Here is a 72,089-nt window from a genome sequence, read left to right on the forward strand (position 1 = left end):
GCATATCTCTTTAGTTTTTTGAAGTAAAGGATATGAATGAAGCTTACCATGTGATAGTAATATCATATGGATTAATAAAGCTCTCATATAAGGCATATATCGAATATTCAAGAATTTTGAGATAATAACATATTTAACAGATTTTATTTCATGTTGGATAGAAGATATAAATTTAATCTTCATTACGTCTTAATTCTGATATGAAACTTATAACAAGTTGTTGATATGTTAAAGAATCGAAGAACAAATTATAGGAAAACTATCAAGAGTTTTGAGATACTATTTTAATTTATGTCTTATAATTAGTTAGCAAACCCAACAGGTTTGATTGGTTTTCAGACTTCAATTTTTGTGGATGTATGGATTCTATAAAGGAAGATTCATTAATATTAATTCCACAATTGAGTTTGAATATTTATGACTGCGAGACTTAGAGATTTAAGTTTATCTCTACATTGCTGAAATTTATCGTCTTAGTATCGCAGCATTAAAGCACGATATGATACAAAAGGAACGAAACACATGAACCTTGAGTATATATACGTGAATCAAGAAATTCAGAAACAATAGTTGTTCATGTATCAGTTAAGCACAATTGCATTGAGAGATGCTCTTAATGAACAAGTACCTTTTAGGACCTCTTAAGAAAAGATTAAAATCTTGGGTCTGTGGGAGTAATTGATTATTGAGTTCAGCTAATTTATGTGCTTATTTTTGAACACTTATTGAGCTCTTATTAATGTCGTTCTGAATTATTTCTGTATCCATGTTTAGTATACACTTATGTGAATTGATGAATGTTAACAGAAATAGTCTTTCGTTTGAAGACATCATTGGACCATTATGATATCCCAATTTAAGGCCTGATCAAGTAAGTTGTTTGTGTTGTGGTACATGGAAGGGAACATATTGATAACAAGACAACGTGCCACCTCCATGACTCGCATGAGTGATTTTCTTGGTTAAGGTATTATGTTTAAACCATTAAATTTTATTTAGCAATTATGCGCGCTTATGTTTTTCTACGATTAACCATTAAATAGATTATCACATGGACCAGTGGGAGAATGTAAGAATATTTTTTGTATGACTAAAATATTCCCTTGGGCCCGTGTAATAATCTTGGTAATCTAGATTATTGCTATACTTATACCCGGTTTCATTTATGGGATTATTCCTAATATATCTTCTTTGATGGACGGTCGAGATTTAATGCCAACACTAAACCCTAGGGACTTGGTCCTCCTTCTGCCTATAAGAGGAACACAATATCCATCGGTATTGGGTTCGGATAATTGATTATTCATAACGTAAGAGGTGAAGAAGGAGAAACCATGACCTCCACAAGGTATTACCGCTGCTACTGAGATCATCGGAGATGTATTATGGATTAGCACTATAAGGTATTTCTCATAGACTCTCTTGCATATTTTATTGTGTGATTATCATGAAGTTCAAGATCCTAAATTATGTATCTATAAAATAACTCTAATAGCACCAGCCTAATTACGATCAAATGGAAATATATTTCTAGTTACCATATAAGATAGTACTAGTCATACTTGGTAAGTTCAAGAGAAGGAATTTAGAATCGAGAAACTCGAAAACTAGATGCAGTGGCGAAAACAGTAGAAAATCAAAGTATACCTGCAATCACTGAATTCACTTTCCTCCGCTTCTAATAGCGATTTAGAAGTTGCTTTAAGAAGATAGAAAGGCACAGTTGTTTTTGAAGGCTCACATTTCCTTTCTATCTGATATACGATCTACCATTCCTCTATTGAATCATCTGAAGAACAATGCAAATCAACTTTTAAGATTCACCTCTTCGAATTGACGAGACTCAAATAGATTACCCCATTTTTCCATTCACTAGATAGATTACCAACACAAGATAATTCAATAATAATTATTCTTGCAACTTCACCTGGCGATGTTTTTTCTGTTTGCAAACCAATTCGTGTTGGGTTATGAAATTACTGAAACTGGACATTATAAAGATTTTATTGATGAGTTAAAATGTGGGTTGTTCTTGCAAATGATTTGACCCATTTTTCTGATTTTTCCTCTTTACAAGATCTCTGCAACAAAAAATTGAACTATGATTTCTCCATCAATTGCTAACGATCGATCGCAGTGGTAAAATACCTAGGGTAAGCAGGCTCACTCAATCTTCACAATACTCATACTAGATCGGGTTATAAACATATCCATATTACAAACCCGATAAAAAACCGTAACTATGGTTGGCTCCTATTAACTATGGTTCAGGGGTTCAAGGGTTAACATGGAATAAAAACAACGAAACTTAGAATAACTAGACGGACAACTGATTTTGTCCGTCAACTTTAGTTGACTCAAAACTTGTATGTCTGTCAAGGAAAATAGAAACATTTGGATTTCTATGACGAGGATCACTCGAACAAAAACACAACTAATTTTATTGGTTGTGAGAATAGCGGAGGATTTTCAATTCTCTAGAGAAGATTTGAGTTTTTTGTAAATCTAATTTAATGTAATAATTTATAATAAAATTTTTGCACTTAATCTAGGTAATTTGTAAATCTCATTCTTTGTTTTCTTGTAATTTATGAAATGGGAGAAACACTAAAAAACTAAACAAATTAATTAATCAAATTAAACCCTTTCAAATCCTTCTAACTTGATTTCATATTACCAGTGTACAGCCACACTATATGATAAGAAGGGACTAGCCGTGGGCAATCACCACAGAGCTTGCCTCCCCCTTGAATGGCGTAATCTTCGTCGGCATAGGCAATAAGGTTAAGAATCTTGAGACGCATATTTTATTCGCTTTCTCCATGTCCTCTAAACACATGGGATAGGTGGCATCATTTCCTGACTCAATTCATGGTGCAGGGCTTGTCCTTGACCTAGAAAATGGGTTGCACCTTTCAGATGTTATTTGGATCATTTTGATATGCCATCGTGACCAACTACTAACCTCTTTCGGCAAATCAATTATCCAATGCAAAGTTCCCGTTTCAGTTAAATTTATTGCCCATCATTATAACAGCCATAAACGATTTATGCATTGTCATTAACTGCCCCTAATAAAAGCTCCATGATCATCTCTATTTACACAACCATTCGCGCATCACTGCTTTTATATTCGAAACATCCATCTTCATAATTATGTATTTTATTTAGTTTTATCCAATAACCCAATATTCCAAACGGTAATTTATCTTAAAATACATATTGGAATATGATTAATTGGAAATTTGGGATAGAATTAAAATGTTTTTGCAGGATAAAAGAAAGGTTACATAGACTCTGGTGACTTTCACTTTTAAGATCCGACAATTTATAGGCTTACGACGCAAATGACATGGAGTACTCTTAAAAAATGTGACAAAAACTGTAACTTGGATCACTTTTTTCCTGTTTGACAAATCTCATCGTTGAAATTGTTTTCTTGAACATGTAAAACAAATACAAGTTCATTGAAATAACAAATAACTGGTTCATCTGGAATACAAAACAAAGCCTGACTAAGTTAGGCTAGATAAAGAGCGGCCGAGATTTGTTTAGAAGGGATAAATCTACGGCCGTGGTTTTTTCAACTAACTATTATAAATACTTTATTAATTACTCTTAATTGCTTATGATGAATGATTAATTAATTTTTTATGATAAATGTTCATTTAATGAATCTAATAAATACATATTCTCTATATAAAAACAGAGTTTTTCCGAACGTTCTCATTTACCGGAGGTCCTGGTTGATTCTGGCCCCACCAAATATTTTAAAGGAAATTTATTTGATATGGCACAATAGAAAATAAGAAAAATATTTCCTGGATATTTTTCTAATGGAAAACGGATTTTTTTTTGTTACCTAAAGTAATTATCTCGAAAATAAGGTTGCCAAAAACATTGAATCACATCCGGGTAAATCAAAAAATACATTAAATCAATCACGCATCAATCACGCATCAATCGCATAATTAATGAACAGAAAAATGTAAAATGTAAAAGAAAAATGTCAATATCCGATTATAGTTCTCAAAATCGTTCTTTTCCTAATTACAAGCTCATTATATCAATTAAAACTACATAATAAGTTCCTAACTACAACTCCTTCATAACGATTAAAACTAAAAAAATAAGATTACACTTCCGACGAGAATTAGAAAAAATAAAATTGATCAAATCGTCGTGGGTACTTACCTTTAAATCCAACGTTGTGTCTTTCTTGCAAATAACTTTTTTAGTGATCTTGTCCAAAAGTAAAAAATCGCAGAATTGTTAGAATATGGAACAAAAAATTGAACTGAGCCAATGCAAAAACGAGCATAAAAAATTCAGAAAATCAAAAAATAATAAGCCTCATTTTCATTTTACTTTTCTTAATTTTGTTCATACCATAATTAAAAATAAAATAAGTCTAAAAAATATCAAACATCAACAGACGACAAGAAACTAGTTGGAATCCTAGCTACAAGTTGGGCTCCAACACCCTTCTGAATTGCAATTCTTAATCTGTGAAAAAGAAATTACATTTTTTGGCACCAACATCAAACCTAGACAAATGATTATGCAGCCTCTTAAGTAAACCCACTGTTTCTTCACCAAGCTTGCCAAACGTCGTGAAAGCCAGGGTACCAAAACCATAACCCAGAGCCAAACACTTGTCCAAATATTTTTTATTTTTACGCGTGATGGCATTACTCAAGTCTAAAATGAAAAAAATTAAATAAAGATGATTCTTATTTTCGAGTATAATGTAAATTATGTTGATATGAGAATAATGTAGCTATAAAAACTACAAAAATTTCTTAACTTTTATGGTGTTGTTTCCTAGATTACGAATATTTTTCCCCTAAACCGAGATTTTTTTAAATAAAGTCGATTCTATTTTTGTTATGTCTTGATACGAAATACAGTACTCCCTCCGTCCTAATTTAGATGCTAAAATTGGATTTTGCACAAATATTAAGAAATACAAAGAGAAATTTTATTTTTCCACAATTACCCTGGATTAGTATTTAAGGTTTTTAGTTTTTAGATGTCTAGATTTTTGTTTTTGCTTGGAAAAAATCAAATTAAAGAAATTATATAGAGAAAAGTATTTAAGAGTGTGTCTATAAAATTTAAATACACAATTCTCCATGTTATGGCATGATTCCAAGATATGGGCAAATTAGGATAAGGAAAAATATGAAGTATAGCAAGTATTTTTGGACAAAAAAAATCCTTTATTTTGACATCTAAACCAGGACGGAGGGAGTATATTTTTTATACAAGAATACACTAATTATGTTGATTTGAGAATAATGTCGCTATAAAACTACAAAACTTTCGTAACTTTTAGGGTGTTGTTTCCTAAATTATAGATTTTTTCCCTAAACCAGCTTTTTTTTTCTGGAAATTTGGGATTGGATGCTCTCTATATAAAGTACTCGAGCAAAGGCAAGGTCAAAGCGTTTTTGTGTTGTTTTCTTCTTCTTCTTAGGTTTTGCTTTTTTTGTTTCTCAGTTTTTGCAACAATATATTAGTATTGGTTGATGGCGTTTTTTGATTTGCACATGCTGGTTTACCTCTTCTCACTGTATTGATGAAAGATCAACGCATGCGAAGATGTCGTGTATTGATAAGGTAATAAATATAATATTTTATTTGTGATATTTGTATCGATGATATTGCCCCCCCTTCCATGCACTCCTTGGAAGTCACGTATTTTGATGCGGTCAAGAAGCAAATCTCAGACCAATTGTCTATGTCTGTAAGAGATTCCATTTTGTGGCAGTGCAACCGTGTAAAGCATGCTCAAGAAAAATTATTTATTAGTTGTACTTATCAGTGGGCTTAATCAATGTCTCGGGCCTAGACGATTCAGAGTTGTACTTTGTTATCGTATTGGTATCCCACTGTTTGTTGAGAATAGCTTATGCTCAAGTTGTAACAAATCTATGGACATCTTTGGGGATCACGCACTTCATTGCGCTAAGGATGTTGGATATAAGTTTCGACATGATCTTGTTCGTGATGTTATTGCTGACATTTGTTACAAAGATGGTGTACCTGCGCAAAAGGAAGTTTCTCTTGGTTTTCTGACAGATGATGACAGAGATTTGAAGCCTGCCGATATCCTTGTTCTCAACTGGGAAAATGGAAAAGATGTTTGTATGGATGTCACAGGTATCTCGCCATTCACCGGAGATGGTATTCGCTCATTTGTCCCAGGAAAAGCTATTTTTAATGCGGTTTCAAGAAAACGTACTAAGTATTTGGACAAGTGTGTTTCACATGGGTATGGTCTGGGTGTCCTAGCTTTCTCTACTTTAGGGGAACTCGGTGAAGATACTTTGGGCTTCTTCAGTCTGAAGAATTGCCTAGTAAGTAATGATGTCAGTAGCAGCTTGGGTAGTTTTATTTTTTTATAGATTAGGTATTTCTATTCAAAAAGGAGTTGGAGCCTAGCTCTAGGTTACCAACCAAAAACTTTGTATGATATTTTCTATAATTTATATTTTATTTGTGTTTTGTAATTGTAATTATTTATTTATATTCATTTATTTCTATGTGTATTGTTTTTATGATCAGTGGATGCGATAGTCAGATTTCATGGATATCCACTACAACAAAATGTGTTATAGATCACACACCAAACATCACAACGTATGAACACTTGTGGTCTTTTTATGGCTAAAACTTAAAGACCATTAATATTATAGTGTTTGTGATCTTTGATATAAAGACCTGCCCATGCACCTCATACATTTTAAGAAGTGTGATCTTACAACTAGCATCTGACCACTTTCAGAATTACTTTGTGATCAAAAATCTGTCTGCTGATAAATTTTATAAAAAAAAATTGCGGTGACTGGTGAGTGTGGCTCGGACATGCGACCTTCGGGTTTCGTTAGGGAAAAAAAAAGTCCGGGTCCAACAGCAAAACCTCGAATTCTCAGTCCTAACTCTATTTTCATTTTCACTCGAAAACTTTCTCTGTTCTCTCTCCCTCCGTCTCTCTCGAGTTTTCTTCAATTAACTCACGGAGAACTCAAGTGCAGATCTCAATTTTTCGTCGAAATAGTTAATTCCAGTTGAATTCAGGTAGGATTCAACTGTTTCCCTTTCTTGTTTAGATTATATATGATGTTTGATTCGAGATTGAAGTTGAGATTTGAATTTAGGGTTTGTTTTTCAGTTTTTTGGATCTATCATCTCTATATTATTATTCTGCAGATGTATCCGATCTAAAGATAGGGTGATATTTCGTTTTGAAGATTGGTGAAGTTTGATTTGGTACACTTAAAACTTTGAATTCATCTCTGCTTTGTGTCATTTGATTTAGGTTTGCTTGGATGTAAAAGTATTACTTGCATGTTCGATTCTGATTTAGGTTCGTAGTAAGATGTTGTTTCTGACTCATTACTCAACTAGCTAGGGCATGTGAATTTCCTGAAACTAGACCACTTAGTTAGTACTAGTTGTAGATAAGAAACCAATCAGAATGCACAGACTCTGAAACCTGATGCCGTCCAAATGATAGTAAATGACTAATGAAAGTGAAACCTGATGCTATATACTTAATAAAGCTAGTCGGTTGTTTTCCAAATATACTGGAATTTTCAGCTTCAGTTCAGATATTGGCTAAATTAAGAATTTTGAGCACACCTCACTATACTAGGATTAGTGTTGTTGTATATAGGGGTGTAAATTGGGCCGGGCCGGGCAGCCCGACCTATTTATTAAATGGGACGGTATAGGGCGGGTCGGAACATCTCTTGTCCATGAAATTAAAAGGGCCGGGCGGGCAGGGTTATTTATCTACAGTTAGTACCCATGACCTACCCAAGCCTGTTTTGTAATTTGGACTCGGGCGGGTAGGGCCTGGAGGGCCTTGAATATTACAAACAAATATATATATTATACATATATATTGTTAAAAATAAAAATAAAGTAATAATAATACACAAGTTTTACTTAAAATTAATAATCAAATACGAGAATTGAGATGGGAATAAGATAAACCAAACTTCCTATAATTTTTCCTGAATTGAATCATCAGAAAAGGAAACTGCCTTAGATTTTGCTCAATATTTTCTCTATATGGTTAACAAAATTAGACTCCAATGGAATAAAAGTTAAGAAATACATATGAAAACTATGAGGGTTGACTATATTAAGTATATGTACCAAGTATACTCTAGGATAAAACAAATGAGAACAGTCACTTAGGCTAGGTAAATGGATAACACTAGCGGGCTAACATGGCGGGTAGCATTGACGGGATAATAGGGAGGGTATTGGGACGGGCAAGAAAATTTGAATTGTGGCCTGTGCCCGCCCTCTTATTTAAATGGGCTAGATCGGGCCAGCCCGTAAAGGGCCATGGTCACCCATGGGCTGTCATGGGACAGGGCGAACAGTACTGGGCCTCGGGCTGCCGGGCAAAATTTACACCCCTAGTTGTATATTGTCTCTATGTTTACCTTTGTTGTTCACTAACGTAGGAATCCCAAACGTCTTAGTTTTGGCGCTTGCAGTAAAAATGTTTAGTTAACTCTTACGGAGAATGAAACGAATCCCAACTAGACGTGTTGACTATGTATACTTCACCACAGATTGCGTACGTGGCACCGCTTGCGTGACACTGCTTATGTGGCATCGCTTATGTGGCACTCTTATCTTCTTCTCCATAAATGAACATCTCCACCACCACAAAAATCAACTTCTCTTCATTTTCAGATCTAAAAAAATGGGTGGTGGTATGAATGATAAAGCAAGTTCTTCAATTATGATAGTGTGTTTAATGTGTGAAATGGAAGAAGATCATGAAACAAAGGCACGTCCATGGTTTTATACAAGGTGCAAACATGTACCTTGTAATGGATTAAGAGCTTTGTTGAGGTCTAAAACAGATGTGAGTAATGGAAATTTGTTCTTGAAATGCTTGAATCCCACTTGCAACTACTTTGAGTGGTTTTCTCAAGCTTCTTCCCATACTTCAACACTTCCAATCAAGCTTCCATCAGCTCATTGTTGTATTTCCTGTGGAGAAGAAAATCACAGTGTTACAAACTATCCACTAGACAATCAAAAATGCTTTAAAGACAACTGCAATTCTCAATTAGAACCGAAGGTATGCAGAAATCAACATAATTTCAACATAGCATACCTTGTGTGCAAGAAGAAAGCTTGTGATGCATTCAGATGGGCTTCAGATGCTCTTGTTATTGAAACCAAAGAAACATTGAAGGGTAAAGTGTGTGAAATATGCAAGGAATTTAAGAAAAATCTGAAAATGTAGCCTGCAACAATTTTATAATAAAGTTATGGATTTGAATTTCAGAAATTGCATTGTCTTACAAAAGCATCCATTCATCAATTCACAAAAGATAACCAAAGTTAAACAAACACAAATAAATCATATTGTTCAGATCCATTCACAAAACAAAAAACACCAACATTAACAGAGAAACAGACTTTCATGTACTTCTTTGGTCTCTTCTTTCCCTTTGGATCTGCAACATTGAAGGTGACTTTGTTGTTAACAGATCCAACATACTTGTTTGTCTGATTTAAAGCAGGTTGAGAAGAAGTCTTTCTCTTGGTCCCTTGGCCTGACTTTGCAGCACCTTGTTTAGAAGATTCACCAACACATGTTTTGGAACTGTTATTGATCTTCATTCCAGCCTTAGCAGTACTAGATTCACCTGCAGAAGAACCAACAACTACTTTCCTTCTGTTGTACTTTCTTTTTGATGGTTCAGGGACATAAGTGGATGATGTTTAGCCATCAACACAGGTTCTAGGCTTGTTTCCCTTTGGATTCTTTCCAACCTCTCCATCACCACAAGTTACTGCATAGTGACCATAAACTCCACACTTCTTACACTTTCTCATTTTCTTCACATGGTGAGCTTCATCCTAAGAAGGAATTCTTTTATTCCTTGGTCTTTCATTTTCCCTTATGATAACAGGAGGATTAATGAATTCTACCAGTATATTCTGCACAAAGAAAGAAGGAGAAGATATAAGTTAAGATGTGAAACTCTAAAAGGTTGTATACTATATAAAGCATGTATGAAACCCTAAAAGAATCTTTGTTATTATTCTATATTTATTGCACAATAATCAATACAATTTCTTTTTAATATAATAAAATGTTTACTCTTACCCAGTCAATTTCAGCTGAGAATGGTTCAAACCCTGGAGCATATGTCTTTTTGTAATATTCCACATTGTACAAAGGGACACAGTAGCTACAAAATGAAATCAAACAACCAGATCCAACAAATTATCAGTTCACAAGATTGAGCAAGGAAAAATAAAATGAATATAACAAATCAAAACAGAGGAATGAAAACAGAGGAATCAAAACAAAGTGTGACTTACTTTGCCCAGTTTGGTCTCAAAGGTGTCAAAACACATACACCATGTTGACAGGGAAATCCTCTCAGCTGCCACTGCAAGCAGCTACATGTCTTCTTGGGAAGATCCACAGTAAACACAGCCTGATAGACGCATTTATGTGTCTATTTTCATCTCTATTATGTATATTGTTAGTACCCATTTTTGTACTTATTTCGGTATTTTATCTCTTTGTAGGTGTTTTTGGAGAAATAAGCTTTTGCGGAGAAATTGGCTCGAAAAGTTGTTAAAGGCACCTGGGAGGACATTTGCTATTCGGAATCTCGCTTTGGATAAGGGGTAACCCATTTCGGGCATGTGCTAAAGGGACACCAGAAGTGGATAGGGGGAGGTCTTCTTCTTCAAAATTCAAATGCAAAAAAATTGGCGGGAAACTATGTGCAGCGTCTGCAGATTTTGGACTCGATTTTTGGAGTTGTTTCAGGGAGATTCAACACCGGAAATTGATTGGGCTGGACTTGATATGACTTAACAAGTTCATTAGAAGCAATTGGACCGATCGAATTGGGCTGGAATTGCGGGAAAAAGGAAACAGAGAAAATAAGGAAACACGTCCCTGTCGAGTTTTTTTTTTGGACATTCAGAGAGATTAAAGGCAAGAAATTCGTTCCAAAGATACATATTCTATCTAAGGAAGAGTTTGATATAATTGGGAGAGCTCAGAAACGCGTGAAACGAATTAGGGAAGAGATTATTGTCGTGACTGCCAAGGAAGGAAAGAAGAGATTTCGAAGCGATTTGGGAAAGATTCAATGAGACTTTTGTGTATAAATAGGATTCTTAGGTCCCCTAGAAGGATGACGAACAGTTTGGGGTAATTTAGAGAACCACAAGAAACAAAAATCAGAGTTATAGACATTCGAGTCTGCTGGTGTAGAAGGAAGAACACGAGGAACATCGACCCTCACTAACTGTCGCAGAAAACTGTGGTTCTTCTACAGCACTTAGCTTCTATCGTTCTGTAACAGTTCCGCTTGTAACAGAAACAGTCAGTCTGTAACGCTTATAAACGTTGCAAACTGTCTGCTTATTACTTTTTCATTCTTTTAATCAACTTTTGGGCTATAAACATGTATTTTGAGCAAGTGATTAATATGAGGAGCTAAACCCAAACACTGGGATGACGGAGGAAGCCCTATTTCACGCTTGTGATAATTCTAATAATTCTTTTATGACTATTTGCATTGATTTTTAATCGATTTATGATTTTTATTGAATGGGTGTGATTTCGTTTGATGGTGTATGCTTGGTCTATGTATTTTTGATACATCATGCTTTTTATTTACAGTCATTGCTTTTCAAAAATCTATTTTTGGAAAATAACAAGAGTCCATATTTGTATTATTTGAACTATAATTGATTGAAATTATTATTTGAGTCGCATGAATGGAATTTGGTGGAATCCTGAGTCTCAGTCTCTCTGGACATTGTGAGAAACCTTTTGTATATATATTTTCTATTTTTATTTTAAGTTTAGAACCCAATCTTATCAAGTCCGAGTTGAACGAATCTTATTACACTTTTTCTACAACAATTAAAATTACATCACAGCCTCATGAACACTCCTAACCTCATACATCTTTCCCCTTACATCTCCAACTAACTCAAACAGATGAGTTAAGTCCTGCATCTTTGTAATCATATTCATTTCCTTTGGAACTATCTGACCATCTTGCCACTTTTCACATTCATTCCTTCTCTTGAAGAAAAGACACATCACCAGTTTAGCATACATTTGTCCAATTGTAATGATAGGCTTATCTCTCATCTTCTTGATCATGTTATTGAAAGATTTTGAAAAATTATTGTTAATGTGCTACACTTGATATCATCTGAGAAATGAGACCTAGACCAGCATTCAGGTCTTTGATCCATGAGATACATTACAGCTTGTTCATCCTCAGCTGCCATTTTATCCATGTGTTGCTAAAAACAAACACAAATAGTATCAAACTCATGTTGTGTATGGCTATATAACTAGGTTACAATACTTGTAATGCTCCTAGGTTGCAATTACATTCTATTTTTTGTGTAGTTTTTGAGAAACACATACCTAAAAGTGTCTCTTCTTGTAACACTTGGCAGCATTCCAGAAATGAGTTTGTAAGTTGAATGACTTGTAATACTTATTGAAAAAACCCTATTTAATTCATTATCACACAAACCATAAAAAAACCCTAGAAAAATCAATTTCAACTAATGATCAGAACCCATTTTTGAAATTAAAAACATATTTTATTGAAACCCTAGTGTCTTCATTATCAGCGGAACAAATTTGAACATTGAATAATCAACAGACAAACCCTGAGCCCAAATCGCAAACTATAAACAAAGAAAATCAAATCTATAAACAGAAAAAATCCTACAAAATCTAAAAAATCTAATCAAAACCAACCCTAGAAACAAAACCCATAGCGTATATCATGATTAAGATCAACACTGAAACCTTAAAATCACATTAGGATTTTTTCTTACCTCTCTGTAGAACGCTTCTTCCGTCTCGGCATCTGCACCGGCAGAAAATCTTCAATTTCTTCTTCAAATCTCTCCAAATCTCTCCAAACCTAAACACTGTTTAACGTATCTCTCTTTACTAAAAACCCTCTCTGAAGAACCCTCTCTGAATAAACCCTCTTTGAAGAACAAGCGAGAAGAAGAAACAAAAGGAATGAATCGATCTCTCTCTCTTCTCTTATTCCTTACACCTTCCCGCGATATGCCACATCTGTCGATAATAACAATGAAGATATATCATGGACGTTTAATAATCATCGAGATGTCGTCGATTTTAGATTGGCATCCAGATCGACACACGTGGGCGGAATATCTTATGTGACTGACACACGTACGGGAAGGTTATTTATGTAATCTCCGCACACTCACGATATATCGCTGAGTGATATTTTGACGAGCAATTAACTGAGATAACAAAAGTGGATGGAATCCCTTTGAGAGGCTTATATTTGTAAGAAATAAGAAAAGAGGCCTAGAAACGAAAGAAAGGGTCCAGAACCGACCTACTTCTGTATATAATCCACACAAAAATAAAAATTTGGTTTCCTTTCAACAATCCTATCCCATGGAGGAAATTACATAATACCACATCCAAAAGTTCTTTGAATTTAATTTATACCAATTCTAAATGGGCGCCATCACATTATTATATTCACTTCTCGAAAACTAATATAACAAGAACATTTATAGTGCAGGTTGACAACTACCTATCAAAACTATGATTGTAGAGTTAACCAGCATTGCTAATGGAGGTTACTGGATTATTAGGGAGTGTACCAAAATTTATAAGAGACAAAACACTTCGAACACATGGATTGGCACAATCCTTAGCAATTTGGTACCGCCAATTAGCAACTATGGAGTTAATACTATCTCAGGTACTGAGATTCACTCAAATTACACGTGACACGCAACTTATATCTGAGCTAATGTAATTTGATATCGTAAGTATATGTTTTAATTAGTTTTCTCCAATAGCCTAATATTTCTAACTGGTAATATGAAAATGTAAACGCCACAAAGAATCAAAATGTTTATATGAAAAGGTTGCAGAATAGAAAGATGTGAAGTGAACTGAGTCCATTAATTTATAGACTTACCTATAGGGGTGCTCACAGTAAATGCGACAGCTATTGAATCACATTCACAAATTTCATAGTAATAAAATTGTTGTTCTATCCAGTCATGAAAAACGCATTTTTTAAGTCATAGTTGTGGTTCAAGGTTGGTTCATAGAACGAATCATCCAATTCCATCGAATCGCTTGATCGATTGAAAGCAACTGATCAGCTTTCTTCAACGCGAGGGATTATGCCCACCTTCCGTCTGGGTTTCGGTTAGATACCTTCTTTTTTCATGAAATTCTACCTCTAAATTTTAGAGTTTTCATCTTCTTTATTCGTTTCGTTCGTCTAAATGTACGGAACAGGTGGCTTCATTTTCCACCCAAGCATAACATTCTTTTTTTTTTTGATCGAAAGAGAAATTTTATTTAGAGAAGAAGAATGTACATGTAAATCTACCAGAGGTAGAACAGAAAAGGACAAATAAGCAAATTACAAAAAGATAGAGTTCCAATTTTGAATCTGTGAAGACACAAAATCTTGTGTACCTGTTGCTGCTGCCCAAACTAAAATAGAGGATTTGATAGACAAAATCAGATCATCATATGTTTTGTAAATATATTGTTCCTCAAAACGTATGCAATTCCTTTCATTCCAAATTGTATTAACAACCGTTGCTGGTATTAGATCCCAAATATAATTCCCTGTAGGGGAAAAATGATTATGGTGCCAACTTTCTGCCAAAATTCTCATGGAACCCGGTAAAACCCAACTCCAACCTGTATTAAGCAGAATGCTCGACCAAATCTTATAAGCAATCTTACAATGTAAGAATAAATGATCCTGAGATTCTACACGAATTCCACACAGAACACAAGAATTATGGAGATCCATACCTTTGTGTTGCAAGATATCAATTGTATTCATTTTACCGTGAATCAAACACCACATTAACATATTAATTTTTGGTGGTATTGCCGTCTTCCAAATGAACGAATAAGGAAAGTGATTAACTCCATCTTCTGCCACTAATTTAGCATATAGTGATTTCACAGTAAAAACTCCCGTGTGGTTAAGTTTCCATCTGCGAGTATCCGTCAGATCATCTTGAGTAGGTGGATTGTCCCCTATAATGGTAAGTAGTGTAGCAAATTCCACCACCTCTGTATTTGAAAGAACACGCCTAAAATCAAACTTCCAACCACCTTCTAAAGATATCATTGCAGCAACTATTATATGTTTATCCCGGAAAAGCTTATAAAGATTAGGATGTGCTTTTGCTAATGACAAATCTTCACACCAAATGTCATTCCAAAAAGAAATTAAACTACCTGAATGTAAGTATAAGGTAGAATTGGCACTCACAAGATTAGCAGTTTCCGCAATGGCTCGCCAACAAGAGATACCATATGTTGTAGCAATTATACCGGGATTCCAATTAGAAAACTCTGAGCCATATTTCTCCTCTATTATCTTGTACCATAGCTTGCTCTTTTCGACACCAAACCTCCAACACCATTTTGCAAGCAAAGATAAATTCATTAATCTCAGTTTACACACACCTAGGCCGCCTTTTTCTTTAGTAGTGCAGACTAAATTCTAGTTAACCAAATGAGAAGTCTTTACTCCATCTTTATATTCCCATAAGAAATTGCGCATCTTCTTTTCGAGGATTTTAATAACAGAAATTGGTGCTTTGAACAACGAAAAATAATATGTTAGAAGAGATGACAAGATGCATTTGATAAGAACGAGCTTACCTCCCTTTGATAAAGAAATACGTCTCCAGACGGATAATATGACGTCGAATTTCTCTATAATTGGGTCCCAAATTCTCTTCGAACTGGACTTAGCACCTAACGGCATTCCCAAATACTGGAAAGGTAAACAGTCTATTGCACAACCGAATTCCTCAACCCACAAGGCTAAGTTTTGGACTTCTCCAACAGAAATAAGCCTTGTCTTGGCAGTGTTTACCTTTAAACCTGCAATGTACTCAAAACACTGTAAAGCTGAAAACAAATTATGTAATTGCTCCTTGTTATTTTCAACAAGAAAATCGTATCATCTGCATAATGAAGGTGATTCACTATGGTACTTGTAGGTGTGACTGAGAAACCGCTGAAAAGACCCTGATTCGCAACTCTATCTATATATCTGGAAAAACCCTCCATCGCAATGTTGAACAAAAAAGGAGAAACAGGGCATCCTGTCGAACTCCCCTTGTACTTGTGAAGTAACCAAAAGAAAATCCATTAATTAAAACTGAAAATGATGAAGTAGCATAACAGAACCTCAACCAGTTGCGCCATTTTGAGGTAAACCCCATTTGAATAAGCACAGATTCAAGATAATTCCAATTTATTCTATCAAACGCCTTCTCCAGATCAATTTTGCATAAAATTCCAGCATTTCCAGACCTTAGTCTAGAATCTACCAACTCGTTGGCTATTAGGGTACCATCGATAATTTATCTGCCTTCGATATACGCTCATTGCACCGGCCAAGCATACCATTCTCCTGGAACTCACAAATGAACAAAAAAAAAGATGAAGCGCTTGGGTTTGGCAATAAAGATTTCTCAGTTCCAACTCGTTAATTTCTCCGAAGTAGTCCAAACATATCATCAGGATCACATCGGTCCCTTGTGTACGTGGTTCTTACCCATTTCCTACCAGTTAGTGCAACAACATGTCCATATCCAAAGTTTCACAAATTTGATTCTGATATTTTGTGAAGATAATAGTGACTTTTGTTCTATCACTGCTGTTAATATATAGGCAGTGGTATATATGGATCATGGTTGTAAATTAGTGATACAAAATGAACAAAATTAGAAATATAGAAGCGTCAGGGAAGAGAGGGGGGACAAAAAAAAAGGATAAAATTAATGGTCAATTGATAACTTTAACCACAGAGGCGACAGTTGAGTCTAGGCCGAACGCTTTGGTGATACACTTGGTGAAGATAGTTCGCACTAGAAAGTATAGCTATCAGTTGAAATGAAGTACTTGGCAAAACAAAAAGAAAACACCGCAAAAACAGAAGATCGTATAAATTATTTAGAAAAAAAATCATCCGTGTTCAATCAAACATGAAAATAAAACTCATTGTTTGGCTTGAGAAGCCACAGAAAAAATTGAACCCAGAACATCTCCGCAACAAGCTACTTGCCATCTAGAGTACTGCAATTAGTGAACCAATGCATGGCTCACGTGTAGTAGACTTGTTGAATACTATATGGGTATACATATTTAGAATTGCGCTCGAGCAACTTCTTTGCAAAAACGGAGTAAGTAGCATCAGTTGGATGAGCCTCATCCCAAAACACATACTTGGATCGGTCTTCACAAACCTTTCCTATTGGATTGCACGGTAACAAACCTCGTAATGGACCGGGAAGTGTTTGGCAACATGAATCTTTATAATTCTCAAAGCCTAGTTAAAAACATCAGAAAGACAGATTGATTAAATAATCATCATACTTAAGTGGTTACCCCCATAATTAACCTCGAATTAACGTTATTAGCAACCACGTACCGTAAGATTGATAGTTGTCGATAACATGGGTAAAAAGGCCGTAGATATCTACATTTAGGAATTTGGATTCAACAAATTTTGAGTTCAACTCCATGACCAGGCTATTCAATTTCTTGTTGAAGTACATCACTGCATCATTCATTTCATTAATGCACGAATCACTTTTCGTATGCCATTCTGTTTTATTCAAAATTCCATTTATACGTCTTTCTAATGGGATGCAACCAACAGGTCCAACGTTGGCCACAGCAATCTTTCTTGCACCCATTTCATGCAGTCTCTACATACAGTGCCCATGAAAATGAAAAACAAATTAATCTCTAGATATACATGCGCATAAAGTATTAAATGTAACAAACGAATCATCTTACTGTTAGTTGGAGTCTGAATCTTAAGATCAATATATCAACAAACATTGTCGGGGTCAGCAACTTCTGCTCCGGTATTGAGAGAAATGGAATGAAATAGTTGTCAATGAAATCATTAGAACCCATTACCACGATGAAAAGAGCTTTCGCAAGAAATTCATTCGCATCATGGTCACCGAACATAGAGATTATATAGTTCCTTGTATTTGCGAAGTTATCGAGCTGTGCATCCATGTTGATTCGATTTCCCTATATAGACAAAAATGCTGCTCATTAATTATTTGATTAGTATCTAAAATTAGGAAGACAACGTATGCATTGTTGATGCATTAATACTTACTAAGATAGCGCCAGTTTCATTAAGAATTCCACCACCACCAGACGCATAATTAACTCCGCGAAGAACGACATCTCCAACTGTTGTTGGATCCATGTAAGGAGGAATATAGTCTTCCAAACCAAACGTTTCTCCTGCAAATTTAATCAAATTTGAAGTTAAATCAAAACCTGAAAAATGTTTAGCAAAAAAAATTGTTTCCCAACTTGTCAGTTAGTCGCATACCTATTATGTCAATGACTGTTCTTCCATTGGAATAACGTCCAGTAGAAATTTTTCCTCGTGGGAAATCAATTCCGTAAGGATGGAAATTGTTTTTAGTAATGGTAAAATGAATGTAGTTATTGTTACCAACATCAACCAATGAATCCCCTAGAATATATAACGCCGGACGCTGAAAACCACTGTCATTCCCTTGGGGTGTCGTCGAACTAGTACTAGTACCGCAACTCAGGGCAAACACAAGGAGAAGTATCATAAGAAGGTAATTCATAGGAAGAGAGTTAAGAAAGTTTTAGTGAAAAGGAGGAGATATAATACTATAAGAACATGATACTCTGGAGCTTTTACTTATGGAGTACTTCCATGGTACTATCCAAATGCAGTTGAGCATAAATTACATCTGGACAAACTTAATTAGATGATTAATAACATGTGAGAGTGGGATAATTCAGACAACTTGAATTATCAATTACGCAATAATACTATTAAACCCAAGCATTGATTCTGTATATAAATAGGAGCACAACCAACATATTTATTAACACCAACCACTTACATAAAACGAGTGGCTATTAGTCATGACCTTTTTGATCTGATATTGTTCACTTTGTGAAAAACGACGGGTGATCCATTATAACTTGTACAATTTTTAACTTCATGAAGTAAAGTACTGGCCGATAGCTATTTCACATTTAAATTCCGTATGTTCATTGTGATCTACTCGTCAGTCATAAAACGCAACGCATTCACTGCTATTAGAGCAAGCCAGCAAGGGTTCATCCCTTGTAAAATGGAGTAGTTAGTGGGTGAAATAGTGCTTCTCCCTTTTAATACCGATGAATGGCTGAAGTTCCATCCGGATATTAGGAAAAAAACTTTTAAGGCAGACAGTACGTCTTCCAAATCAGTACAGCGCACTGCCTGCTATGTAGTGTTCACCATCAACCTGTACGCATCAAATGAAGTAGAATTTGAAGTATTTTGGGCAAAATGGAGTAGTCTCTATTCCCATAGTGGAACATTTTAGGCCAGTTAAGATTAACCAATTCACATTGGTGTGGACTACTCCCTGTAGGATTTGCTCAAAGTAGTTACAATACTAAAACAAAGAGTCGTTTTTTCTTTGTTATTTTGTGAATTGCTGAACCATTTTAGTGTACTACCTTGTTTGTTTGCAACTGACTCAGCATCTGGGTCTGAGTGAATCCAAGACTCGCATCGAGTCAGCAGTCAGACCGTTTGTTTTCTATTTTGAGCTAGATCAGACTCGACTTTTGACTCAGACATAACCCCTGATTTAGACGTGTTTGAGTCGGGTAACAAAATGTTCTTGACTCATGGGACCAAACCACTGACTCACATATTTTTGAGTCAGATCTGACTGAAAACAAACATATTGAGTCATATCTAGATGAGTCAGGTGATTTCACTCAGATTCAGATGATTCAGATCCAGACGACTCAGATAAGTCAGGAGTAAACAAACATAGTGTTAACTTCGGGACGGAGCACCAGTTCGATTAGACAAATATTGGGTATATGGATTTGAATCATTTGAGTCGAAAGTAACATGAGTTTTCTTCACATTTGAGTCGAAAGTAACATGAGTTTTCTTCACATTTGAGTCGAAAGTAACATGAGTTTTCTTCACATTTGAGTCGAAACTAACCTGAGTTTTCTTCAAGTTGAGGGTTTATGCCCACTTCCCTTGCCTTGTGGGTTTGGTTAGATTCCCCTCTTAATTATACAAAACGGAGTTTAGTTTTTTTTTCTTTTGTGATCTTTAGTGCATTCAAATTATTTATTTACCATTTGCAAACTATAATATGACATTTCATTAAGTGTTTATATGCACTATTTACAAATTGATAATCATGGACTAGCCATATATATATATATAGTTAGTCACCGCAGAGCTGAACTCCATCTTGAACGGTGTCTTCTTCTCCGGCATAGGCAGCAAGATTAAGATACTTATCTTGTTCAGCTTTCTCCCTCCACCGTGCCCTACAAATCACGCAAGTAGCTCCCCTCCCACGACTTCTCTTCCAAGTTATCAAACATTCCTTGTGCAACACATTTCTACACGTCCCACATTCTACAACTTTGTCTTCTTTATTCATCTCGTCTAAACATATGGGACAGGTGGCGTCATTTCCCAACTCGATTCGGGGCGGAGGGATTGCATTCGACCTTGAGAATAGATGGTGGAATCTCTCACGCGCGCGTGCACCGGCTATGGATTGAAGCGATGTGGGTGTGTTGAGTAGACGTGTAAGTTGACATGTCCTAAGGGTCTTTCTCCGAAGACATTGGTCGTCAAGAGAGACTCCAAGAACACGCAGAAACACAAAGAGAATGTGTTTGCATGGAACAGCGCGGTCTGGGCAATTGCAAGATGGTGCCGTGGATAAAGTGACTGTATACACATTGCTGGTTGCACCTAAAATGAAGAAATTATTTTCGGAACGATGGAGCAGACGGAGACGATGGTGGTAAGCTCGAACTATTCGATCCGCCACCGGTTGTGTCGGCTTAAACCTATGATGCAGCCGGTTCTGATGGTGTGGTGGTGAATTGGAGGCAACTGATTCTTCCATTTGAGATATGAAATTCTAGGTTAAGGTTGTGATATGAAGAAGTGTGATTGAGAACCGATTTAAGGTTTATGTAAGGGAATTATATGCTTTGTGTAGTTAAGAGGAACAAGTGAAGAATGGATGAAAGAAGAGGGAAATGTTTTTGTGGGATTGGAATGCCTTGACGTCTTAGACATGTTTTAGGTTGCCCTAGCTTGTAGTCTCTGGTGAGTTTTCTGAGGTTAATTTCCTGCCAAGTTTTAACCGAAAATTTTACTGCCATGTAAATGTGAAAGGTTAAAAATTACCCTCAGAACTAAAAAAAAACTCATAACCATTAATAACTTTACCATTCTACTACGGAATCATTTACATAATTGCATTTACATCAAGCAAACTAACCACGAGCATTAAGCCATTAATATTAGAAAGGAGCTGAGACTGGCTCCCTAATCCTATATTTACTGTTGGGAGATTTACGGATGCTTATAGGTTTCACATTACACGCGCAGTTTGGATCACAGCCCATCTGCAGGTTATCCAATTTTACGTTCACTGATGCTACAACTATACTTTTACCGCCACTACTGGTTTTACTGGTACCACTATTCTCTTTGTACCAGTTGGCAATTGAATCTTGCTGTTCTTCTTCTTCGTCGTCCAATATCATCTCTTTTACGGAGAACATTGGTCTCAAACCCTGTATATCAACAAACAAACATGATACAGGTGTTTCAGAATAACTGAAATGCGAGAATAACTAAATATACCTCAGTGAGAAGTTTTGAAGCTAATTCATTAGACCCCGATCCGGAATTCAGAACAATGTCTACGGCTGCTTCCTGAAATCAATGATGCAAGAATTTCTCCACCAATTAGCTAGGCTCCATCTGGTAATATGAAAACTTAGATACAAAAAGACTAATGAAAAAAATTAGTTTACCCTCGCAACATTGAGTTCAAGTTCATTCAAAGTCCTGGGCTCCAACTCAATTGAACACCGCGCCATTATCTATCGATCGATCGCCTTGCAGCTGTAATGAGGATGCCTATAAATAAACAAGTTATCGAGATTATAGACTGATATGTCCTATAAAAACATAATCCTTTTATAGCCATAATGTTATGGTTGTTGTTGCTTCATTTTGTCACGGATTCTATATAGATCAGTATTGACTGTTCAAAACCTGGAAAGGATGCATGTCGACATTAGTGGAAATGGATGGGGGCAGATGAAAAATATAAGGGGTTGTAAATTTTAATGGCTAGCAAGTAATCTAGATTGTTCTTTCATCAGTTAATGCCCGTGCTGTGTATTACTATTCTTGTTCCGATGATCATCAACTTGTCACGAGATTTATAAAGGGGTGCAACCTATTTTAGACCAAATATAGGTGATGAACTCAAATTGATGACGTTGATATTATGCGTGATCACTAACATCACATGCACATTTCAAATAAAACTTATGGGAAACTGATATGTGGTCGACGCCAAGGTCACATGATGAAAACGTACAATTGCTGCATATGAGACGCATCACTGGCGTGCATTTGATACGCTGGACGGAGTCGAAGTGGGGATCTGACCAGTGACAGGCGGCACAGGCCTATGTGGGGCATGAACCAGGCTCTAGCCAAGATTAGCCCTCTAGCCCACTAATTAGTTAAGGGAAACTTAGGCGCAGACCCAAAAATAATAATATTTTTATTGACAGGCCCACAATTAATTTTAGGTACCGTAACATCCATAATTATTTTCGTGACATCCATAATTATATGAAATTATTAAAAATATCTGCATGACGGATTATGCATTCGCATGACGGGTTATGCCTTAGGGGTATAATTGGCAACGCAACTTGGATATAACATATCTAAAAATCCGCGCCTTAGAATTTTACAAATTTTATATCGTTGGAAATCTTTTTAAGAGAGCTCCGCAACGAGTACAAACAACAATATCAAATTTTTGTTTTTCACGAAAAAATCGGAGGTGATCATCATTTTAGGCAAAATTTTCGAAAACTTGATACATAACCATTATGCAACCACCAAAAAAGATGCATCACACATTCTGCAGACACATAACGAATTATGCAACCATTTCCTCGACTGCATAACAAATTATGCATCTGCATAACAAAGTTACGCATCTATAACAAGTTATGTAGTTATTGTTTTGGTTGATTTTAGTGCGTACATAAGAAATTGATGCATAATGCATTATGCAGTCATATTTTCGAATGCATAACCCAGACATATTTTCGAATGCATAACAAGTTATGCATCAATTTTCTCGATGCATAAAAGATTATGCAACAATTTTCTCGATGCATAATGCATTATGCAGCCATATTTTCGAATGCATAACAGGTTATGCATCAATTTTCACGACTGCATAACATGTTATGCAGATACTATAATTGGTGCATGACAAGTTATGTAGTCTTTGTTTTTGTTGGTTTCGATAGTCACAAAAAACCACGTATTGAAAAAACAAAACATACATTTCAGCAAGATGACTAGGATGCGAAGAATGGACAAAATACTTTGCAGCAGGCACTAGCGCATATCAACGGAAATGGCAAAGAAAAATATACATATTGAGAGTTACCTATAAGAATAAAAGTTTTAAATGTCAATGCTACGTACCTTATTGCTTTTGCAAGTGCCATATGGATTTCCTATGAAAAATAAACAACTTAAATGTCACTACCAAGGAGTAGTTTACATGAATTTCCTATAAAAATTAACCTATGTGAATCCAATATGTTGAATCCAACAATGTAAAGAAACGCTCATGTCACTGAACAGCAAATTAAACAGCAATCCAAGTGAAATATGATTTTACATTGTTCTGTACATTCATCATGGCATGGAAAAAGAGACACTTGTGAAATTTTCACCCACATGTCTTAGATTTGATGGTACCTTAACAAGTACGACTATGTATCATTTTTTTGCTTATTTAGTTCATGGTGTCAATACAATTTACACAAACCATGAGCTCCATCTCTACTGCCAACTCCAATTCATATTAATGCTTCAATGCTTTATACACAGCCACCTCAACCAATTTACATTCACTGACTTAAGCCAAAATACCCGTCTTTACATCCACAACAACCCACCATCCAAGACAGCTTCATCTTCGAATCCTTTCATTCATCACTTCGCAACCCATCAGTTCAACTGTTGTTGCTATTGTAAAATCACCAGTCAGTCAAGACCATTTCTAGAAAGAACCCATTGTAAATACAAGAGAGAAATTGCCACCGTCGCCTGTAATTACTCTACTAGACCACTTGGCTGCTGCAACAGTCAGTAATGCCCTCAATACTTCCACCAAAACCATCTCGCAATACTGCCATCTTTCTTCCATTCAACATGCATCCAACTGCCAACAGTTTAAGAAAATGATTTCATCTTCTTTCAAGCAATTCTGCGAGCAACTGAAGTGCAATTTTTTGTGCGTCCCACGGTTGTCTTCAGCTGGATCCGATCTCCTTCTCTTTTGTACAAACCACTCGATCCAACACCAGCAATTGCCGTCTCAATGGATGAAATCCATTACCACTATCACCATTTATACTTTATGTCCATCCAAATCCAGGTCACAACATCAAATTCTCTTCATCTTCTCAGAAGTATTGCAATGCCAAACACAGACAACCAAATTCCATTCGACCACAACACCCAATTCAGGCCAAGAAATTTCTCCAATTTTGCTCGCTGAAAATTGCTCAATCGAACACCAAGAATTCACGGTACAAATCAATTGAATCTACATCCATCCTCCTGCGAGTGCCATCTTATGTTCGTTTCTAAATTTGCTACAACCACATCATTAACCAGATCGAACCATAGACAAAGAGAAAGAAACTTACAATCACACGATGTTATCTCCTCTCTGAGACAAAAAGAAGAATTGAGAGTATTTAAGCTTATCGATATGAAGAAATAAAAATGAAATACAAAATTTCTGAAATTATGGGTTTCGGAGAAATTTTATCCCCAAAAATGGGTGTGCCCATGAAGTTTTTCGTCCGTGGGTTTCACGGCGGAAAAAAATCTTAAAAACGGGTCTGACAGTAGTTTTCATATTAGTTAATGGGAAAATTAAGCGCATGCCAAAAAAAATAATATTCTCATTGTCAGGCCCACAATTAATTTTAGGTATCGTGACACCCATAATTATTTCCGTGACACCCATAATTATATGAAATTATTAAAAATATCTACATGACGGATTATGCATCCGCATGACGGGTTATGCCTTAGGGATATAATTGGCAACGCATCCTGGATATAACATATCTAAAAATCCGCGCCTTAGAATTTTACAAATTTTATATCGTTGGAAATCTTTTTAAAAGAGCTACGCAACGAGTACAAATAACAATATCAAATTTTTGTTTTTCACGAAAAAATCGGAGGTGATCATCATTTTAGGCAAAATTTTCGAAAACTTGATACATAACCATTATGCAACCACCAAAAAGATGCATAACACATTTTGCAGACGCATAACGAATTATGCAACCATTTTCTCGACTGCATAACAAATTATGCATATATAACAAGTTATGTAGCCATTGTTTTGGTTGATTTTAGGGCGTACATAAAAAATTGATGCATTATGCAGCCATATTTTCGAATGCATAACAGGTTATGCATCAATTTTCTCGATGCATAAAAGATTGTGCAACAATTTTATCGATGCATAATGCATTATGCAGCCATATTTTCGAATGCATAACACGTTATGCATCCATTTGCACGACTGCATAACATGTTATGCAGATATTATTATAGGTGCATGACAAGTCATGCAGTCTTTTTTCATTGCTAGTTCCGATACTAACAAATAAGTTGATGCATAACGTGTTATGGAATCATTTTCTGGACTGCATAACAAGTTATACAAGAATTTTTGTAGATGCATAACAAATTATGCGGACATTTTCTCGACTGAATAATAGATTATTCAACGATACCGAGACTGGTAAAGGACATGATCGAGATACATTTGAAAAATATGGAAAAAGGCATTACACACTGTCTTACGCAAACACCGTCATTCCTTATGCAAAACACCAATTTAGCATTGAGATCATGTACATCCTATTTGTTTACAAGCATAAATTGCAATCTGCTTAAGTGAGAAATGACATCTGTGACTTTTCATGAACAAAAAGACCATAACCTCATCGAGAACATTTTGTAATGCCAAATGCCATATATAGGAAATCAATAATGCATATCAATAACCTTATTCTCCAAATTCATTAGCTTCAGTGAGAATATGGAGTAGCCATTCAGCAACCCGGTAAGGTGTCCAACACTCATTTGTGAAACCCCTGGATCTCTCAATAATCCTAACTGTAACCCGGTAATGTAAAAAGGTTTGCAAAATGTAGGCGAGAAGGCGAAGGCAGAACAAAAACAACTATTAGTTGGTTATGAACTTTCAAGGAAAATCATAAGAACTTTGGGGTAATTAGTTTTAAATGAGTTTTAAAGAACTAATTAATAAGGCATATTTCAGATGTTTCTGGAATACGCCTTAGGACCCAATACAAAGTGTGAAAAAAACTTTCAGATTATTTTCGGTTTTAATTTTCTTGTAAAAATTTTTAGCATTTGTACCCTAATATGTTACACTAAAAATGGTGATCTAATATGCTCCTCTTAGAGCGACTGCAATGGTACGACTAAACTCAAAGATCAAAGACCAAAAAAAAAAGACTAAATATGAGTTTAATCTGTACTGTGACGTTATGGGAAGACGACCAAATTTGGTCGCGCGTAAAATTAATCACCGCACGAAAACGGGCGTAAATTTGGTGTACGCTTGAATGGGGCGTAAAATTGGTTTACGCCCGAAATTTGAATGGGGCGGATGGTTTGGTGTCCGCCTGACGAAATGTGAACGGACGGATGATTGGGTGTCCGCCTGATGAATTTCATTTTGAATGGGGCGGATGGTTTGGTGCCCGCCTGATGAGTAAGTGAACGGGCGGATGGTTGGGTGTCCGTCCAGCAACAAGCGTACTTTAAATTTACGCCCGACTATATTAGGATTTGGGATTTGGTCGCGACCATATTTGGTCTGGAATTTGATCTTTGGTCCAAATTTGATCTTTACTCCGTCCCACTGTGTTACGATCTCATCCCATAAATTTAGTTATACTCGCCGACTGTGGATGCTCTTACTAGCTAAGTATGGATAAATGGGCCTTATAAGCGCTATACATGAAAGCCCGAGCGCACACATCCAGAAACGGTGAGAAAGTATAACAGACCGGAAAAGTCAGGGAGGTGCCCCGTCAGCAGTGGAAAGGGCCACATCGGCTTGCCACATCAGTAGTGATGGCGTCGCCTAACATACCACGTCAGCAATGTGGTGCCACGTCAGTAGCTAACCTAGCAGCATATTCGTATATTCCTTAACGGACGAAGCATATTCTGTTTTTGTACAAATGGCATCAGCATATTCTATTACAGCATCGGCATATACCGTTACAGTTGAAACACCGTCAGTATATTCCGCTAACTCAGGGTATATTCCATTACCGTCACGATGCCGTCAGTATATTTTGTTTCCATGTTAACGTTGTTGCCTAGGAGTGTAAATTCTGCCCGGCAGCCTAAGGCCCAGTATTGTCCGTCCTGTCCCATGACAGATCATGGGTGCCCGTGATCCATTACGGGCTGGCCCGACCTAGACCATTTAAATAAGAGGGCGGGCACAGGTCACAATTTAAATTTTCTTGCCCGGCCCAATATCCTCCCTAGTAGCCCGTCAATGTTACCCGCCCTATTAGCACGTCAATGTTATCCATTTATCTAGCTTAAATAACTATTTTCATTTTTTTTTATCCTAGAATATACTTGGTACAGATATTTAATACAGTCAACCCTCATAGTTCTCGTATGTATTTCGTAACTTTTACTTCACAGGAATCTAAATTTGCTAACTTTTTAGAGAAAATATCGAGCAAAATCTAAGGTAGGAAAAATTATAAGAAGCTTGGTTTATCTTGTTCCCAACTCAATCTCGTATTTGATTATTAATTTAAAGTAAAATTTGTGTATTATCACAATTACTTTATTTTTATTTTTAATAATATATATGTATGTAATATATTCAAGGTCTTCCCGGCCCTACCCGCCCGAGCCCAAATTACATAACAGGCTTGGGCAGGCCATGGGTACTAACTGTAGATAAATAACCTAACCCGGCCGACCCTTTTAATTTCATGGATAAGAGATGTTCTGGCCCGCCCTGTACCGTCTCATTTAATAATGTAGGAATTACCAATAGGTATCATTATAGTGTTCTTAGTTAGTGGCAGGTCCACCCATTAAAGCCCAGTAATCAGAGGTCCATAATTAAAAGAAAACATGAAAATGGACCAAATTTTTTTAGCCCAGGTCCTGCACACGTGCGAGATCAGGTATACGTAATATGAAAATACCACAAATAACCTTTCCTATTTAATATGTTAAAAGCATGAGAAATATTTTTCACATTTCATATTCATTTTCTTCTTCTCTTTCCTCTCACCATTGTTGTAGATGAAGATGAAGATTTGTTTTTGTTCTTTCTCGTTTCTACCGAATCAGATGATGAAGATTTTCCATTGTAATGTTTCTATTAAGGTTTTGGCGATCTAATCATTGTTGTGCTTGATTATGTTTTCGATCTCCATGGTTGATTTGTCGACTATATATTAGATCTAGATGAATAATCACATTTTTTGTTCATTTCGTTGCTAGATTCGATTATGCCACTTCCATTTTAGATGTTTTAGACGTGTTTCAGTTCTTTTTTGTATATGAATCAACAGTACGTATATCCCGTACTGATAGAAACTTAGTTTATTTTTGAGAAGAAGAAGAAGATGCATCGTTATGATTTACGACGAGAAGATTGTTTGTGTTTCCAGGTATGTATATTAACAATGATTTTCGGTTTCCATTCTATTTTTTTCGTAGATTCGTTACTAGTTTTTCACATGCAGCTGAAGTTTAGATTATGAATCAGCAGTACATATATGATGTACTGAAAAATTATGCTTTAATTTTGTTATTTTTGTAGTTTTTGATATTTTTCTTCTTCGATCTAGAAGTATATATATGGAATATTGAAGAAAAAAAGTGTTTCGATTCTGGTTTTTAGAGATTCATTACTTGGTTTTCACATGCAACTGATTTTAGTTTCATTTTGGTTGTTTTGATATGCTTTTAAGTTGTTTTTGTGTATTAATCATCGGTACGTATATGATATACTGGTGGATTTTGATGGAACAAGTTCAGATCTAAATAAACAATCATGTTTTGTGTTTATTTCATTAGTAGATCTGATACTTTTATGGTTTGTTTTTCAGTTTTCTTTTGTTATTATCAATTGTTGATAAACATCACTGTCCAGAGTTCGTCCTAAATTTTATACTTCTCTTGTTGTTTTAAAATTTTGTGGGGATATAGTTGATGAAAAGAATGTACACAGTTGGGTTTTGCTTAGATTTGTTTATAGACCTTCTTTGATTCATATGTGTAGTATTTGAATTTTATGTTTGTTAGTGATGTTGTGAAGTGTTTGATGAATAAGTGTTCTTGAAATGCATTAGAAGCGTTGGGTATCTTTAGAGAGATGAGAATTGAAGGAGTTAAATTGGAATTGCATGACTGTATCTTACTCATTGCTGGTGCTCCACTTGGTGAAGAATTGAAGGGGATTTTGATTCATGTGTATGTGCTCTTCCTCTTATGTGGTCTTCCTCTTTTCTGTATTTCCTTTTAAGATTCATGATACAATTTGTATCTTATCTATCACAGACAGGTGAAGGTGGGAACCCGTTCTGCGTTACTCAACTTTGGATCACCAGTGGATGCATCTTAGCTATATAAATTACTCCATGCCCTTCATCCACATCCTCATTAGAAGAAAAATTAGCAGGCAGAGGTGCACCTGGAACATGTATGTTGCTCGGATTTTGTTGCTTTTTTCATACATACCAAAATAAATAGAATAGTAGCTTGGTGCATCTTCTCGATGTTGTTTACTGCTCTGGAACTGTTATCCTCAACTGGATAGATAGACCTCACCCTGTGTAGTTTCTTAAATGCCAAATGGCCTGATGTAGGCTCATGGGCATGCAGATAAGTAAAAGGTTAGCCTAATATTTACAGTTAGATAATGTGATTTTCTTAACTGATACTATTTTTTGAAAGCTTTATCGTTCTCCCAAAATCATGTAGACCTCTGAGGCAGAACAATTCTTTTTTCTACCACAAGTTTCCTGACTACCTGCTGTTGTGCGATATTGTTGTCTCACTGGAATACCCATTTCTTGCTTCATGCTACAAACAGACACCACCTGATACACAACTGTTTTTTTCACCCTTAGTCACTATGTGGAAATGATAATCTATAGAGTCACAAGACTCATAAATTGTTATTATCAATTGTTTTTCAGTTTTCTTTTGTGTATTACCTATCAGTACATATATGACGTTTTCTAATTTATTTATCATTGATTCTTACAGATTTGTACTCTACCTGGAAGCAGTGCAGCAAATATGTACTCGAATTTGTAAGCATTCAGATATATAATCGGATTTGTAAGCAGTACGACAGATATGTACTCAGATTTCTAAGCAGTGCGACAGATATGTACTCAAATTTGTAAGCAGTGTAGCAAATATGTACTCGAATTTTTAAGCAGTGTACCAGATATGTACTCAAATTTGTAAGCAGTGTAGACACACACGTTTGGTAGTAATGGGCATTATGGACATTTCCATGTTTTAATTAATTTTGGACCTCCGGATAAAAAAAAAATTTGGTTGGACCCTACTATAAATAACTATATGGGCCTAGGACCAAACAAGAAATTTTCCTTTAATAATTAGGCCAGGCTGCCCGGCCCGACCCAATTTACACCCCTATTGTTGCCTTCTCCATCAGCATATTCCTTCTCTCTGCATCATCATGACGTCAAGTCATCTTCAGCGCGGTCATATCCTCCGACGACGGAAACGTCAGCAGATAACCGGCGGCCGAACCAAATTCCGTCCAGCCATAGTTGGGGACTTTACCATGCATCACGGGTTAACTTATTACCATGGTCGTTGATTATTTCCTCCCATGTCAGTTGTTTTGGAGGATTTGTGCACCCCAGCTGAGCCGAGCTGCGGCAACACGAGCGTGTCAAGCCAAGACAGGATTTCTCCACCTCAATTGTTTGTGCTTATGGATGTTTCTGCCCATTGCTTTAATTTGGGCATTATACACTACTTTGTGGGCTTAAGCCCATTACACCTGTTCCTTGGGTTTGGTCTTTTATACCAATTTGCATAGATAATAAGGGTATCCAACGGACGGACGTGGTCACCTGCATCCAATCCGTCAAAGTTGCGGATTTGGAGAATCCAACCGTGTCCGGTCCAATCACCCGCGGATCAACAAATGATACGGATCGGATGCGGATTAACCGCGGATTTAAAAAAAAAAAAACATAACGGAAAACAAAACAAAACAAAAATGTTAAGTTTAGAAAATAGAATTTTACCACAAAAAATAGTTAACAGTTAACACAAAAGAGTATTGTGTTCTTTTTTATGGAAACAAAAAAGTACTAATTATTACGACAACGGAAGGTAAACTATCAAATGCAACAACAAGTCTGGTGCCAAGCTAATGGAACTTCTGCTGCCAAAAAAGAGTCCTTGGATTTGAATACTAGTTCATTCAATCCACAATAGATATGTCTAGAATTTCCTTTAAGATTTGTGTCGCATCAGTAAAATGAGAAGGAGACAAGGAGTTATAGAGTAATCAGTAAACAGTTGCAAGTTCCTGTCATATTTAGTGTCATTTATGCATTGTATCATATGCAAACTGAAAAAGGAAAGGTTAAGATAAGTAAAAGACTTTTGAATATTCCATTCAGATGTGTTGTACTGAAATGCTATGTACAAACACTATTTTCTATATGTAGCTACTTTTCGAGGCAACAAAGAAGTCTTCATTTGCTAATGTCATCACAGCAATGTTCAGGCACAAAAGAAGACTAGGTAGTCTGAAATACCATATGACTACTTCCAAAGATATGGTGAAGCATGCGAAATAAATTACATAAAAGATGATAAAACCAAAAATGCATGATTCGAGGTATTAACATATTTCACATACAATGCTTCAGAGGAAGTGCATGCATCATTAGGCTCTCAGTAAGACATAAGATCGACATTTATTAAAAAAAATTACATACTTGAAGCCATCTACAAACAAATTGAACACATTGGGTAAATGAACACAGCAAGGACAACACATTCTAACTCCAAACAAATATAAAACAACTACCATTCAAAATCAGAACAAACACAACAATGACTACTCCCATGTATATGCACCGTCATTAACAGTAGTGTTCGACAAAATGAGAGCATATCAATTGAAAAAATGGGGATTTAACAACCACACCCAATATTTCGCTTAGCAATCTGTATGGAAAAACTCCAATATACTTTTAAGAGAATCAACTAGTCAGTCATACTCAATCTTAATAAAAGTATATCAAAGAGTTATATCTCACTTTCTCGACTCAATACTTACTCAAGCAAATAGAAATCTTCGAGTCTAATTGAATACAAGAGAAATCACTTGAACGGTACCAAAGACCAATGCTCAAAGATCAATCAATTTCAATCAACAACCAAAGGTTGGATTTCCCAATTGATCGATTCAACGCACAACCTGTGATATTTCAATTATATAACAAAATATAGTGTGGAAAAGAAATAACACAGACACCAGAAGTTTTGTTAACGAGGAAACCGCAAATGCAGAAAAACCCCGGGACCTAATCCAGATTGAACACATATTTTATTAAGCCGCTACAGACACTAACCTACTACAAACTAACTTCGGTCTGGATTGTAGTTGAACCCCAATCAATCTCACGCTGATCCAACGTACAGTTACGCTCCTTATGTCTCTGGTCCCAGCAGGATACTACGCACTTGATTCCCTTAGCTGATCTCACCCACAACTAAGAGTTGCTACGACCCAAAGTCGAAGACTTTAATAAACAAATTTGTATCACACAGAAAAGTCTACGGTAATAGATAAATTTTTCTCCCACAGAAATACCTACAAGTTTTTGTTTCGTTTTTGATAAATCAAGGTGAACAGGAACCAATTGATAACTCGGACTTATATTCCCGAAGAACATCCTAGAATTATCAATCACCTCACAATAATCTTAATCGACTAGCGAAAGAAAATATTGCGGAATCACAAACGATGAGACGAAGATGTTTGTGACTTCTTTTAATCTTGCTTATCGGAGAAATCAATCTCAAGCCAATCTTACGATTGTACTTAGTACAATAGAAACAGCAAGATCAGGTCAGGCAACTACAAAGAAAATAGTTGGGTCTGGCTTCACAATCTCTTGAGATCCTTGATAGAATCGTTATGAAAACGAGTTAAATCCTTGATAGAATCATTAATTCAGGAGTTGTGATCCTTTCTTGTGCAAGCATCTTCTTTAGAACCAGCTCTTGAATTGACTCATGTCCGTGAGTGTCTTCCTCCATATCAAGATGTACAATCTCTTGAGATTTTGCAGAGTTCTCCATATAAATTTTTCAGGGATGGAATAACACAATATAAAGTATATATATATATATATATATGTGTGTGTGTGTTTTTAAACAGGAGAAAGAAACTCTTGTTATGGAAACCCTATGAACTCAGAGGAGGAGGACATGACGTTTGAGGACCGGCAACAATAAAAACATAAACAACAAAAAATATTGTACAACACACTTGAGCATTTCCAAATCATCATCCTTGCACCTCTCAAGCTAGAAATAAGGATGAGCATACCTGGAATCAGGTGGTAGAGTCAGAAGTAATCTCACTACGATCATTTAGGAAGGAGTTATACACATCATCTGAATGTTTGACCTTTGTGTTTTTGCTTTTCGTCGGTTGACTTTCATCCCAGATGAGTAGAAACCAACCTGTTTAACATCTCCGTCAGAAGGATTTCTCCGAGGACAAAGTCTAGGATCTCTTGAGATTGGTTCAAGAGGATCAGGATACAGAGAGATCCATTTTCTAGGCTTAGATTTACCAGACTTATTCTTATAAACACAGGTAATGTGTTCATTAATGGCACAAGGATTTTTACCATTGAGATGAACTTGTAACCTGTGACGATTTCTAAAAAAGAGATCATTTTTATAAGGTTTCTGGTATTCTGTGGGCACGGGATTCACTGTAGATGTCATCAGACGATTTACTCCATTGATGGTAGAAATAAGCAAATTATGGAGATTATAGATTTGTTTCCTCCTAGCAAAACAATGAATAGCATAATGATTTTTTTTCCCACATAATGAACAGGTTTGTGGAGGAGAAACAATAACTGGAACCTGTTTTAAATTCATAGCGTATCAGAAGTTTGCAAGTCACCTAATCTTTTCTTGAGAAACTCTTCTTTTGAAGAACATTTCTTCATGTGATGTAATTCAGACTGAGAATTAGTCAGTACCGAAGAATTTCTCCTTAAAATAGAGTTTTCCTTTTCCAAGAATTTGCATTGTTCATGGGCTAGAATAAGGGATGCACTTAGTTTCTCTTTTTCGACACGGAGTCTGTTTAGATCTGATGAATGTGCCCCGATCAAACGTTTTTCTCTAATTGAATCTTTCTTGACAATATCCTCAAGAACGCTAACCTCACTACACCAAATCAGAGATTTTGTTACAGAAATAAGTGTGACATTTGATTTATTATCACACTTATTAGTGTCATAAATATGGTGTTTTTCTTTTGTTACACATTAGAGGTCACACTAAAAAGTATGTCAATTATCTGGCACATATAAGTGTAACAATTTAAGCTGTAATTACGAAAAAAAATATTTATTTTTATTTTCCCACCCTGTTTTGGATTCATACACCCCCTATTGTTAGATGTGCATAATACTAAAAAATGGCACCCAAAAGTTTTAATAGAAAATATAAATTAAATTAATAAAAAGACATCTGTTTCAACATCCACTGGATGTCCCCAATACACTCTTAAAACACTAAACAATAGAAACTAACAAATTATTATAAATTGAAAATAAACTCTACCTAATAGTACTAATCTGTAACAAGGTACACAATGTTTAATTTATAAATTGCAGACGCTTCTTATGCCATATTATCCAACCACCAACAACATAAGAAGATAGCTTATAGAAGTCATCACCTTGAGGAGGGTCCCAAATTGGTGCAGAATCATCGTAGATGCATTCTATGCGAACTTTACTCTCGTTCTTTTGGACAATTCTGTGGTGACAGACCTCACCTTCCAAACCGGTTACCACATATCCAGCTGCAACTATTTTTCCATTCATGTCCAACAAATTCACATAACCAGAATTGTCGAAAGATTGTGGCTCTGACATGGGATCTAAATTCCTGGTAAAAGAATGATTTTCTGGAGTGAAGTCAGGAGGGAACTCAGGAGTGAACTCAGAGTTAGGGGTACAAGAATCATCCAAGATTGTTTCTTCGCTTTTTGGATGGTCACTGGATATATTTTGTGCCATGACCTGTAATGCAGTAGTACACAATCGACATAAAGTCATAAATGCTTCAAGAAGAAAAATATAAAGTCGTCATATATGATGTGTATTATCATTAATCATTTCTTAGAATCCTAAAAGTTAACCTGATTATAAATACTAAGAAAAGGCTAACCAGTAATCATGGGTAAGTTAGCTTTTAGGATTATACAGAACAGATCAAAAAAAAAAAAAAAAACAGAGAAGGATGAACTGAATTGTGCCAAATGTTAATGGAAAAATAAGAAAAGATTTCTAGTCAAAGTAGCCAAGATCTTACATGGGAGAGACTACCAACCTACAAAAAGTGTATGCCATTCCATTTGAACTTTCAGTTCACACGCACCAACATCACAACTTTCACTGATTGTACTAAAACAAACCCTATGAGAGTTACAAGGTTGCAATAATTGAAGTACAAATTTGATATGGAAGTATACGGTTGCAATAATTGAAGTACAAATTTGCCTAACACGTTGATCTTAGACAGTGATATAAAAGATAAGGCAACAATGAAAACCAAAGAAACAGGGTTACTATCATAAATTGCAAGAGTTGGGTTTACCTTTTTCAGTCCGGTGACAGGAGAGTTGTATTTGTTAACTGTAGAATCCTGAACAGCAGCAGTCAGGAATGCTTGCTTAGCACGCTTCGCAGAAACGCTGGAGGAAAAGCCACGTAAAGACCTTTTACCCTTATCTGGGCCATTGTTTTACCTTTGACAAGATAGAGCTCATGGAATTCCCTGAAATGCCATACATCTTTTTCATATTATGAAGTTCAACAACTGCAGATAGATTTGTATGGTTACCTTGATGGTTAGGGTATAGTTTCTCTTCTGCTAAGACCTTATATTTCTCATATCGTTTTCCTAAATCAGGTTCTGCAACTAAAGATTCTAACTGAACTGCCTCGTCGCTACTAATGCCATCATCTGCCATTTCATGCACTCCAAATGCAACATCAACCAATCTTCTCATTTCAGGCACACCTTCCTCCCTATTTGGTTCGCTGATGTTTTCCTCTTGGACTGAACCGACTGTGCTTCTATTAGTTGATTTCTCACCATGAAAGCCCACATACGGTACCTCTTGTCTATATCCTTCTCTAATAGATGTTGCCTAACTTTTTCAATTTCTAGATTCTTTCTATTTCGGCACTTATTACAAGGGCAGGCACATATCGACTTCGAGTAACCATATCTTACAGCAAAACTGATAAAGTATCTAACCCCATCTCGATAAACTTTACTAAAAATAACACTTTCATCCATCCAATCTTTTGGAATCACATCTGACTATCTACAAACCATTAAAAAGACTAGGTAACTATACATAACAATGTCATGGAGTTTTAAAATAAGTACAGAGCAAAAGAAACAAGGATTGTGCTTAATCGTAAAGACATTATTCTCATGGATCTGCATTAAAAACTGCACTATATGCCTTTTCAAGTCTTATACTTAAGTAATAGCTATGAGATTACATTTCTTGAAACAATTTGCATAAAATCCTAGATATTCAGACAACAACCATACCACAAAAAGCACACGATACAGAAAAGGCATAGAATCCTAGATATTCTTGAAACATTATTCTCAGAATACACAACTAGTATCGTAAGAAATCACAACTCATTGATTCAGTTTCAAGAAAAACTTAACAGTAGAAAAATCCATTCAATACAAAACATGAACACACTGTTCTCATGGATCTAATCACCCAACAAACAATTATAATATGTACAAATTATATCTTATACATTACATATAAACATATTTGATCTACAGAAATGCATAAAAGACTTAACATTTCTTAAGAGTTTGCTTATAGTAGAGCTACAGATCCACAAAAAACCTAACTTTTCCTAAGAAATTGTAAGAAACCAAATTGTTCATTTAGAAACAAACAACAACAATGAATCAAACCCAGAATGCTTGCATAACAAAAAAGTCACAAGAACATATTCACAAAATAACAAGTTAACTAATCGACTACATAACAAAAATCATCATCAAAAAGAGGAATACAGTATTATCTCAAACTGACCTGATCTGATTGCAAATGAATCCCTGAAATCGCACCAACTGTTTCTTTCAACCTGAAATAGAAATTAGGGCAAACATCAATTACATTCCCAGAAGAATAGTGAAGGATCGATTAGGCAGAAAAACAACTATAATAGTTTATAAACAATAATCAACATTTTGAGGACAAAAACTACAGCAGAGGGTTATCATCCAAAAATGAATCCTTTTATCAACACATCATTTTTCCATAACACTATAACACCGGCTAAGCCACATTTCAGTAAATCAAAGGAAAGCACTGATCTGAATACCATAATACTATCACTTCAATATGTTATCATCAATAAGTGTGGTCTCAACAAGTTCAGGATAGAGATGAGTGGTTGTAATCCAAATTCCCCGATTATTTCAATCTATTTTCTTTAGATGTTGGAAATGATTATGTCCATAACAGTATAACACAGCATTTCTTTTCATGCATAACAAACAAAGCAGTAATAGCATCCTGGAAGCATATATAAGACAAGGTGTAACATAACCCCATGCATTAACTCTGTCATACGCAAAATTAAGTTCTATCTACATGATGCAACAACTTATTATGCTCCCATCCTATGTTAAACAACGGAAACCCACACCCACTTACTTCTTTACTCTGGATCATGATCATATACTATCTTATTGATATAGTTGTTTAAACTAAGAAAAAAAATGCTGGAATTTGCATACTAACATCGATCCACCAGGCAGATACCATGGAGCTCGGAGATCTAAAAGTGCAGTAAAAGACACATTCCGGCGAAAGCCAAAGCACTCATGGAAGCTATCATACGGGCCAAAACAACTACAATTGCAAGTTAAGCAAGCCAAAGCACTCATAGTAAAGCTACAAATCCACAAAAATCCCAACTTTTCCTGAGAAATGTAAGAAACCAAATTGTTCATTTAGAAACAAACCACAACAATGAATCAAACCCAGAATGCTTGCATAACAAAAAAAAAGTCACAAGAACATATTCACAAACTAACAAGTTAACTAATCAACTACATAATAAAAATCATCATCAAAAAGAGGAATCACAGTGTTATCTCAAACTGACCTGATCTGATTGGAAATCGCACCAACTATTTCTTTCAACCTGAAATGGAAATTAGGGCAAACATCAATTACATTCGCAGAAGAATAGTGAAGGATCGATTAGGCAGAAAAATAACTATAATTAGATTTAGAATAGTAATCTACTGAAAACCCTGACAACAATTTTATCTGCAACTAAACGAAATCCCGATCTGTTAACAACGTATCTGAAAAATTAAGGTGGAATAGTTGCGAAATCTCATGATTTGATGAAGAACACAAGAGCAGTCAAAATCTTCCAGAAGAAACTAGTCGAAGATTAGGGTAGAATAGTTGATGAAGAACACAAGAGCAGTAAATATTAGGGTAGACTAGTTGAGGAATCTCATGATTTGATAAACGAAATCAAAAGCTTCTTTTGTTTTTCGAAGGGAATTTTTTTCTTACAGAAGAAATATTAGATGAATAACGGAGATTACGAAGCATATTACCCTGTACATAAAAAAAATTCGGGAGAAAGATTATTTTTTTTTGAAGGAGATTACGAAGAACTAGAAGTACTGAAAAATGTGAAAAATAATTGATAATGGAGTGAGAGACAAACGTACCTCGATTGAAGATATTATTATTATTTTTTACTCTTTGATTTTTTTTTTTTCCTTTAAGTTTTTAATATATAATAACCGTGGTGATCTAAATTATCGGAGTAAAATCCATAAGGGTGGGAAAATGTGATATCTCAAGTATATTTTAGCGGTAATTATTTTGCTGCAGCGGAAAATTTATTTCCACTTATTTTTATTTTATTTTAATACTTTTCTAATCTTTTTTATTGGGATGGATAATTTGTCACACCATTAAGTATAGTAACATTAATTAAAAATATAATTATAAAAAGATATATTGTTACACTTTTTAAAGATGTCACACCTATTTGTGTTACAAAATATGTCACACATATTAGTGTAACAATTCAGTGTTACAAATTACTCCATTTGGTGTAGCGCCTTTTCACGCTGTAGAGTAGTTTCTTGAAAAAGTTTTTCGATATTCTTAGAGAAAGACTCAATGATATTATAGAGTTCCCGTTCTCAATCAAGAGACTTTCCAAATTCATCAATGAGCTGAGCATGATTCTGAAAATCAATAGCCTCAACAGAATTTTTTGAGATTCTAGTGAGCTCCATTTCAGCTTTTGCGATAGTGTCAAATGTCTCATTAGAGGGACTGATATCAACATTTGATATAACTACAGTTCTACCTCAGGATTCGGAAGAATCAGCTAAGGAGTAATCCTTTGAGGTGATCCCAAGACATTTGGCATAGTTAAAAGCTTTGGAAGACATCTTGGTATGCGTATATGCCAGAGATGATATTTTGTCCACAGATTCAGATTGCTACAAACACAAACTTGTAAGGTCTTTAAACGTGTTTGCCTGCTCTGATACCAATTGAAAAGTGAGAGTCTAACAACCACACCCAATATTTCGCTTAGGAATTTGTATGGACAAACTCCAATACAATTTAAGAGAATCAAATAGTCAGTCAGACTCAATTTTAATAAAAGTATATCAAAGAGTTATATCTCACTTTCTCGATTCAATACTTACTCAAGCAAATAGAAATCTGCGAGTCTAATTGAATACAAGAGAAATAACTTGACCGGCCAAAGACCAATGTTCAAAAATCAATCAATTTCAATCAACAACCAAAGGTTGGATTTCCCAATTGATCGATTCAACGCACATCCTGTGATATTTCAATCATATAACAAAATATAATACGGAAAAGAAATAACACATACACCAGAAGTTTTGTTAACGTGGAAACCGCAAATGCAGAAAAATACTGGGACCTAGTCCATATTGAACACACATTGTATTAAGCCGCTACAGACACTAGCCTACTACAAACTAACTTCGATCTGGACTGTAGTTGAACCCCAATAAATCTCACACTGATCCAAGGTACAGTTGCACTCCTTACGTCTCTGATCCCAGCAGGATACTACACACTTGATTCCCTTAGCTGATCTCACCCACAACTAGAATTGCTACGACCCAAAGTCGAAGACTTTAATAAACAAATCTGTATCACACAGAAAAGTCTACGGTAATAGATAAATCTGTCTCCCACAGAAATACCTACAAGTTTTTGTTTTGTCTTTTGATAAATCAAGGTGAACATGAACCAATTGATAACCCAGACTTATATTCCCGAAGAACAGCCTAGAATTATCAATCACCTCACAATAATCTTAATCGACTAGCGAAATAAGATATTGCAGAATCACAAACGACGAGACGAAAATGTTTGTGACTTCTTTTAATCTTGACTATCGGAGAAATCAATCTCAATCCAATCTTACGATTGTACTTAGTACGATAGAAACAACAAGATCAGATCACGCAACTACAAAGAAAATAGTTGGGTCTGGCTTCACAATCCCAATGAAGTCTTCAAGTCGTTAACCTACAGGGTCTCGGTAGAAACCTAAGGTTAAAGGAGAATGGACTCTAGATTATACAACTAGTATCACACAGGAGGTATGGGATTAGGTTTCCCAGTTGCTAGAGTTCTCCTTTATATAGTCTTTCAAATCAGGTCTTGCAATCTAAGTTACCTTGGTAACCAAGCATTCAATATTCACCGTTAGATGAAAACCTAATTAGATTCAAGCTAATATTTTCCAACCGTTAGATCGAAACTTAGTTTGTTACACACAAATGAAATGCACGTTTATTTAGGTTTGTGTAACTGTACCCAAACATGTACACTTAGTTGGTTCAACAGTAGTTAACCAAATGGTTAGCCATATGAGCACTTTCATATCAACCATATTATTCTTTACCATAACTAGTTCAAATGACTCAAATGAACTAGTTAGAGAGTTGCTCAATTTCTTAGATCTTATAGAAGTATACAAGACATAATCAAAGCAAAAACGATTTGATTCACTCGAATCGATTCATGAACTTTATATCCACGGTTTGCAAATATGCATTCCTTAGTTTATATAAGTTTAAGTTCACGAATAATCGTTTTTAGAAAATAACCAACTTAAGTACGCATACTGGTCCGAAGACTTAAGTACCCGGAATAAGTTTGTTTTCAGTTCACAAACTCCAGCAGATTTTCACGGGACGTGAACTTCCGATAGTGCGCGTACTGGTACGCGGACTTTAGTTCCGGTTTTCCTGAGCAGCAAAGTACGCATACTTTGGTTCAAGGAATAAGAATTTACACACGTACGAGTTATAACACAATGTTTATATCCAAAAATGGTTATATATTTTAAACTCTCATTTCAATCATTGAAACATTCTTAGAGGACGTTATATAGTTGTTGTTCACAAACTATTTTTCGTCAAAGCAATTATCAAGTAATTGAAACTTAATATGACTTTCATCACTAGTAAAGATGAACTTGGCCAAAGCGAAAGCTTACCAAAATAGATAAGCGAGATAAACTTGGCTCGAAATAGCAAATGGGTATAATCAAAGTCTATATAGCAATACGACTTTTGTCTCAAGATAGGAGATAGAGTAGATAGACTTTTGAGTGATAGATAAATTCAAGTCTCCACATACCTTTTAGTCGATGAAGTTCCACCAGTTCCTTGAGTAGTTCTTCGTCTTTGTATGATGATCGCCATGGAGTCTAGAGCTCAACTACACTTTTTATCCTAGTCCGAGACTTAGCTGTAAGTAGACTAGAAATCAAGACTTATAGTTTTGATCACTAATATTGACAAACATGCTTGAGATAACAACGCATGCGAGTTCGACCGAGCAGTGCTCTAAATTAATGACCAACAAAATTTGAATAACAAATTTTGCCCAATGATGTCTTAGATGCCACTTTAAAGTTTTCAATCATTTACATTTAAAGTGTAGGAGCATAGAGGTGGAAAAGATATATGATACAGTAAAAAGAAATTTTAAGAATCTATGGAACTCCTCCGATAAATAACAATCAGTGAGCACTATTTCCACAGAAGAATATCATTCAAAGTCTAAGATACTGTGAGCGTAAAATCTATATGCATGTTTTACATTTTCGAAATATCGTGTCACTAAACTCTACACTTAAAACAACGACTTTGGTCTCTTCAACCCCCTGCCTAACCCATAAATGGTTTAACAATCTTATAATATCCTAAATATGTTCATGGAAGCTGTAGTGCAACTGAATTCCTAAATCAATCTACTCAAATTCGTTAAAACAATATCCTTACCAGAAAAAAAAATATTATATGGATAACAAAAAATTAACAAGAAAGCATAATAATGTGAATTTACTTGAATATTAGCGCAATATGCAAGCTTGGTAGCAGTATCATAATAAGACAATCTCAACATATAATTCAGTTTTTTTGCTTAGCCCTAATAGATAATTCCATAACCCTAGAGGAATATTTGGAAACATCTAGAGAGATTATTGTCCAAGTCACACAGGGGATATTCTGGAATATTTCGGGTGGCTTACAAGGCAAGTAAGCACAATGATGTTTATCTCGATACTAGGGTTAAATCGGAAACTGAAATGTATAAATACTTGGGTTCACAACCCTAACAGGTATGCAATCTTCTCTACACAATCTCATATGAAAAACTCTAGCTAACTTAAGTATCAGAGGGTTTTTTTCAGGTGCGCCCCTAACACTGTTCACGTGAAGACACAGGTTGCAGTTCAATCAACAACCTAATCATCATCATATTCTTGTTTAAGTTAAAAATATTTTACTGTACAAACATTGGCGCCGACTAAGGGGATGATAATGAAAGCTAGTCAGCACCAATGTTCATGTTTGTACCCAGAAATATTTCTAGGCACATAACACAATCGATTTGGTGATGATGATGAAAACTAGGTGTTGATGGTGGTTTTTAGCTTAGGGTTAAAATCGTAAAACTGTACATCCGACATGACATCACTATGACCATTAGTATATTTATTGAATCAATCAGAACGCTTACATAAGAATTACCGGGGTATCTTTTTTCTACACGGGTCATGTTCCACGGCAGAACCCTTAACATTGACTAACATCACCTAAACCCTAATTCTCATTCTACCGCGCCAAGGAATGCCAACCATGCCAGACGCACCACTGTGTCAATGGAAAACCATGCCAGCCACATCTACCACGCCAAGGCATGCCAACCATGCCAGCCGCACCACTGTGCCAATGGCAAACCATGTCAGCCACATCTACCGCGCCAAGGCATGCCAACCATGCCAGCCACACCACTGTGCCAATGGCAAACCATGCCAGCCACATCTACCGCGCCAAAGCATGCCAACCATGCCAGCCGCACCACTGTGCAGCCAATGGCAAACCATGCCAGCCACATCTACCGCGCCAAGGCATGCCAACCATGCCAGCCGCACCACTATGCCAATGGCAAACCATGCCAGCCACATCTCCGCGCCAAAGCATGCCAACCATGCCATCCGCGCCACCATGCCAATGGCTAACCATGCAGTCACGTTTCCATGCCAAAGCCACGCCGGCCCCGCTACATGTTGTCGGCTGCTAAAACGAAGGGTTGCAACAATCAACGGCCACCCTTCCATCTGAGATGCAGATCTTAGCCGTCCAAGGTCGCCAGCCGACGCGTGGTAACCTTTGGCTCAACGCCAAGCCCCAATTTTGGCCGCGCCCAAACTAATGCCAAACCCTAGATTTTTGGCCACGCCTAAACTATGCCAAAATCCTGGTTTGGCCACGCCTAAACCATGCCATGCCGGCCTTTCCTTCACGGCTTCCAAAACGAAGGCGTGCAGCAATCAATGACCACTCTCCAATCTAAGATGAAAATCTTAGCCGTCCAAGGTCGCTAGCCGACGCGTGGTAACCTTTGGCCCAAAGCCAAAATCCTAGCCTGGTCACGCCAAAATCCTAGCCTGGCCTACCGCCATCCCTCCTGAATTCTTCCTGGTTTTTACTGTCGGGCTGTTTTCACCACCTAAACGAGCTCAAAACCTAAATATTCCCGCGTACGAAGATGGAGAATTCTTTTCCGGTCAGATGGAGGGGCGGGCCATCAAAATCCGATTCCATATGCGAATTCTAAGGCGATTCTAGTAAAGGGCGCTAATTAGGGTTTCGGTATGTCAAACCCTTAATTAGTTTGGTCGCGCCTAAACCGCGCCAAGGCATGCCGAACATGCCACAAGTGCCAATGGCATGCCAATCCGACGCACCATGCACCAATGGTATGCCAAACCCTTGGCCCTACTATGCAAAGTCGGCCGCACCATTCAGCCTTGGCCCCACTATGCCAAGCCGGCTGCACCATTCATCCTTGGCCCCACTATCCCAAGTAGGCCGCACCATTCAGCCTTGGCCCCACTATGCCAAGCCGGCCGCACCATTCAGCCTTGGCCCCTCTATGCCAAGCCGGCCGCACCATTCAGCCTTGGCCCTACTATGCCAAGCCATCCGAACCATTTTCCTTGGCCATACCATGACGGCCTTCCCCATGCGGCTACCAAAACGAAGGCGTTCGACGATCAACGGTCACCCTTCAATCCCAGATGCAAATTCTAGCCGTCCAAGGTCGCCAGACAACGCATGGTAACCTTTGGCCCAAAACCCTAGTTTTGGCCACACCAAACCGCGCCAAGGCATGCCAAGCCACATGTGCCAGTGGCACGCCAACCACCTTGTCGCGCCATTCCATGACGGCCTTCCCTATGCGGTTACCAAAACGAAGGCGCGCGACATCAACGACTACCTTTCCTCTTAAGATGCAAAATCTCGACCGTCGAAGGTCACCAAGCCGGCAAGTCTCCCAAGCTCGACTTTCTAGACGACAATAATATGCTACATATTTTCCACGAAAACACTCGAGACATCAACGCATATCACAAACTGGGGGATCCTCTTTGTGTGTTGGTTTGGCAGTTTACAGCGTGCGGCGTACACTACGCCCGTTATAAGAAAGTGTAATAAGAATGAGGAGGTTAGTAAACATGGGAAGTAATGGTGAAACACTTTCTTTTATGGAACATCAATTCCAAGCGTGATCGGTCATCACCTCCTCCCATTTACTCACCCATTTAATGAGACCAGAGTACGTTTCACTTCGACTTGGATAAATAGGTCTTACCTATTTCCACCGAACAACAAGTTCAGTCAGGAGCATACAACACTCATAAAACATTTGCTAGCTTTCCATCTGTTAGCTTCCCATTTTTTGATATAAGTCGTAGAAAACAACTACTCTTCCAGAATCAACTATTCTGTTCTCAACACTTTCCTTGCTTCCCTTCCCAAAACCAACCCATTCTCCTTCACTTTGTGACCGAAGCAAGTCTGGAACGGCCATTTCTTGGTTTAGGACGGACTTGTACAGATTGATCTCTCGAATCTAAAGTAATCCCTTGCAGTACATTGTTTAGGGTTTAAATTCATTTCTCACCCACACATCCAAAATTACCGAAATCAGCAAAAACCATTTTCACCCTCAAACACTAGGGTTTTACACAAAACAAACATAAAGATGAGAGACACAAATTTTATGTGGTTCGGCAAGTTTTTCCTACATCCACGGACGAATCCCCATAGGGAGAGATATTTTACTGATGTATGGATTACAAAGGTCTTCTGATCCCTTTTAGGGTTTACTGGTTTCATGTATCAATTGATGTTTCTCAAAAGTTGTTGTAAATAGTGGTTATAAAATGGGTTCTTTTCAGACTTATGAAGATAGACTTTTTTTTTAGATTTAATAAATAATTATACACAAAAAATATTAACAATGGTGAGAGAGGTACTGGGACTAATGATTCGGCCAATTTTCATAACATAGGGCTCAATGATTTATTCTCAAAAATAATCTCTCAAAACATAAATTATATGGACTCTTATTTTGCCAAAGTAGATTTTCAAAACATTGATTGTAAGTCCTAAGCATGATGTATCAAAACACCTAAGCCAAGCATACATCATCAAATTAAATAACAACCAATTAATTCAAATCATATTTCAATTTTAAATTAATGCAAAAGTCGTAAAAAAAAAGAATTAAATGAAATTACCCCAAGTATGAAGTTTGGCCTCCTCCGTCGTCCCAGTGTTGGGTTTTAGCTCATCATAGTAAAAATGCTCTCAAAGTATTTAATTATGGCTCAAAAACGGTGTACAAATGATGAAATGGAGAAAATAATGAAAATCGGGTGTTTGCAACGTTTATAATTGTTGCAAACACCGTTACAAAGAACGATAAAACTGAAGTGCTGTAGTCGCGCTTTAAGACCCACAGCCGTTGTAACTACGACTGTTCATAAACGACGATTCTTGCTAGTCTGTTCTTCGTGTTCTTCATCTTCATCAGCAGCAGAAACAGAGTTTGATCAACTCTTGATTTCTGCTTCTGTGGCTCTCCTCTCTTCTCTCAACTCTCGACACTCATTCTAGTAGACCCAAAGATCATAATTATACTCAAAGACACGCTGAAATCCCTCGCCATAACTCCAAATAATTCGTCTTTACTCGGCAGTGAATAACATTATTTTTGAATATTTTCTTACCAGATTTGGAATTTTACACGTAAACTTCCTCCCAGCACGCTCCAAATCGATTTATCACGACCCAAAGTGTTGCTCGAGCCATCAAACATGAGCAGAACACTTCCAGAACTCTCCATAATGCGTGATTATCTTATCCCTGTGTGTGTGTGTCTGTTTTGAGCTCGTGAATTGTCTAGAAAATTGTAGCCAATTCTGGGATAAACGAACACTCACACTAGCTTACTTATGTCATATCACAACTTCCCACCAAATTTCAGCGATTGAATCGCACTAGAACACCTTCATTTTCTCGATCACAAATCTGCCAGTTTTGAATATATTTTTCCCGCCAAAAAGCTGCTTTTGAATTTAAAGAGAAGACGGATGCCCCTTAACCAGAGCTTGGGTGCGAATAGCAATTGGGGTGGAAATAGTAATTTTTGGGTGGAAATAGTAATTTTTCTGGGTTCCTCCGGAACATTTCCGGGAGCTTCCGGTGCATTTCTGGTGTGCCCTTAGTAATTTTCTCCGGGGTGTAAAACGCTACTTTTCGAGCCCATTTCGCCGCAAGGGATTATTTCTCTAAAAATTCCTACAAAGACATAAAATAACGAAATTAGTACAAAATCGAGTGCCAACAATATATAGTATTGAGATCAAATTAGACACAAAAATGTGTCTATCATCAATGCATGCCCCTTTTGGGGCTGAGATTCTCCTCTATTTATACAATTGAATAAATGAGTTAAACCCTAATTTCGAGATAAACTTTCTCTGCAAGTAACTTGGCTAGTAAGACATCTGAAATGTTCCAGAACTTTGCAGCGACTTGGTCAAGAATCAATCCAGAAACTTCTAGAACTTTCCTAAAGGATGTGGATCCGGGCCAAATTGTCATCGATCAGCGGATTTGACTGGCTGGTCTTGACTTTGACCAGCGGGTTGACTTTTCGATATCGGGTGGATGTTAACTGCGACTGTCGAGTTTTTACCGGATAGACCTACTAGCAAACTGGCTTGACTGGTTAACATGCATAATGGGCTGACAGCTTGGATGACAAACTGGTTGGCAACATGGCTAGAAATCTTGAATTGAAGACTGGATGGCAACATGACTGGCAATATGACTGGAGGAATAGGCTTGCGGACCTGGCTGTGGGACAAGGCCCGGGGAGTTGACCGTTTGATGTTGACTTTTATAATTGACCAACGGTTGACTTTGACTATTGACCAATGGTTGACTTCCTGTAACACTGGGCCGGCTGATGAGCTGCGTCGGTTGGTTGGACGACAGGCTTGGATAATAGTTGAAGAGTGGCCCAGACTATATACTGACTATGACACTTTAATCACGGTACATACACTGAGATTTGTAAAAACTATACGCCATTGGATCCTGACTTTTACGGTTAATGGAATGTGCCCGTAAGAAAAATTGAAAATGCTAGAAAGACTCTGAATTCCTGTACCCAAAAAAAATGCACGCAGAGGTGGTAGTTCCATAGCATCCAGTCCAGGTCCTCCAAGACCCACAACGAACTTCAATCTTTCCGGATTCGCTCCGTCTTACGGCCTTGCTTCCCACTATCACATATATCTGGCTATCTGATCTTTCTGATCTGCTTGTGTGTTTCTCAAAAGGTTCACTGTTTCATGTTGGGAGTTTGGATGCATGCCACGTAGGTCAAAAACGTGAGGTCAATCCATCGAGAGAACGGCTCCCAACGCCAATATTTTGCACCTAAAAAAGTTGTGCAGTAGCCTCTATCCAAAATGTGGTGTTATTATCTGGTACTAGAGGTTCCAGAGTATTTGGTTCCCAAAACATTCTCCAAAATTAGAGAAAACTCATAAAACACCCTAAAACCCTTTCTGAAATTTCCTCTCCATTCAATTCCTTCATTCAGTCCAATAATGGCGTCTCGCTGTAGATCCATCTCCAAACCTGCTCTCAACTTTTTCAAATCAACCATTAATAAACCTTCAACTACTACCAGACCAATCCCTTCTGTTCATCTTCCCCGTTCCTATCCTACGTTCTCAAGGTAAGAATCTACGAAACCTAGATTTTTTGGTTGTTTGAGAAGGAGATTTTTGATTTTGACACTGACCCTTTCTTTGAATTTTGATCTATTTTTAGGTTACCTACAGAAATGGGATGTGTACAATCACTTTTACCATTGTTCAGTGCTGTATCTTCGTCTCGTTTGACGTCTTGTCTAGGGATCGATTCGATAAATTCAAGAGCACTGTCTCAGGGTACTTGCCGTTCAATCCCAGGAGTTTGATTTTCATCTCCAATCACTTTTTTATATCTGTATGTGTGAGCTTACTTACTACTTCTCTTTAAAGTTTAGCTTGGAATTTAGGATTTTCTAATCATTTTTCGATATGTTAAGATTCCCTTAAATTGATAGGCTTCTGATAGAATTCATTGAAACAACTGAGTAACCATTCGCCTTTTAGGAATAAGTAGTTTCTTGAATTAGCTTTATTTGAATCACTTACTTTGGGCATTTAGATTGTTTGAACTGATTGTGTTCGCAACATTTATAGTTGTTAATGTTGTGTATTAAGCTAATAGATTGGCAGGACATGTTGATCTTTTGAGGTGCACAAGAGAATGTGAGTTATTAAGTGAGAGAATGCTTATGATTGTATGCTTTAGTATAGGTTGTGTAGATGGTCCTTCTTGGAAATGTGGGTTTAGGTTGTGTGGAGGAGAGGGACGGAGTATTTGTATGGGTGAAAAAGATTGAAGTATAGACTCTTGGAAATTTGGTATATGGCAGAACTAGAATTTGATAATGGTGGTCATAGGTGAAAACATTGTCCTGCTTCTTCTTTTTTGTACACATCAAGAATGGCAAGAACAGAATTGCTAAATGGATACTATTGCAGAAAAGAGTGTTTATTTGCATTTTGACTAGCCTTTGGTTGTTGGTTGTGTTTATAATTTTGCTGTTTGTGGTCCATGTTGGTAATCTTTGGTAGTTACTGCTTTTTGTACACATGAGGAATGATTTTCTGTTAGTTGTTGGTTTGTGTTTACATTCATTTTGCTGTTTGTGGTCCATCTTGCTAATCTACGTTAGTCACTGCGCATTGTCTATTATTAACACATGTTTGCCAGCCAGAGATTTCAATTAGTGATTGAAAGTTTATACTGCAGAAAATCCATGAAAAAGTATAGCTGCTAGTTGGCTATTAAGTCCAATATTCGAGGTGGTAGAGCCATATGTTAAATGCTTGAGACATGAACTCGAAAAGAATGTATCTTTTCGTTGATAAGGCCATAGTCACATGTAATAACTTTGGTATTGCTCACAGCTCACTCTTCATCTATATGGTTAATTCTATCTCTGTAGCACAAGGTCAACCATGCCTAAACCATGGGAGATCCAAGTACTCGTTATTAACAGTCAAAGAACATAAGATTTTTCTTGGATCTCCAGAATAACTAAGGCTGAAATAAAGAATTAACTGATACATTAGGTAGTATGCACTCTGGAGTGAAAGGAAATGACCATAGTAAAACCTATAAGAAGTGATTCACTTGCTGATCAAGAAGAAGAGGAAAGTAGCAAAGGTATATGGGTATGTTTTATAACTCTAGAAAATTTTATTTTCTGTTGAAGAGGCCATAGTGACATGTAATGACTTTTTGTAATTGCTCACAGCTCGCTCTTCAATTATATAGGTAGCTTTAGCCTCTCAATCACTCATGACCCTATTACATATTCAAAAGATAATGGATAAACCAAAACCAAACCATGTGACAGAATAAGAAATCCTAGTGCTCGTTACGAACTTGCATAGAACAGATGAAAGTTTTGAAGACTGCAGTGTTGAGAAGTGAACTTGATTAGCTTAACTAGAATCTGACTAGATTCTGGAATTCTCTAAATAAACCTAGAAGCTACATGTGTCTAACAGACTTGAGGTGTGTCTAGAGAATTCATAAAATTTGTAGAAAGATGAAAGTCTTCTGTGAAAAGAAGTAAACCAGGTTAGTCAAGTTTAGATAAGAGATAAGGCTAGATTATACCAAGTCTTATTGAATTCGGTCAGTAAGAGGCTGTAAATATGAGTTGTGAAAAGAAATGTGTATATGGTCTTTCTTGGAACTGTGAGTTTAGGTTGTGTGGAGGAATGAGATTGCGTATTTGTATGGTGAAAAGGATTGGAATGTAGAGTCTTAGAGATTTGATACATAGCAGAACAGTTGCAACTTCAAAAATTCTCAAAAAGATACAGGTGGTCATAGGTGAAAACATAGTCCTGCTTCTTGTTTTTTTGTACACACAAGGATCGGCAAGAACAGAATTACTAAATGGATACAGTTGCAGAAAAGAACATTAATTTTATTATTGTCTTGGAATTGGTTATTGGTTTGTGTTTATATGTGGTCCATCTTGGTAATCTTCGGTAGTTACTGCTTTGTGTACACATAAGGAACGGCATGAACAGAGTTACTAATTAGATACTATGGTAGAAAAGGATTCTTGTTTGCTTATGGATTTGCTGTTGGCTGTTAGTTTGTGTTTACATTTATTCTGCTGTTTGTGGTCCATCTACGTTGGTAGTTACTGCGCACTGTCTATTATTAACACATGTTTACCAGCCAAAGATTTCAAGCTGTGTTACAAGGACATGGACACGGTGTCGGTGTGTCGTGTCCAATACATTACCTTGACACGACAACTTAAAAAACTAGAAAACAAGGACACGGATAGCGAGTATAGCAAAATACTTACATTTATGTATATGACTAATAAAAAAGGCACTAGAAATGCAGACTCCATTGATATTTCTACTTATCTTCATCATCTCATAGATATAGCTGTAGTTGTGGGAGAATATCTCCATTTTTGCTAAAAATATCTAATGGAGATCAGTGGAGAGTTTCGGGAGTGTCTCTATTTTTATTACAAAAGACAAAACTCCTCATTGAAGCTAAGAAAATATGTTTTTACTAAAGATAAAGGTTCTTATTCAAGTGAGAATGAAGAAAATAATTTCTTTCCTAATATAAATATGTAAAAAATCTATAGCTGAAGTGTTTTTTAACTTTATTAAATATTTTATTCTTGTCTTGGTAGTAGAGCTGTGTCCTGTGTGTCGGACACGAGTGTCCGTTCGTCGCGTGTCGACACGGCACAATTTTTTTTTTCTTGGAGTGTCCTTGTAACACAGATTTCAAGAAATGATTGAAACCATGTAAAAGTATAGGTACTAGTTGGCTATTAAGTTCAATATTCTAGGTCGTAGACGTTTTCCATGTATTAAATGCTCGAGGCATGAACTGCAAAAGAATGTAACTTTTCGTTGATAAGGCCGTAGTCATATGTAATAACTTTGCTGCTGGTTACAGCTCACTCTTCACCTATATGGTTAATTATGTCTCTAGATCACCCTATCGCACATATCTATAGTTATGAACCGACAAGAACAAAAGATATTTCTTGGAACAGAACAATACTCCAGAATAACTAAGGCTGAGTTAAAGTATATTACCTGTGTTGCAACGATACGGATATGGTGTCGGATACAAGATACCAATACACTACTATGATACACCAACTTCAAAAACTAAAATACGGCGATACGGCATATCAGTAGTTTAACATAAATATATTATATATAAGATAGAAACTTAACAAAATATATACATGTATGATTAACCTCACTGGAGAGAAAAAGTCTGGATAAGAAGGAAGAAAGTCTAGAGCGAGATCAGTGGACTGATTTGGAACTAATATTTTATCACTATAGTTAAAACTTCTCATAGAATCTAGTAAAATATCTAAATTTTCTGATATTAAGGTATTGACATCTAATATTTAGTCAAAGTTTTCTAACTGAGTTGTATCTTGAAGTATCCGTAGTATTAGTACGCGTATCCGTTTAAATACGTACCGATACGGCTGAATATTTTATTTAGGCGTATCGGTGTAACACAGTATATTACTGATACATTAGGCAGTCTGGACACTGGAGTCAATGAACACTGGAGTCAATTGAAGTGACCATAGTAAAACCAATATGATAGTGATTCACTTGTTGATCAAGAAGAAGAGGAAAGTGGAAAAGGTTTACGGGTATGTTTTATAACTGCAGAGAATTTTATTTTTTGCCGAAGAGGCCATAGTGACATGTAATATCTTATGTTATTGCTCGCAGCCCACTCATCAATTATATAGGTAGCTTTAGCCTCTCAATCACTCATGGCCGGATCACATGTTTAAAAGATAGAAGGCAAACCACGAACTGGCATAGAACAGATGATAGTTTTGAAAAAGAACGTGATTCCAGCATTGAGAAGTAAACTTGATTAGCTTGTTCAAAATCTAACTGGTAAAATATGGAAGTGTCTAAATAAACCTAGAAGCTATGTGTCTAACAGTCTAAGAGAGTAGATGTGTGTCTAGAGAATTCCTGTAATTTGTAAAAAGAGGAAAGTCGGTTGTGAAAAGAATTAAAAAAGGTCGGTCAAGTTCAGATAAGGCTAGAATATCTAGAGTCCAAAAACGTCGGTCAGTTAGAGCCTGTAAATATCAGTTTTAAACAGGAAGGTGTAACTGAGTGACAACTAGAAAGAGTCTGTAAAGGCAAAAGTCTGTTGAGAACTAAACTTGTTTCACTTAGAGAGTAAAACCTGCAAGAGCTGGACACTACCAAAGTTGTGTCATAGGATTTCATTTTCATGAACCTCTTTTAAGCCAATTTAGCTTATAACCCAAAACCCATTTCCAACAACTTTGTTGGAAATGGGGAAGATTGGTTCAGAAGAGGTTTTGTATATGGGAACTTTTATTACTCTCAAATGCTCAACATAGGCTGATATGAGCAAATTCTATTTACTCTCAAACTTTGGTCATAGACCACACTTTCTTGCACACGACTCACTTGTTTCTCTTACCCAATTACACCTTCCTCTGTACAACCGATTGCCTGTGTATAGGCTCTTACTGACCCACTCCTTAAGGCTCTAGCATAATCTAGCTTTATCTGACTTAACTGACCTTATTTACTTCACTTTTACAACTGACTATTACATCCACACTTTAGAATAATTCTCTAGAAATATGTAAGTATACCTAGTTTTGTTTAGACAATTCTAGATTTATCTAGTCAGAACTTAATAAACATAATCAAGTTTATTTTTCAGCATCCAAATTGACTAAGGTTGATTAAGAAACTATCTATCACATTAAACTAGGCATTAATGAGGTGATGATAGGACACAAAACTGTTGGCGATACACTTGCGGGTGAAGATGAAGCTGAAGGTAGAAAGCTGTATTGGTAGGTTTATAAGAATGTCAAGCTGACACTGGAGTGGTTTACAAGAAGAAAGGTGGTGGATCTAGGGAGCTTCGATTTGGCGAAAGCCAAAATAATCACCAAGGTCAGCACTCATTAGTAGAACTGATGAGACTACAAGAGGTAATATTTTTGTCTTGGTATGAGCGTCTGTAGTTTGTATGGTGATCATGGACTAGCAGACTGGGAACTGAGGAAGCACAGATCTAAATTGCTGAAAAGAAGTCGCTAAATTAGTAAGAAGGGTAAGTTGCCAGGTTGGTTCAAATTTCCTGGAGAGTTAAATTCTGCCATATATCAGGCAAAGTTTAATCTCCCTTTCTGAATTGATACGGAGTGTCTGAAGTCCCACTGATCAAGGGGTGCTGTGAAAGTTTCTGAAGGTGATTTATGTGTAAATTCTGTTGCTGCTGTTTGGACAAATCTGAATCATAAGGTTTTAGTAGTTCAAGCTTCAAAACTTTGAAGGGAGAAACTCATTGCAGATCAGAGACAGCAAAATTGTAGAAGAACGTGGTTAAGAGCAAAATATGTTCTCAAATTTCGCAACACTTTCTTCTATAGAATAAGCATAGTTTTCAGAGATTGCTAGCTAGAAACACTAATTTACGAGCTGAACTTCAATCCCATAACCTTACACTAGTCGGTTTGCCGAAGTGCACACTGCATAAACAGCTGGTTTCGGAGAGGTGTAAGCTGCCTGAACTTGATTAATTATCACAAAGATGATTATGATCCTATTGTTGTCACCCACATGATTGTTCTTTTGAGGGAAAAAATCTGAGTAGTATCTGTATTGTACTCATGTTTCCCAGTCGTCGGGCACTGCGATATTCATGTTTCTGAGTAGTTCTTGTCATCTTGAGTTGAGATTGTCAATTGAGTGACATGATAGAGTTATGTAGGATGTGGTTAACTCTGTCAGAGCAACTGCAGTGGACGACTAAACCCAAATTTGGTGTCGAGTGGGCTGGCGTAATGGGACGGACCATCGATCAAAATTTGATCAAAGAGTAAAACTCGGACCAAATTTGGTCGGCGATTAAGACCAAATCCAAATATAGTCGGGCGTTTATATAATGTCCGCCTACCCGACGGGCGTTGGTATAATGTCCGCCTGTAGACGCGCGTTCGTAAAGTTAACGCCTGATGCAGGGCGTTGGTATAATGTCCGCCTGGATGGGGCGTTGGTATAATGTCCGCCTGAATGGGGCGTTGGTATAATCAACGCCTGGCATGGGGCGTTGGTATGATGTCCGCCTGGATGGGGCGTTGGTATAATCAACGCCGGACACCACATAAGCCATGGGGCGTTGATAAAGTCTTGAACCCAAATTTGAAAAGTTTACAAAACTTTGGTTGGGGCGTTGTCTTTATCAACGCCCCATTTTTTTTTTTTTTTTTTTTGAACCCGGGCGAACGTATAATCTCCGTCCCACACACCAGGCGTTGCTATAGTTCGCGCCCCATACAGGCGTTGTCTTTATCAACGCCCCATACCAGGCGTTATCTTTATCAACGCCCCATGCCAGGCGTAATCTTTATCTACGCTGGACGATGAAGCGGACTTTATATCAACGCGCGACCAAATTTACTCTTCACCCGCTACATCACAGGACGGACTAAACCCAAATTTGATCTTTTTTTTTAGTCTTTGGTCTTTAGTTATGCTCGCACCACTGTGGACGCTCTCAGCACCCATTAATAGTGTGAGGACTATAGCAAGTAGGATCTTCCTCTTGGCAAGTTTTCTAGTAAGTTTTGTTTACTTGTTTGATCCACATGATAGTTTCCTTTTGTTGCCTACGCCTTTTTGCTTCGTCAATGTAGTAACATTCTTTGTTATTGGCATTCCTTTCTGTTGATGAATGTGCTAATTGTACTTCTTGGACTGACGGCTTCTCCGTAAGCAAGGTCATGGAAGCTATCATATTGTCTCAAACCCTTGATTTTGGATTCCTGGTTGATACTTATTAATAGGCTACCGCAATGGTATAGTTATTATTTAGCATGTCTACTCTAGACAAGGAACTCAAACTTTTACTCCTGTTAATTAGTTTACAGGGTAGATTAATAGTTGTTTAGATGAATAGTTAGCTCAGTTTGACTGGTCTAAGCAAACCATATCCCTATTCGCTTTTACTTAATCATGAAGCATAGAAATGTCTAGTGAGGGTTTCTTTTTTGTAATGCAAATTAGTTCTGTTTCATACTTTTTCTAATAAGCTTTTACTCAGTTAACATTGTTATATAGTATCTGGTCAAAGAACAAAACTTGAGATCTTTAATTGTTCATCTCCAACTGCACTCAACGTCTATTACACCTATTAAGCTACTACTATGCTCTTTCTGTCTCTCTTTATCTTAATAAATCACATTATACTGTTGATTAGTTTCTAATCTAATGAGCTAGCTTACATAGCATTCTAGCTTCAGCCTTCTTCAGTCAATTGTTTAATGTTGTTGGACTCTTTTGAGCATTCTTTTGGGATTACTAGGTTTTATCATTTGATGATTATGATGCTGATATACACTTTTGTTCTTCAAATTGTTTTATTCAAGAATTAGGTCTCAGTGTGCCGCGATAACTAAAGTGAAGTCAGAACTGAGAAGCCAAAATGCTAGACACCAGTTGGGGAGGACTCTAATGGAGCGAGACATTGTTGGCTTTTCTTTTGCTGTAATAACTTTCACTATGGGGCGTCATTTCCTCTTTCAGGCTTCTGCGGATTTAGCTATAAAACAAATTCTGAACATCAATTACACACTACACGAGTAAAACAATTTTCTCTGTAAGTGAACCAGTTTTATGTTATTCTTTGTGTTGACGGATATGGTAATTAAAGTTGTACTTTGATTTCAAACGTTGTTACAGACAAGTAGTTTTATAAGTTTGCATTCAGATTATAGTTTTGAAACTCCCAAGACTCGGCATATGCCTTGGATATTCATCTGCACTCACTCTTACACCATATTTACACCACCCATGCAGCTTCATAGTAATAAAAGAACACCTTAAACCTCCAGTGAGGCCACTCCAGTCACAGAAGTCTAAGAACAATGTCATTTATTCCAATGCTGCAATGCACATGCTAAAGAGGATTAGTGGGTTTTGGGAGACAGTTGGCTAGTGGGGGCAACTGCCCCCACTGTCCCCATACCTGGCTTCCCTTGCCCACGGGAACCAAAATTATGGTGTAAATGAATCCTGAAATACTTCCTTAAACCTCTGTTTGTGAATTTAAGAAGTATGAACAAACATGGGTACTACTACATTCATTCAAATGCATTATGACAATTCTAATAAGGAAAAAGGAGATGCATAATCTATCTATATATCTAGAATATAGATAGATATTAGTAGATAGGCATAGTATTGTCGAGAGAGGCACGTGAGAGTGCCTTTGTTTTTTCTTAATTTTTTTTCTAAAAGGAGTAGAACCCTATTCCATTGGGTCTTACATAATATTAAACTAAAGAACCCCCTTAAAAATAATTCTAGATAGAGATGATCACCACGTGATGGAGAAGTGGGTGGGAGTGATGGGAGAGTGTCGTTATGTTTCAAGTAACTAGCCATAGGCAGCAGCAGGCAGCAACAAGATTAGATTCACTAGCATTGTCTATATAGGATTATATTAGATTTGTAGTGATCACAAAAACAAAGAAAAAAAGAAAAGAAATCAAGTATTTTCATAGTATATACCACCAAAATGAAAATACGGACCCCCTCTAGCAATTTATATTATTATCTCTTTCTCTGTTTTTCGTCATCTTCTTCTTCCTCCTCAACTTCTTCATCACTCACTCACACTACTAAACTTACTCGAACTGTGTGTACATTTGTCTATGACCATAAAATACAAGATTATTAATCAAGAATATTAATACAAAAATTAGAGGAATTAAATATAGTAGTATGCATGTGGAGTATCTTAATCTTTTTGATTAATTGTAATTGTAATATACTGATGATGATATCACCATTGAGGGCGGAGTGGCCAGTATACCATGCACTGTCTTTCTCTGCAACTCTTGTACTGCTTTTCCTTTACACATTACCATTGATTGATCATCAACTTGATGGTGGGTGTACTTTCTTTTTTTAGGATTAGTTTAAGGTATTAGTAGTGGGTAACTAATTATATGCAAAACACAGTGATTTATTAGTATTTAACACTGTCCTTCCTGCCATAAACCTTAATATACAATTCAAGTTCTACTAATTAGCTAGCTAGCAGGATCATGTTAAGTGCAAAATATGTCCTCAAATTTCACAACACTTTCTTCTATAGAATAACCATAGTTTTCAGAGATTGCTAGCTAAAAACACTAATCTACGAACGAAACTTTGAACCCATAGCCTTACGCTAGTCGGTCTGCCGAAGTTAATCCTGCGTTTACAGCTGCTTTCGGAATGTTGTAAAATGCAAGTACACTGCATTATGAGTGAAACAATTTCCCCATACAAAGTTTTTATTACACAATTGATGCAGGTACATGGGGGTTGTAAGTGGTAACAAAAATGAATGCAAAGGCCGGTAGTTAGGAACAAAATCAGTGGAAGAACATCCTTAACTTAAGTGGGGTAATTTAGCATTATGATATTAAGAGAGCTCACATGGTTACCCATGTGAGTAATGTAACGTTTTGTTCCTTCTTTTAAAGCTAAGAGAGAAAGAAAAAGAAACAAAAAATATAGAGCGGAGGAAAACGTAGCGTTCCTTCTCCTCAAACCTCTATATGTGATCATATCAACAAATTTACAGAAAAAAAATATTAATAAAAAGTGGTGATCCCACAGTGAAGGAGTGATGCCCCATTATTTTTGAGTCAAACCCATTAATATTCTGTCACTTGTTGTTCCCATTTTGGCTGTGAACCTAGTCTTCTTCACCCAATCCTTGTACACTTACCTATGAGCCACTAAAATGTCACCACGTTACCTAGTAAAAAGCTAATGCTGAATACATCACTTCATGTAAGTACCGTTTGTGTTAGTTAATAAATCCTTTTAAAAGTTTGTTTTTCTTGTCTTTGGAATCAATGTGGATAACTTGACTTCCACTGAGTATATAGACATTGGTACATATGAATGCCATAGAAAATTGACAGAGGCATGAAAAAGAGGAACATTTGGTACATAGGCAACTTTCTATGTGAAATCGTATGATCATATGATTAACATGAAATATTAACTTATAATTTACTGATAAAACAGTATGCTCGAAGAACCATTAAGTGGTTTAATGATTTTGATGCTCCGTTCGAACCCGTAATTGCCAAATAAATTTTTATTTGAAGGAATTTGGATGTAGACTAGGGATCACTGTACTACTCTATAAAAAAAAATGAACCATCACAACACTTATAAATTCTAGACAAACTAAACAAAGTGCATAAAACACAAACGATACACTTATAAATTCTGTACATCTTCTCTTGTTTCCAAATGATCCACCATACCGCAAAAGCTTTCACCTGCATACTATTTCATCTCAAAAGAGTTTTGAGTATGAGGGAGGATCCATGGACACTCTTAGATGGATAAGGTCAGACGAGATTTATGCTAGTTTCTCTGCAAAACCCAAACGACAATGAGTTTAAGTGTAATATTTTGATGATATGTTCCTCTTATAAGACTCTACATTCCTACAAAAAAATGAACACAATTCGAGATGTATAAAACGACCATCCACCCCGTTGAATACCTGTCGTTCAAATTTAACGGTTGAAATTAAGATTGGTAGATGGTGAAGTTTGCTATCTCGAATTGCGTTCATTTTCTTTTTTGTAGGAATGTACAGTCTTATAATAGGAACATATCATCAAAATATTACAATTAAATTCATTGTCGTTTGAGTTTTTCGGAGAAAATGGCGCAAATCTTATCTGACCCTGTCCATCATCTAAGAGTGTCCATGGATCCTATAACACTGCCCGAATAGGTTTCCTCTGGCAAACTAAATTGCAACGAGTAAAACCCTCCAATGAAAATTAAACAAGTCAACTTCTTAGAGAAACCAAAATGCAAAAAGAAACACTATCTAGCACTACATGAATTTCATCAAACTTTGAAGTGAAGCATAACATATAGTACATTATTCTCTCAAAATACTACAAATTTAAAACCCTTAAATATGATCAAAAATTCTTTACTAATTTAAATTTGTCCCTACGGGTTCCCTATGGATTAGCAACGTCTAGGATCGCGCGGACAAGACGAATATTTACTTAATTCAATTTTTCACCATTTATTTCATAATCCTCGGATTAATTTTTTAATAAATATTTCAAAACACAAATATCCAAACAGTACTTAAATGTTGCAAGGAATACATACTCCTCTTCTTCAGGGTTACGTTATGTTTGTAGTAAGATTATAATAAACCCGACCCATAATTAATTAATACCCGACCGAACCGTTTTATCACTATTGCTCTATCCTTTTCTTTTTCATTTTTTCTTCTTCTTGAAATTCAATATTTATTTTTACTAGAAATTCCGTGCATAAGGATACATCAAAGTACAAAATCCATTTTTCGATAAATATTTTTGTTGATAATAACGGAATACAATGAATAATAACCGGAAATTCTTACCACTATAAGTTAATGTTCATGGTGCGTATATAAAGTATGCCTCACATAACAAGTTATACTGTTAAATTGTTGTACTTGCATGAAGAAAAATTCTTACATTTGCTTTTCTACACCAAGGCAATTTGTTCGGGAAATGAAATTCAAAAAACATAAATATTTCACTTTAACTGATTTTGTGCGTATTTTTAAGGTATTCCCGTGGCATTTCAATTTTGTCTTTGATATATACAAAATACAAAAGTGATCCTTAACACGTGAGAATAGTGAGATCAGTGTAAGCTACTAAACTGAGAGAGAATTTGAACAAATTAGATTTCTTTTGGTTTTGCTAAATTCGCCGTTCATGTAAAGTAGTCTGAATTTTCGGATTTTTATTCTCTCTTTCTTGCCGAATACTCGATTATACACAACTTAAAGTATTTATTTTTATTACTATTTATTTTCTGGCCTACTCAATCTCCCTATAACCTTTGCTTTATGCTATTAATGAAAAATCAAGGTTCACCTAGAAAAATAAATATAAGTAAATAATTCTTGAATCAAAGTTCATTATCCTTAAAAATCTCTTTTATTTTTTTCCATCTACATTAACAATCAAAAATGATACAGTTCTCATTTTTAAATAATGACACTCAACTTAGATCTTTCTAAGTAATTAGCCTACTCAAATAATTTAGTTGATAGCTACGATGTTAGAACTATTTGATTTCTATCAAATTAATTTTAAAAATAATGAGTACTAAAAGAAATCTATGTCAAGGTTTTGATTTAGCTTAACATGGTGGACCATACAATCATACAAATGGAAAAATCTGATATGATCAAAAGATTTAGGAAGTGTAGTATCAAATCATGATGGCCCCTTATACAAAATAATCAAGATTTTGACCTTAGAAAATATCAACTTAATATTTAAATTATATAATTAATCCTATTATAGAATCAAATTTAGTATAATGCTAGTTATGGACATTAAACCGTGCATGATACAGTTTTCTCACTACATGGGTATCACTCATTTTTACACTAGCATGAACAAATTTAATAATTTAATCATGAACAAGAGAAAATAATTTTAGACTCTATTTGCTACAAGGCGAAAAAGGGATAATAACAACATTAAATTTTCCTAAACACTGCAAAAAATTTACTTGCAGTAATTGCCTAATTTAATTGGCAAAAAATAGAGAAAATAAAGTACACATTACAACTACAATTAATCTTCCTAATTCCCTCCATTTCATGGGATCCTCAAAATCCTACAAGTTCTTAAAAGATGGAAATTAAAAAAACAAAAAGAAAAAGAATTAAACTCATACAATTAAGAAAAAAAATTAGATGAAATGAAAAGTTTCATGAAATTCTCTCTCTAAAAGAATTTCATTTTACTAATTAGAGTTCATCAAATTTCACCTAATGTTCATCGTTTAACTCCCGGGGGCAATGCCATCGAATTCCGTCAATGCGCCGTCATCAGATAAGCTGTCGGTAATCCGGACCGACATGGTGATGAATTAAGTAATCATCACAACTTGAATCATCATGGTACATGTTGTTTGAAGGATGCAAATACTGATTCTGGTGGTGGTGGTGGTGATGAGGATGAACCGAACGTTGCATTTCCTTTTGTCGCCGAAGTTCAAGAACCTTCCTATGAGAATTGGAATGTTGAGTTAGAACAAAAGTAGGACTAGCAGCGGGGCGATATTCAGGAACTAACCGGCCCGACTTGTATCGAACCCCACAAGCATTACACAATGTTTTCGGACCCATTGGTCCGGTACGCCATTGCGGGGTTTTGTCGGTTTGACAATGAAGGCATTTTCGACCATCGCTATTGTTTGCAGCCATCATATTCTGGTGATGTTGGTGAGTAAGTTGTTGATGACGGTCCTCGTGATAATTCGAAGCGGACGAAGAAATAACATCTTTTTTCTTCGAAGAAGATTTTGGTGTTGATTTTCCTGAGGAATTATTGGATAGGTTAATATCGGATTCCGATGAAGAGGTTGTTGGTGATAATACTAGCAAACGAGATGACCAGTTTGATGGCACTGCCCGGTTTCGCTTACTACGAGCTTTTCCAGGAACTTGCATTTCCGGACGAAACGTCTGGTTGTTTCGATTGTTTTCAGCTTGGTATTCTCCACGATGATGAGTTTCTGATTCTGAGTTTGTTCTTGCTTGCATTCCTGATATCAATTGAAGTTTTGCAAGATCTTCTGTTGAGAAGGTTTCTTCTCCTATGTTCGACAGCCATTCCAGTTCCACCAATTCATCATACTGTAATAACAAAAACCAAAACCCAGAACATCAACATACAATTCATAACCAACATTTTAAAACAGAATAACAGAATTGAACCCTGAAAAAAAAATAAAAAAAAAATGGAAGAGAATTAATGGAATATCGTACCGGAGGGACGCAAAGATCATTAGAGAACTGAGGATGTTCAGGGAAATTGCGTAAATGATTATCATTATAACCAGAAAAGGATGAATTACAGCTATCAACAGCAGTAACAGCAGAATTAGAATCAGTAGAATTCCCAGCAGTATTATTAATATCGAAAGTATTTCCTCCTCCTTCTACTTCTGCGTTAGAGAAATCAAGAAGATCATCAATAACAAAATGCTCATGAGCACAACCACCAGCAAGTTTAAATGAGGAAGAATCATGTCTTGTAATCTCTGGTGTGTTGTGATTATGATGAGTGTTTCTATAGTATCCACCATGAAAATAATCTGGTGTTTCCATTTTTCAAAAGATATTAAGGATGAGAAAATATGTGAGAAAGGGGTGAAGAAGGAGGAAGAAGAAGTGTTCACGAGAAACAAGAGAGAATGAGGAGAGCACAACACATTATAAGAGTAGGGTTTAATGTGTTCTTGAAGATGATAGGTGGACAGCTAAAATGGATGAATTTCATGAGTTAAAAAATGGAAATATAATTAAGTAATTAAAAGAATCTTTTATTCTGCCATGAAAATTTGTATTCAATTCACTGTGTAGAGAGAAAATGATGATAATAATAAAGTTGTTTAAGACTGTTTAATTTAATTACTTTATTACCCTTTTTATTTTTGGAAATTCATTAATTATTGCCATTGTAGTTTGAATGACTTTATTACCCTTTACTTTGAATTTGTGGCTTTTTTAAGTAATCGCTCACCTAAATGGAACTAAATCATAGTGATACACCAGATTTAATTGAAGATTCAATGCTTAGTGTTGCATTAGTTTCAATATTACTTGGTGTATCTAGTATTCTACTGATAATGCATATTGCTGGATATTGTTAGACGGTATTTAAATTCTTGATTTGGTTAATAAATACGCAGAATCTGTAATTAATTTTTAAATAACATATAGATTTTCTTACTGTAAAGGAAAAAGATATTCAAACCGATAACGATTCTGCTTTTTGGTGTTCAGGCGTTTCAAACTATTTGCAATTTAAATTCCCTTGTAGATAATGAGTTGAGCCATTGAGCAAATTACATGACTAGCCAAAAAATATTGTGTGCGACATTACAATCTTTTTATCTCTATTGATAAACAAAAACTTACCAGCATTAAGCTTAAGTATGGACAACCTTGGTACAGACCTTCGGCCCTCTATGCGTTTAGTATTCATGCATCACCGGTCAGGGTCTATGTACGTGGTACACTTTGTTCATGAACAAGCTAATTTTTTCATCCAATTGCTTCATCTGTTGTCGTCGTACTTTTTGACAGTTTATCTAACAAAAGTAGTGTACCACAATGCTAAATCTACCTCTGGCAAGTCACATTCTTTTAGGCTCTGCCGGGTGACTTGGCATTATCCTTCAAATATAAAGGCCGGCCGTCCTAGTGATGTTCCCAAGGGTCATCAAATATGAGCGGTGAGAACATGATCAAATGCTCAAACCCCTATAAAGATTTTGAGAGATGTTTATTATAGTAATTTTACTACTCGTAATTACAAAAACCAAGAAGCATAATCTCTGAACATACAACGTTACGTACAAGGGCAATTGTTGTTAATAACATACTAATTATTGGGCTTTACAGTCTCTAACTCCCTGCCCTGTACGGATATGTTTCCTCCCAGTGCTCTGAAGAGAGTTGACATGTAGAGGGACATAATCGTACTTTCGTAAGAAAACAGGAAAATAAAAATACTGAAAAGAAGAGAAATTAAGTGATTAATTCAACCCCTAAGGAACCGATCTAGCAGGTTTGTCGCTGTGACTCGTGCATTAGCGTCCAAGTTTACAGCCGGATTCCTCTGCTTTATTTTTCCTCGGGAGTTGCGTTTTATTTTTTTGTTTTATTTTTTTAATTAACAAAAAATCTTAATTTTCTGAATTCCGATTTTGACCTTTTGTTTATTTTAGTGCCTAACCCACGTTTAAGCACGACGATTACAGCTCAATGGCTCAGTTAATTTGTATCCTACGGTCATGATCATTTTCATTACATGTTAGTTAGTCAGAAATAAACATGTCAATGCAATAAGGGTTGGTCCTGACGGATCAAATTTGCTAGAACTGACCCTAGTCTTCCAGTGGACCGTGCACCCGACTAGGGTCTGATTCGGCAACTTTTTCTTCTCAATCCGCATAAGTACAACAAACACTTTGCTTAAGCTCCCATGCAATCAAGTCCACTTGACCATCTCCATGCCCAATTTGCTTTCTTGGAATTTTATGACATTTTTGAATCAGAAATTCTTGATCGGCAGATAATATTGGTTACTTTGAGCATTTTATATGTATCCGAAAATAAATGAAGGATTAATCGGGGTATATTGAAAATAATTGGGAAATATTTTACTGTTCACGCTGATATGGAAAAATCATGCCGATTTTAATTGCTCGTATTAAAAAATTATGCAAACATGAATAGTAAGATATCCCATAATTCTTTCTGGTATACCAATTAATCGATCAAATAAAAAACCTGGAAATTATTTTAAATACTTGAATTTTATTTGGTCGTGTAGCATTTTATTTAGCTTTCAAATAACTCAAAAGTTATACAAATACATAGTTGTTTGAAAATTATTGATGGGCACCAAAATGTTACTACTACACACAAATTATTATGAATATGAATAACTCAAGAAAACACTTCAGTTTGAGAATAGTTCAACAAACTTCTACGACATGGAACCGATCCAAAAAAAAAAAAATCTACGATATGGACCTAGTAAATACTATATCAAGAAACAAACACACACAGAGTGCAGAGGAATACGTCCTAAACGGATGGGCATTTGTCCACAATGTGACCTCTAACTCGAACTCATTGTCATGGGTCGAGTTAGAATACTAGGTAGAGCTCAAGACCGCAAATTCTTTTGTCTTCCCCTAGCTGAGCTGAAGATGGATAAGGTTAAGTAAGTGAAATATTATGCTTGAAATTAAAGGAAAAGAAGAAGAAAGAAAGAAAGGCTGAAAAGAAAAGAGAAGAGGGGGGGCACCAGGGTCGTTGCTTGGCGTGGAGGGTTTTGTTATGACAATTTTTTTATGTTATTTTATTAAACGGGTGTGGGAGTGGGACCCAAAGAGCACGTGACCGGGAGTGTTGTCAGCAAACCATGTGAGAGTGCTTCACTCGTGTTAAAGCCAAAACCAGTGGTTGTCTTGCCACGTAGAAGGGTATGTATGTAACTTTGAATACAGAAAAATGTTGAAAAATGGAAAACCATGGTAGATGGGATGTAGATAGGAGGGACTCGAGGGAGGGAGTGTGCATTTGTGTTCATGCATCCCACCCTTTTCTTTGGTGCTTCCCCGTATACACGTGCTTTCCTCCTCTTCGATTTTAAGAAAATATCAATCAAAAGAAATAAAGGGGAGAAAAGAGAAACCTGGCATTTTTGGAGGCGACTCCAAAAGAATTAGGAACGACACAAAAAGATAAAAAAGGTCACCCAAAAGTAAAATATAGCCATCCATTATCTCCTTTTTTTTAATGATCAAACTACCATTTACAATCGGTAGGTAACTTTATAATCGGGAAGTTAATCCACAATCAGGAGTCAATTTAGTTTATATAACTTCCGAATATAAAGTATCCCCAAAATAAAATCTTCTATTTTTTGAATTTTGATTATCCTATAATCGGTAGTAAATAAAGTTATCTTGACTCCCGATTAAAATAGACCTTTGGCTAAAATGCTACCATAATCGGTAGTAAATTTAGGTTATTTAACTCCCGAATATAGAGTAGCCCCAAAATGAGATTTTGCAAAAATTCTCTATCTTTTGAATTTTGATTATCCTATAATCGGTAGTAAATAAAGTTATCTTGACTCCCGATTAAAGTAGACTTTTGGCAAAAAAAAAGCTACCATAATCGATGGGGAATTTAGGTTATTTAACTCCTGAATATAGAGTAGCCACAAAATGTGATTTTGCAAAAATCCTTTATTTTTTAAATTTTGGTTGAACCTATAATCGGTAGTAAATGAAGTTATCTTGACTTCCGATTATATATTGGATCTCTTTACTGAAATCCTATCATAACCGTTAGTCAAGATAGTTCATATAGCTACTGAATATAGAGTAGCCCCAAAATGAGATTTTGCGAAAATCCTCTATTTTTTTTAATTTGGTTAAGCCTATAATCGGTAGTCAAAATAGTTCATATAATTATCGAATATAGAGTTGTCCCAAAAATGAGATTTTGCAATAGGTAGATGAAAATAAACTAAACTACCAATTATGAAGGGACATATAAGTATTTTCAACCTATTTTGTCTTTTTATATCGTCCCTAGTTCTTTTGGAGTCGTCCCTAAAAATGTCAGGAAGAAAAAGAGTCAAAATACTGCATGTATTTTGTGTTGTTGGCAGTTTGAGTAGAAAATATTTACAATGGTAAAAAAAATCACAAATGCAATGATAATTGATATCAAAAGAAGGCCGAAAGTTTGTTCTTCCTGATAGCCAAGGATACATCAAGAGTTCATTTGAATATTGTCGGACCTGGGCTAAGGTCAACAGATAAGACCGTACGTACCTCAAAATTTTCTACATTGGCGAATCAGTAGGGGAGCCATCCTAGTGCAAGGGTATCTACTTACTCCTCCACCCAGCAGGTTCCAAAGCTTATGTTGGGCCCGAACGAAGACATGAGGTTATTTACGAGCTTGATTTTGCTATTAAAAAAATCAAGAGCGTCATAAAGCAGTTTCTTGCGCGCTAACCTTGAAAGTTTAGCTCCCCTCGCTGCCAAGATTATAACTCTCTCATAGGTTCGTCTCTGCTACAGCAATTCTCACTATTAATTCTTTTAACACAACCAAATATGAATAGGGAGCTCTATGGTCTTAATCTGTCACAAATATTTAGTCAGCTATTCTGCAAGTTTTGGGTACACTGGCTCGTCTAGAAAAATTTTCTTAAACAAATTATGTGCATTTTGATTTTGGTTGTATCTTGATATTTAAATTTCGACGTCAATAAACCTTTAGAGTACTCATGTGAGTTCCAATTTTGGGCGTATTTTCTAAATTAAGTTGGATGCCAAGGGATCAATAAATGAGAGGGAACTAATTTTTAAATTAAGCAAGCACTTGTTTTGGATTTTGATTAAGTTTATAAATGGGCTCCCTCTAGATTTTTAAGGACCAACTTACTTAACGTGACTGCACGTGCTAGATGACTAGGTCACGTTATCTTTCAAACTCAAGTATCCTCACGCGCACTCCTCACGTGATATGTCACGTGCATGCAAATGAAATTATTGCTAATGTGATTTAACTACAAACCACTTTGAAGCAAAGACCTACCAAAAACAAGTTTCATCCGCACCTAACCTAGGCCCTGCAAGACTCAAAAAGGTCTACCATGAAATCAAAATCAAGAAAGCTTAAAGAATAGCCATGGAAATGTGAGGATGCTATTAGAAATCAAAATAATGTCCTTTAAAATTGACATATTATGATATGATGCGTTGTAAGGTAAAAAAGGCAACGTTGAAGCAAGGATTGAAGATAAGAAAAGAAAAGATACTGACAAGAAGATTTAAAGGAGGAAGAGACATAATATATAAAAGGATAGGTTGAAATGTGTATCCGTGAAGATATGCATAAATATACAGTTTTATTTTTAATCGGTAAAGGATTCGGTGTTGATGAGTTTCAAACTCAGAGCATGCGTATAAATATACATGGAAGGAGGAACAATTGTTGCTTTTGCTTGTCCCAACTTGGCTCAATTCCTATTTACCGCTGCTTCTTTACTTACTTTCATTGTCGTATTTCAACACAATCGTAACAATTCATAACATGCTTGATATTTAAGAAAAACAAAGCCACGGCCCACGCTCATATTATCCAATTGCCACATAATTGCATCATCACCCAACAAGCGATATGTACAACATGCACAAGTTGCATTCTATCAACGCAAGAAAAGTACAGACAGATACACACTTCTACTTAAGCAGTAGTTACTTTCATAATTGAAAGTCTCTTGGAGAAGATTTTGGTGTCTTCCTTTTGTCTCAAAGAATGAATCCATGAATAGAGGTGATGGTGGACTGTTGGTGGTCTTGAAGTTATCCTAATTTCATACTTACATTTCAAGTTTAACACCAACTTGTGCTTTCATTTTAATTTCTAAGTAAAGGTCTTGTGTGATGATTATAGTGTTCTTGTACCTCAAACTTCACATACGAACGTACATGTTTTAGGTGTAAGCAGGCCCTTGATGGGCCTCACACTCTCTTTAATCATAGTGCTTATGCCCGATTACCAGTTTAAGGTAGTTGAGGATGGGACTACTTTACGAATAGTTGTGACGAATTTTTTATTTTTGGAACATTATTTAAATACCTCTCAAAATTCGCCCCTAAAAATATACTCCTATTCAATTTTTAAAAATATCCCTACCTTCTGAAAAGTGGAAACAACTAGCACAAGTTGCTTTTAGAAGTGGACGCAATTAGCACAAGTTGCTTCCAAAAAATGGAAGCAACTTTCTCAAGTTGACTCCAAAAAAAATATTTTTCACCCCTCGGGAATATTTGTGGAAGGCCAACAAAAATGGAGGGTATTTATAACATTCCCACATTTTTTTCCTTGAGATTCTAATTTCTTGGCTCTTCTCAATGAAAATCAAATAACTTCTACATGGTCGACTGAGCCACACTTATTGTTTCTTGTAAGGTCTCTAGAATACATGTTAAGATGTAGAAATAGTAAAATGTTACGGAAGAATACAAGATAAACAAGAGAACCGGAACTCTTATTACTATGTGTCAAAAACTAGCAAAAAATTAATTTTTCATTCTTTTTTCTTATGAAAATAAAGGATATATTACTGCAGAGACAACTAATCTACAGATTCACTCTTATTTGGAACAAGCTCAGTTTGAACAGTCCGTCCGATGGCTGAATTTGTATGATTAACATCCACTGAAAACGATACAGAGTTTGCATTAAAATTACATACTTCATAAGCTTTGACAGTGTCATAAGCTATTGCAGGAATTAAAAACTGAGGTGGATTATGAATATTTGAGCTGATAGAACTTATTTTCTTCCTTTCCTTACAAGAAGATCAACTACCTTGTTTCCCTTTCTATTTACAAACTGAAATCCTTCAAAAGATATCAATTGTCTTGCTTTCTTCTTAACTTTATCTGAAATTGCCACACATTGGCAGTTGATTGATGTATTCTTTTCTTGTAGATAAGTTATAGTTGTTTTCTTGTCTCCTTCAATGACCAGATTTTGCAGATTATTTATAATGGCCCATTATGTTGTCAGCAGCAAAGCTACAACTTCTATTTCTTTAGCTGACGAAGTTCTGCATCTTCCCATTCCTTCTCATCTGAAAGTACTTGTCCAATTGTGTAAGATCAAACCAAAGCCAGCATCAGTTAAAGAAAATATACAAGAGGCATCATAGTTTATCTTCGATGTTCTAATAATTGGAAATTTCCAACAATCCTGAGATTGTGATGTATTACTATATTGTTGAGTCTCCTTGTATGTTTTACTGGATGCCAATAATCATAATGTCTTTAGATGTCTAAAACTAGTTGTTCAGGGGTCCTGTTTTTATATTCAAAAACTCTAAGACAACGTTCTTTCCAAATAAACCAGCACTTAGTTGTTGCTAGTGCCATAGAGATAGAGTTGAGTTCTCCTTCCCTCCATACATTATAGATATCTAAGAAAGAGATGTTATCAGAGTTCGAGTTAAATAAAACTACTTGTACAGGAAAGGGTTGTAAGTTCCAAACTGCTTTGGCATATGCACAATCAAAGAATAAGTGAAAAGTTGATTCTTCTTTTTGTTGTCTGAAAACACATTTTGTGTCAATCTCTAGCTTCTGTCTTGTTGGTAATGAATCTTGTAGACATTTCCAGATGAATATCTTTATTCTCTGACAAGTATTCATGCTCTATTGACCACTACAAAATATTTTGGTTTGAGTAGAGATTATGCAAGATTGATTTTGCAGTTTTGCATATAGAGATTTCACAGTTAATTCTCCTTTCTTAGTTAATGTCCACCTGATTTTATCTTTTTTCAAAATCCCATCTTCAGAAATGTAAAGCTTGATGTTCAAGATATCTTCCACTAAAGCTTTTTCAAAAATAGAGTTCAATAAGACTGTATTCCACTTTTTAGTGTCAGAGTTGATCAACTCTGATACAAGTATTATGTTTGAGTTTCATCTGAGAACATATTTAGCCAGAATCCCCTCCATGTTTGGTAACCATCTATCTTCTGATAGACACATTTTTGTGTCTAATTTGTCCTCAATGTCCGTATTGTTGGAACTCTATTTTTGTACTAATATTGTGTTTTTATGTATTTTTAGGAAATAAACATTTTTGGAAAATTCGGCTCGA

General features: G+C 36.1%; 5 protein-coding genes and 1 long non-coding RNA gene across 14 annotated transcripts; 2 read left to right on the top strand and 4 right to left on the bottom strand.

The window, feature by feature from the left end:
- Positions 1 to 17,149: 17,149 nt before the first annotated feature.
- LOC113341575 (GDSL esterase/lipase At4g16230-like) lies at positions 17,150 to 18,723 on the bottom strand. The gene is made up of 5 exons (XM_026586399.1): positions 18,456 to 18,723; positions 18,234 to 18,364; positions 17,897 to 18,142; positions 17,526 to 17,805; positions 17,150 to 17,423 (listed from the first exon to the last, which is right to left on the bottom strand). The coding sequence occupies exons 1-5, from the start codon at positions 18,721 to 18,723 to the stop codon at positions 17,197 to 17,199; spliced, it is 1,152 nt and encodes a 383-aa protein (XP_026442184.1). The 3' UTR covers positions 17,150 to 17,196.
- A 1,515-nt stretch (positions 18,724 to 20,238) lies between these two features.
- LOC113341546 lies at positions 20,239 to 22,123 on the bottom strand. 2 transcript variants are annotated; one of them, XR_003355985.1, is made up of 4 exons: positions 21,974 to 22,123; positions 21,801 to 21,872; positions 21,381 to 21,730; positions 20,239 to 21,280 (listed from the first exon to the last, which is right to left on the bottom strand). XR_003355985.1 is itself a non-coding variant. In XM_026586377.1 (3 exons), exons 1-3 carry the CDS (start codon positions 22,037 to 22,039, stop codon positions 21,455 to 21,457), a joined length of 414 nt encoding a protein of 137 aa, XP_026442162.1. In that variant the 5' UTR covers positions 22,040 to 22,123; the 3' UTR covers positions 20,239 to 21,454. The 2 variants fall into 2 exon arrangements, 1 of the variants encoding a protein (XP_026442162.1); XM_026586377.1 differs by having other exon boundaries at positions 20,239 to 21,730.
- Positions 22,124 to 28,929: 6,806 nt separating this feature from the next.
- On the top strand, positions 28,930 to 29,936 carry LOC113341539. 2 transcript variants are annotated; one of them, XR_003355977.1, is made up of 3 exons: positions 28,930 to 28,984; positions 29,669 to 29,789; positions 29,881 to 29,936. It is a non-coding gene; the product is annotated as an uncharacterized LOC113341539 (long non-coding RNA). The 2 variants fall into 2 exon arrangements; XR_003355976.1 differs by having other exon boundaries at positions 29,877 to 29,930.
- Positions 29,937 to 35,069: 5,133 nt separating this feature from the next.
- Positions 35,070 to 39,467, bottom strand: LOC113341521. 6 transcript variants are annotated; one of them, XM_026586367.1, is made up of 6 exons: positions 39,270 to 39,467; positions 38,801 to 38,839; positions 38,434 to 38,615; positions 37,720 to 37,771; positions 36,237 to 36,416; positions 35,070 to 35,659 (listed from the first exon to the last, which is right to left on the bottom strand). In XM_026586367.1, the coding sequence occupies exons 1-5, from the start codon at positions 39,276 to 39,278 to the stop codon at positions 36,405 to 36,407; spliced, it is 294 nt and encodes a 97-aa protein (XP_026442152.1). In that variant the 5' UTR covers positions 39,279 to 39,467; the 3' UTR covers positions 35,070 to 35,659; positions 36,237 to 36,404. The 6 variants fall into 6 exon arrangements, 2 of the variants coding, with proteins under 2 accessions (XP_026442152.1, XP_026442151.1); XM_026586366.1 differs by having other exon boundaries at positions 36,237 to 36,972; XR_003355963.1 differs by lacking the exon at positions 38,434 to 38,615 and having other exon boundaries at positions 36,237 to 36,972; positions 39,270 to 39,376.
- Positions 39,468 to 49,091: 9,624 nt separating this feature from the next.
- Positions 49,092 to 57,542, top strand: LOC113341616. 2 transcript variants are annotated; one of them, XM_026586430.1, is made up of 3 exons: positions 49,092 to 49,344; positions 49,440 to 49,616; positions 57,187 to 57,542. In XM_026586430.1, exons 1-2 carry the CDS (start codon positions 49,214 to 49,216, stop codon positions 49,585 to 49,587), a joined length of 279 nt encoding a protein of 92 aa, XP_026442215.1. In that variant the 5' UTR covers positions 49,092 to 49,213; the 3' UTR covers positions 49,588 to 49,616; positions 57,187 to 57,542. The 2 variants fall into 2 exon arrangements, with proteins under 2 accessions (XP_026442215.1, XP_026442216.1); XM_026586431.1 differs by having other exon boundaries at positions 49,440 to 49,558.
- Positions 57,543 to 62,316: 4,774 nt separating this feature from the next.
- Positions 62,317 to 64,213, bottom strand: LOC113341547 (GATA transcription factor 12-like). Its single transcript, XM_026586378.1, has 2 exons — positions 63,642 to 64,213; positions 62,317 to 63,509 (listed from the first exon to the last, which is right to left on the bottom strand). Exons 1-2 carry the CDS (start codon positions 63,981 to 63,983, stop codon positions 62,700 to 62,702), a joined length of 1,152 nt encoding a protein of 383 aa, XP_026442163.1. The 5' UTR covers positions 63,984 to 64,213; the 3' UTR covers positions 62,317 to 62,699.
- Between the last annotated feature and the right edge of the window lie 7,876 nt (positions 64,214 to 72,089).

Source organism: Papaver somniferum, unplaced genomic scaffold (assembly GCF_003573695.1).
Source record: "Papaver somniferum cultivar HN1 unplaced genomic scaffold, ASM357369v1 unplaced-scaffold_3, whole genome shotgun sequence".
Classification (NCBI taxonomy): domain Eukaryota; kingdom Viridiplantae; phylum Streptophyta; class Magnoliopsida; order Ranunculales; family Papaveraceae; genus Papaver; species Papaver somniferum.

Coding starts and splice junctions, on each gene's coding strand:
- LOC113341546 (XM_026586377.1), bottom strand. CDS start 22,039: ATGGCGCGGTGTTCAATTGAGTTGGAGCCCAGGACTTTGAATGAACTT. Junction 21,873..21,973: donor TTGAACTCAATGTTGCGAGG/GTAAACTAATTT, acceptor CATTGATTTCAG/GAAGCAGCCGTAGACATTGT. Junction 21,731..21,800: donor CTTCAAAACTTCTCACTGAG/GTATATTTAGTT, acceptor GTTGATATACAG/GGTTTGAGACCAATGTTCTC.
- LOC113341575 (XM_026586399.1), bottom strand. CDS start 18,723: ATGAATTACCTTCTTATGATACTTCTCCTTGTGTTTGCCCTGAGTTGC. Junction 18,143..18,233: donor ATGAAACTGGCGCTATCTTA/GTAAGTATTAAT, acceptor TTGTCTATATAG/GGAAATCGAATCAACATGGA. Junction 17,806..17,896: donor GATTCAGACTCCAACTAACA/GTAAGATGATTC, acceptor CACTGTATGTAG/AGACTGCATGAAATGGGTGC.
- LOC113341521 (XM_026586366.1), bottom strand. Junction 38,616..38,800: donor GCGATTTCCAATCAGATCAG/GTCAGTTTGAGA, acceptor TACATTTCTCAG/GAAAAGTTGGGATTTTTGTG. Junction 37,772..38,433: donor TATCTGCCTGGTGGATCGAT/GTTAGTATGCAA, acceptor TTTCTATTTCAG/GTTGAAAGAAACAGTTGGTG.
- LOC113341616 (XM_026586430.1), top strand. CDS start 49,214: ATGGCGTCTCGCTGTAGATCCATCTCCAAACCTGCTCTCAACTTTTTC. Junction 49,345..49,439: donor TCCTATCCTACGTTCTCAAG/GTAAGAATCTAC, acceptor ATCTATTTTTAG/GTTACCTACAGAAATGGGAT.
- LOC113341547 (XM_026586378.1), bottom strand. CDS start 63,983: ATGGAAACACCAGATTATTTTCATGGTGGATACTATAGAAACACTCAT. Junction 63,510..63,641: donor ATGATCTTTGCGTCCCTCCG/GTACGATATTCC, acceptor TTGTTATTACAG/TATGATGAATTGGTGGAACT.